Source organism: Vigna unguiculata, unplaced genomic scaffold, assembly GCF_004118075.2.
Source record: "Vigna unguiculata cultivar IT97K-499-35 unplaced genomic scaffold, ASM411807v1 contig_122, whole genome shotgun sequence".
In the NCBI taxonomy this organism is placed as follows: Eukaryota; Viridiplantae; Streptophyta; class Magnoliopsida; order Fabales; family Fabaceae; genus Vigna; species Vigna unguiculata.
The window spans coordinates 1,203,147-1,275,235 of NW_021010828.1; the positions used below are offsets into that span (position 1 = coordinate 1,203,147).

General features: G+C 38.8%; 2 protein-coding genes and 1 long non-coding RNA gene across 6 annotated transcripts; 2 read left to right on the plus strand and 1 right to left on the minus strand.

Annotated features, from left to right (window-relative positions):
- Positions 1-9,134: 9,134 nt before the first annotated feature.
- LOC114171145 lies at positions 9,135-13,348 on the plus strand. Of its 4 annotated transcripts, none has more exons than XR_003601362.1 (9): positions 9,135-9,634; positions 9,735-9,960; positions 10,067-10,150; positions 10,251-10,402; positions 10,697-10,793; positions 10,936-10,961; positions 11,953-11,998; positions 12,120-12,868; positions 13,156-13,348. It is a non-coding gene; the product is annotated as an uncharacterized LOC114171145 (long non-coding RNA). The 4 variants fall into 4 exon arrangements; XR_003601361.1 differs by lacking the exon at positions 10,936-10,961 and having other exon boundaries at positions 9,136-9,354; positions 9,518-9,634; XR_003601360.1 differs by lacking the exon at positions 10,936-10,961 and having other exon boundaries at positions 9,144-9,634; positions 12,120-12,206; positions 12,780-12,868.
- Positions 13,349-27,798: 14,450 nt separating this feature from the next.
- Positions 27,799-32,554, plus strand: LOC114171160. The gene is made up of 5 exons (XM_028056366.1): positions 27,799-27,913; positions 29,207-29,831; positions 29,976-30,069; positions 30,503-30,871; positions 32,126-32,554. The coding sequence occupies exons 1-5, from the start codon at positions 27,799-27,801 to the stop codon at positions 32,552-32,554; spliced, it is 1,632 nt and encodes a 543-aa protein (XP_027912167.1).
- Positions 32,555-32,943: 389 nt separating this feature from the next.
- LOC114171161 (glycine-rich cell wall structural protein 1.0-like) lies at positions 32,944-33,354 on the minus strand. The gene has a single exon (XM_028056368.1). It carries the CDS (start codon positions 33,352-33,354, stop codon positions 32,944-32,946), a length of 411 nt encoding a protein of 136 aa, XP_027912169.1.
- Between the last annotated feature and the right edge of the window lie 38,735 nt (positions 33,355-72,089).

The window sequence follows — 72,089 nt, forward strand, 5'->3', positions numbered from 1 at the left end:
GTGCTGGAGTTGGCACAAGCGGGGTGCCAATGGAGGTAGTGAGGGAGATCCGAGAAGATCCTCCTGAAGAACTGGAGGAAAGTAACTGGCCGGCTAAGGGCGGTTACACATGGGTGGCATCCGATGTTCGTGACCAATCATCGCTGTTTAGGTGGTCTCGTCTGCTGAATTCCTGGCTAAACTGTACGCCCGTCATCTCTAAAGGGGTTAGTGGAGATATTGTCTCATTAGAAAGAGTGAGCGCCATAGACCGAGTATGCCACGGGCAAGAAGGGGCTGCCGAGAAGTTCTTCTATATGTACATGTGCCATTTTTCTCAACTTCATATACGACTACCTTTCGACAACTTTACTATGGGCGTATTACGGGCTCTGAACGTGGCGCCTACTCAGTTACACCCTAATAGTTGGGCATACTTACAGGCTTTCCGCATTTTGTGCGAGTCGTTGTACTTGGAGCCTTCACCCTATGCGTTCCTATATTTTTATGATACCAGACCCCGGAGGCCGACTACCTGGCTATCATTGATCAGCCGTCCTAGCATTAGCAGATTGGATGCATTCTCCCAATCTTTCAAGCACTTCAAGGACGGATACTTCAAGGTTGTAGTGAAGGAGGGAGGCGAGCAGTATTTTTTGAATGCGGATGGGAGTACAAAATTCCCTTTTAGTTGGACCAATAACCCTTTGCGGTACAAGGATATGGGAGTGGAGGAGTTGTCGTCCGGAGACAAGGAGGTGGTTGGGATGTTATTAAGATTTGTGGATAAGTTGCCCACTAAGGGCTTAGTTAGGGTTTATAATTCGGTGCATCCGATTATAGATATTGAAGGTATCTGTTTATTACTTAAGCTGCGTTAATGATGCTAAGTTGTTTTGATCCGAGCTGTGATATATTATTGCAGGGCATATGGCGCAATCTGGCAAGAAGAACTTTGCGCTCTTCCAGGCACTAAGGAAGGAGATGGCCGCCAAGGCCAAAGAGGCTGGGAAAGTTGGTGTTCCCAATCTGCAGGAATCCGTTGTGGAAGTTCATGTACATGGCGGAACTAAAAGGAAAGTTGAATTACCGCCTCGACCGGGGAAGGGTAAGGATGTGAAGAAGGTAAGGGCGGCTATTCTTGGGTCAGGTAGTGGGGCTGGGTCGGCTAGTGGGGAGAAGTTGCCGGAGGCCGGGCTGATTGAGTTGCCCGAGATATCAGTGAGGAAGGACATCGCGATAAACCTCCCGGACACTGTTGTGAATTCTATCGATAACATGGAGGTTGATCACATTGTGAGGACAATGGTTGAATTTGGAAGCAAGGCATTGTCCTGGGTCGCCGGGTGGGGTCCCTTTACCGACGGGAAGTGAAGGAGGTGACGGAGTTACAAGGTAAGCTGGACAAGCTTGCTGAGGAGAAGGCAGCGCTGGAGAAGGAGAAGGAGGGATGGGAAGCTGAGAGGAAAAGGTTGGCGTCGTGGAAGGTGCGTTGCTTAGATTCGGAGGAGAAGCTGAATAAACGCATAGGGGAGCTGGAGGAAGATTATGATGACTTGAAAGACAAATATGACGGGGCTGTCGGTGAGTTGGATGACCTGAAGAACAGTGTTATTCAGGAGCATATAAACGGTTTTGAGAAGGGGTTGCGGCAGGCGGCCTTCTTCTATAAGGATGTGGATGCACTTGATTCAAGGTTTGATGTAGATAAAGATGTGGTTGGTGGAAAGCTGGTAGGGGAGGATGAAGAGGGTGAGGAAGAGGTTAGGAGTGAGGCGCCCGAGGGAGAGAAGGAAGCGGATGTGACCGTGGAGGGGGATGGCAACCAAACAGCTTAGGATGTAGTTTTCATATTGTTTTATTTCGCAATGAATCTTAAGTCTGTAGTAACTCGTACAATATTTTGATTTGTTTTTAATATGATGCATCTTGTGGATATATATATGTTTTGTGGTTGTTGATGATAGCATGTGATAGGAATATGAGATATGTTGTGTTGTATGTGTATTTAACTAGGGGAACATTGTTGGCGTTTGTATGTTAAACACAAGTAGAGGGTGTTCGACCCAGGCCGCTTACTTGTGGTAAGGGTGGGGAACTTAAACGAGTTAAACACAAGTAGATGGTGTTCGACCCAGGCCGCTTACTTGTGGTAAGGGTGGGGAACTTAAACGAGTTAAACACAAGTAGAGGGTGTTCGACCCAGGCCGCTTACTTGTGGTAAGGGTGGGGAACTTAAACGAATTAAACACAAGTAGAGGGTGTTCGACCCAGGCCGCTTACTTGTGGTAAGGGTGGGGAACTTAAACGAGTTAAACACAAGTAGAGGGTGTTCGACCCAGACCACTTACTTGTGGTAAGGGTGGGGAACTTAAATGAGTTAAACACAAGTAGAGTAGTATAGAGTCATAAAGTAGGGAACCACTCATTTTATTTATTCAAATGGGGGTGCCTCGTTAAAACCTCCTTGGCCAAAACCCTCCTTAGGGAAAAAAGACCAAGTGAGGAAAAAGAGTACACCCGTGGTTACAAGTATGGATTCGCTTATGATACATGTTCAACTGAAATAAAACTTGAGGTGGGAGACATTCCATGTGTTGGGAATTTCTTCCCCAGATAGTTGTTCTAGGCGATAAGCCCCACCACCCGTGTCTTCTCGTATGCGGTATGGGCCGTCCTAATTGGCGGAGAACTTGCCATCCTTCTTTCTAGCACTGCTGGCCATTCTCCATACTAAGTCTCCTATGACAAACGAACGCGGGTGCAGGTTTGCGTTATATTTCCTGGCGGCTCGTTGTTTGGCGGCGAGGTTGCGTATTTGGGCTTTTTCTCTGAGTTCGGGAAGGAGGTTGAGATGCAAAGCCATGTTTTGGTGGTTGTGAGCTGGGTCGTATAATTCTCGGCGTAGGGATGGTTCGCCAATTTCTATCGGTATCATGGCGTCTGCGCCGTAGACCAGGCTGAAGGGGGATTCGTTAGTTGACGATTGCGGGGTGCATCTGTAGGCCCATAGTACTTCAATTAACTCTTCTGGCCACCGGCCTTTCACGGTATCCAATCTTTTACGTAGTTCCACGAGGATAACTTTGTTTGCCGCTTCTGCCTGCCCATTGGTTTGTGGGTGTTCTACGGAACTGGTGATATGTTTGATGCCCAAACCGGTGTAGAATTTTGCTAGCTCTTTGTCAATGAATTGTCGGCCGTTATCTGTTATGATGGTATGCGGTATACCATATCTGCATATGATGTCCTTCCACACAAACTGCTGGACTTGCTGGGCCGTGATAGTGGTCAATGGTTTGGCTTCAATCCACTTGGTGAAGTAGTCGACAGCTACGATTAGGAACTTAACCTGTCCTTTGCCGGGTGTGAATGGGCCTAGGATATCCATTCCCCACTTAGCGAATGGCCAGGGGGATAATATGTGATGTAGTTGTTCTTGCTTTTGATGTATAAGGTTGCCATGCTTCTGGCATGGCTTGCACTTTTTGACGTAGTCGTGGCAGTCGGCCTCTATTGTAGGCCAGAAATACCCGGCTCCGAGGATTCTTGTGGCCATGGTGCGCGCGCCTGAATGATATCCGCAAATTCCTTCGTGTAGTTCCTTAATGATGTACTGGGCTTGTTCTGGCGTGACACATTTAAGCAAGGGCTGGCCGTATCCGCGTTTGTAGAGATCGTCGCCTACCATAGTGTACCTGGCGGCTTTGGCCAGCCAAGATTTGTCCGCGTCGGCCGGGGGGTTGCCAGTTTTGAGGTACTGAATGTAGGGGGTGGTCCAGTCTGGGTTTTGGGCAGGGGTGATATTGTCTGATGGGGTGTGAGTTAACGTTTGGCAAGTGTGTGTGACGGAGGGTGCGGATAATGTTTGCTGTAGCAAGGATCGGTTGCGGTTTTTGAGTTTGGTGCTGGCTAATTTGGAAAGGATGTCGGCTCTGACATTGTCGGTTCTGGGTATGTGTTCGACGCGGACTAGTTCGAAGGCGGATTGGATGATTGCGCGGACCAAGTGATAATATTGTTGGAGGACGGGATCTTTGATTTGGAACTCGTCATTCAGATGACCTACTGTGAGTTTGGAGTCGGTTTTACATGTTAGCTTTTTGACGCCTACTTCGCGGGCTAGAGAGAGACCAGCCAGGATAGCTTCGTACTCAGCTTGATTATTCGATGTTTTGAAAGCAAAATAAAGAGATTTTTCAATGAGGATGTCGTTGGGGCCTTCCAGTACAATGCCGGCACCTGCGCCCCTTGGGTTCGAGGAGCCATCTACATGAAGCGTCCATTGGTCCTCGATAGGTGTTTGTTGTAGGTCGTTGACGAAGTCCAAGAGGCATTGGGCTTTGATGGGGCCGTGTGGTTCATAGCGAATGTTAAATTCGGAGAGCTCCACGGCCCATGACGACATGCGCCCGGCTAAGTCTGGTTTTTGCAATATTTTCTGGATTGGATAATCGGTCTTGACGGTTATGGTGTGGTTTTGGAAATATGGACGTAAGCGGCGTGCAGCGTGGACCAAGGACAGGGCTAGTTTCTCTACCATTTGGTATCTGGTTTCAGGGTCTTGGAGTGTCCTGCTTACAAAGTAAACAGGGTGCTGGGTGCCTTCTGTTTCTTGGACAAGGGCAGCGCTGACGGTGTGATTGGTGGCCGTGATGTATACCAGCAGGGGTTGGATGGTGTCAGGTTTGCGAAGGATGGGGGGTGAGGTTAGGGATGCTTTGAGCTTGAGGAAGATTTGTTCACAGTCTTCAGTCCACGTGAACCGGGCGGATTTCTTTAGGAGCTGAATTATGGGTTGAGTTTGTTCTGCTAGTTTAGGTAGGAAGCGAGATATGGCTGTGAGGCGGCCAATTAGTCGCTGTACTTCTTTGATGGTGGTGGGGCTACGCATCTCAATAATGGCCTTGCATTTTTCGGGGTTAACCTCGATGCCGCGCTGTGTCAACATGAAACCGAGGAATTTACCCCGGTCCACGCCGAATACGCACTTTTCTGGGTTCAAGCGGAGGTTGTACTGGCGTAATGCGGAGAAAACTGCCTCTAAATCTATAGCGTGTTGATGATGGCTTGGGGATTTGACGACCATGTCATCGACGTAGACTTCGACACAGTGTCCTGTGAGGTGGCTGAAGACTTTGTCCATTAGACGCTGGTAGGTTGCCCCAGCGTTCTTGAGGCCAAAGGGCATGACTCTATAGAAGTAGTTGGCATCGTCTGTGATGAAGGCGGTTTTGTGCATGTCTGCTATGGCCATGGGTATTTGGTTATATCCTGAGTATGCGTCCAAAAAGCTGAGTACCTTATTTCCTGCCGCGCCGTCTACAAGGCGGTCGATGTTGGGTAGGGGGTAGGCGTCGCGAGGGCATGCCTTGTTTATATCTGTGTAATCGACGCACATCTGCCATTTACCATTGGCTTTCTTCACCAAGACAACGTTAGAAAGCCAGGTGGTGTAATGTGCTTCATCTATGAATCCTGCGCTCAGCAATTTCTCGGCCTCTATTTTGGCTGCTTGTCTGCGTTCTTCGCCGAGTTTGCATTTTTTCTGAGACACGTAGCGGGCTTCTTTGTATACCGAAAGCTTGTGGGATGCGACGTTAGGGTCTACCCCTGGGAGGTCGGCGGCTGACCAAGCGAAGAGATCCGTGTTGTTTGTGAGGATGGGTGTAATTATGGCACGCTCGTCAAGACTTAAACCAGTGCCCAAGTTGATGGAATGGCCGCTGGGGAGTTCCATGGGGGTTGTGTCCTCGACTGGTTCGAGGCGGGCATCTCGGCCTATTCTGGGGTCAAGGTCTTCGCCGGATAAGGCTATGCGGGAATTAGGCGGTCGCGCGATGTGGTTTGTCTGTTGGATTGGGAGTTGGGGTCTTAAGCTCGCCATGTAGCATTCGCGTGCCAAACGTTGGTCACAATGGATGGTTAAGATGTCACCGGATGGTGCTGGGAACTTCATGGCCAAATGGGGGGTGGAGACGACTGCTCCGAGGGTGTTGAGGGAAGGACGACCCAAGAGTATGTTGTAGGATGTGGGTGCGTCGACTATTAGGAAGCGGATTGGGATTGTTTTTGTTTGGGTTCCCTCCCGAAAGACGGTATGGAGGTCTATATAGCCGCGGGTAGATACTTGCTCGCCGGAAAAGCCGTATATGGGCTCGTCATAGGGGATCATAGCGGTGTCAGGGAGTTGTAATTTTTGGTAGGTGGCCCAGTAGAGGATGTCAACAGAGCTGCCTTGATCAACCAGTACCTTTTTAACGACATAGTTTTCGATTTCAACTGTGATGACCATGGGGTCGTCTTGTTGGTGGTCGAGGCCGTGAAAATCATCATCTGTGAATACGATAGGGGGCATACGTCGTCCGTGATGGGATTGGGTGATGTGGTTGATAGATTGTATGTGGCGGAGGTGTCTCTTTCTGGCGGATGAGGTGGAGCCTCCGCCTGCGAAGCCACCAGAGATGGTGTTAATAGTACCTCGCAAGGGGGGGTCGGCAGGGGTGATGTTGGTGTGGGCGGGTTGTGAGTGTTGGTCATTGGGTTGGGCGGGTTGGTTATTGTGGTTGGCGGCGGTTGGTTGTCGTCTGTGGTCGTGGCGTGGGGGGTGGTGGGTTCGGGAGGAGGTGTGGTCATCTCTGCGGATGAAGTCTGTGAACGGGTGGCGGCGTCTGGGTTGGTGGGGGGTGGGAATGTGGGGTGGAGGTGGGTGGTTGATCATGGTAGGGAAGGTGGAGGTGATGTTGTGAGGAGGGATGTGGGTTGTGGGGAGATATGGGGGGTTGTAGGGTGGGACGTATGCGGTGTGGAGAGTAGTGGGTAGGTTGTGGGGAATGTGGGTTGTTGAGGGTGCTGTAAGCCCTGGGTGACCGGGTGGAAAGTGTTGGGGGTGTGTGGTAGTGAGAGGGGTTTGTTGGGTGGAGGTGAAGGTGTGGGGGGTGGGGTTGTATTCACTCTCTTCCTCTGTAGGTTGAAAAGCCGGAGACTTCACGGCTTCAGAGGTCTCTTTGGCTTTTCCCTTCAGGTCGGCATCTGCCTCGATTCTCCTCCTGAGGCGGGAGTTCTCTTGTTTGAGCGCTTCCATCTCTTCAGCGTTGCGCTTCTTCAGGTCTGCGAGTTCGTGTTGCATCTTCATCTGGCCGTCTAGGATGGCGGCCAAGTCAGGGGTGACGCCAGAAGGTCCAAGGGGACCAGCGTCAACTTGCTTGCTAGCTCCAGCTTTGCTGCGGGTAGAAACCATCTTCAGAGAATAACGGATACCAAGGGTGTTCGTCTCGTGCCCCACGGTGGGCGCCAATTGTTCCTGCAGAGGTACAAATAAGATAAGTTAGGCACGAGTGTCACCTTACCATGTAGTCCGCTATCTCTTTAGTTGGCCTCTTCCCATTCGATACATGTCGGCTTGAACCCAGGAGGGGTTACCTGCAGAAGGATCTCCGAAGCTCAAGTAAGTCAAAGTTCTCAAAGAGTCAAATCAGCAATTAATGAATGCGTACCTTTAAATGATGGGGTCCACGTGTATTTATAGACATTAATGACGTTTGACCATTTCATGGGCTGGGCCTTGACTTGGGCTCTAGCTTGGGCCCCAGCTTGGGCCATGAGTGGGCCTGGTCCTAAAACAGGTTCCAGAGGTGTATTGAAGATAGGGTATTGATGTGGGTTAACCTTTTAGGCAAGTAGTCGGTTTTGGCCGGCTACCTGCCTAGATGGCTAGTGCTGGTGGTGTCCGGGTACTAGATGGTATGTGGTTTTGACGTGTGTACTATATACTTGATTGAGTCTGACTAGGTACATTTTTAAAATAAAGTACAATTTGGTAATCTTGTTTTTTTATGATTTAAATATAATTTTTAATCTAGCACATCCATCAAATCACTCACAAACTTCAACAAACTTTACTCTAAATCTTCCCTCTTTAACCTTTATTCCACTTAAAGTGAATAACACAAACTTCACACTCTAATCCACTTGAATTCATCAGCTTCCTCTCCCTCCAATCAACCTTGAAGGGAGAGATATGAGAAAGAAGAGGGAAATTGTTCTATTTTAAAATCATATCTGTTATGCAATGGTTTGAGGGTGACATCAAGATTACAATTATGTCCGCAATTTATTTTTGAACTTAATTATGAAAATGATGTAAAAATATAGCTTTTAAAATTATTTTAACAAAAATAATTGATAACGAAAATTTTAAAATTGTTCTAAAATAGGATTTAAAAAGTAATTATTAATTATAAATTTTTTTATTACATTACTTATTAATTTTTCTTTAATAAAATATGTTATTTTCAATTATACATATTAATATTTTTTCTACAACAAATCAAACTTATATAATGGTAATTTTTAATTCTATTTAAATAAAGGACAATTTGGTAATCTTGTTTATTCTTGATTTAAATATAATTTTTAATATATCACATCCATCAAATCACTTACAAACTTCAACATGTTTGCTCTAAATACCCTCACTTTCACTTTTAATACCCTTAAAGTGAACAAGACAAGCTTCACACTCTAATCCAGAATGTTTCCTCTATTTTTCAATCATCTTTGTTATACAATGATTTGAGGGTGATATCAAGATTACAATTATGTCCGCAATTTATTTTTACACTTAATTATGAAAATGATGTAAAATATGACTTTTGAAATTATTTTTACAAAAATAATTAATAACGAAAATTTGAAAATTGTTCTAAAATAAGGTTTAAAAAGTAATTATTAATTCTAAAATTTTTATTAAATTATTTTATAAATATATTTTTATTAAAATATGTTACTTTCGTTTATACATTTTAATATTTTTTCTACCAAAAATCAAACTTGTATTATAATAATTTTTAATTCTTTTTAAAATAAAGTATTATTTGGTAATCTTGTTTTTCCTTGATTTAAATATAATTTTTAATCTATCACATCCAATAAATCACACTACAAAAAATATTAATTATAGCTGAGGTTTATTATCTGGGGTTATTATAATCTCTTACAAAAATTATACATAATTGAGGATTGTCTTAAACCCCTGGTAAGTGTCCACGGTTTAAAAAACCGCACCGAATTTCAGATTTTGATTTCTCTTTTATTTTTTTACTTTTCCTCTTTTCTCACTTTTCGTCTTACCTCTCTTTTAATTTTGTTGTATACTCTTGATTTTCGTTCCTTCCTTCTTTTTCTCCCTCTTCGTCTTCCCTCTCTTTTATTTGTTTCGTGTACAATTGATTTTCATTTCTGGAATATCCTCTCTCTCTTTAATCTCATCTTCCTATATGAAGAAAAAATTTTAAACTCCATTTTTGTATTCATCTCTCATCATTTGAAAAAAATTCTCCATTTCCTCTCTCTTATGCATCAACTAAACCCTAGGTATCCTCGATCCCTAATACCTTTGTCCTTGGTTTTCCTAATTTCTTTGCCTAACTCTCACTAAGCATTCATGAGGAGGTTCGCAAGCGGTACACTACGCAGTAGAAGCTCTACATCACGACGATGACTTGGTTGTTTGACTTTGATTGATTCCACTGTGTAGGCGCCGTCTGCATTGGAGTGCTTGTTGGCTGCGAGGGAGAATCCGAGCCAGGGGTTGATGTCGGAGGTGTTGATCTTGTACTCATTTGGAATTTGAGACTTCAGGAACTGGAGTTACGTAAGTATTTGCTTGTGAGAATAAACTTGTGGTGATACACACTTGTTTATATAATTTCCTACATTTTCCATGTTTTTATGCCTTTTTTTTTATTACACAGATATGAAACAGGGGACCATGTTGGTGTTTACTGTGAGAATTTGTCTGAAATTGTGGAAGAGGCATTAAGGTTATTAGGTTTGTCACCAGATACCTATTTCTCTATCCATGTTGATGGTGAAGATGGGAAACCACTTAGCGGAAGCTCCTTGCCACCTCCATTCCCACCTTGTACTCTAAGAACTGCAATTGCACGATATGCGGATGTTTTGAGTTCACCCAAAAAGGTGCTTGTTTTGGGTTTGATACACCCTTAATTTCAATCACATCTCTTTATCTTCTCAAGAGATTCACTTTATCTAACAATTAATAATTCTTTGAACATTTTTCCAGTATGTCTTGCTTGCCTTAGCTGCTCATGCATCTGATCCATCTGAAGCTGATCGTCTAAGGCATCTTGCCTCACCTGCCGGAAAGGTTTAATATTTTTTTAATTTTATTTTATACCATGGGGATTTAAAATAACTATTTCTACTTATGTTTCTCATTTGTATGCTAATTTTGTCTACTTTTGTAGGATGAATATTCAGAGTGGGTGACTGCCTTTCAGAGAAGTCTCCTTGAGGTCATGGTTGAATTTCCATCAGCCAAACCTCCACTTGGTGTCTTTTTTGCGGCAGTTGCTCCTCGTCTGCAGCCAAGATTTTATTCAATCTCCTCATCTCCAAGGTTAATTTATTTTCATTGCATTGTATTACTGTCTGTACATGTGTAGGCATGTATGTGTCCCTATGATGTGAGGATGTTTAGCAACCAATTTTTCAATGTCTTGGTGGTGTCTTGATTTCTTAGCCAGCCATTTTAATCCTGAACTTCCCTTAACATTATAAAGTCTGCGCTTGTTTTCATTGGTCTTGAAACTGCCAATGTAGTTTTTTGTTCTCTTTACTTCCTCAGTCAGGATATCATATAAACTTATGTTCTCGTACTTACAGTTTGGTTGTTTGCTGTAATTGTTAGCAGAATGGCGCCAAACTGAATTCATGTTACTTGCGCATTAGTATGCGACAAAATGCCCACCAGAAGGATTCACAAAGGAGTGTGTTCTACGTGGATGAAGGTACTTATATTTGTTTCATAGATTATGGTTAAACTATTTAAGATTGGCAAACATTTTGGTTATCAATGTATTCCGATTAGGCTTTCTTTTTTCCTTTAAATATTTTTATACTTGTTTCATATTTTTATACTTGTTTATGTAGATGATATCATCATCACAGGTAATTTGGTAAGCCATATACATTCCATTACTTCTCTACTTTGAAATCACTTCCCTTTATAAGATCTAGGGCCTTTGCACTATTTTCTTGGTGTTGAAGTGTCTCGGCAGTCTAATGGTATAGTCTACATCTGTCCTAAACCATGATATTCTAAAGCAAATATGTTAAGTTTGAAAGCTCAGCCAACTCCTATGATATCGTCTCTTTGTCTTACTCATGATGGATCGTTTATGGTTGCAAATGCCACTCTTTATCACTCCATTGTAGGTGGTTTATTTAGAGTACTTAACAATCATAAGACCAGAAATATCTTTCTTTGTTAATAAAGTTTGTCAGTTCATGCATTCCCCTCAACAACATCATTTGACTGTTGTCAAGCGTGTCGTGCGATATCTCTTAGGCACAATGCACCATGGTCTGCTCTTACAACCATCCTCTGATCTACCCATCCTCGGTTTCAGCAACACAGGGTCTGCATTTATCTTGGAACTAGGGTCTCATCTCTTTGCATTCCCAAAAGCAAAATGTAGTCTCCCGCAACAGCAGTGAGGCTGAATATAATTGATAAAACAATTATCAGTTATACAAACAGATTACATTATGTTTTGGATTAGTTAAATATTTTGGATTAGTTATTTGTTTAATTTAATTTTGTAAACTCAATGCATCTCTAGAAGGTATCTTAAACCTGCCATTTGATTCACATTCAAATTTGGAAGGTATCTTAAACCTGCTACTTGATTTTGGACCTTTGGACAAAGCTATATGCACTTGATTCATTTTATATGGTGCAACATAATAGGTTTCAGGAATAAGTTCCGAATTATGTTCCCAATCAGGTTTGGGTACTTGTATAATAGCATAATTAGGTGACTAGGCATGATCTTGCTACTAATTATTTCTAATTATAATTAGAGGTGAGAATTTTTTGTCATATTTTTTTCTTATTTTTTGGTATATGATAAAATATGATTGAGCTGAGGATGTTTTTTCTCATAGATGTTGTTGCTGAGGTTTGCAAGGAGTCAAAAGAGTTGCCATCAAGGTATTTTTGTTTGGTGTGAAATAGAGGAAGCAATATAGTTTCTGAATTTTTTAAGTACATGTTACTAGCAGTATTCAGTTTCTATACTAACACAAATATGTTGAATTTTCTTTTTCTACAGGACAAAAAGAATGTCAATAAAAATTGGACCAAGCAACTTTGCTACAAGAAAGAAGAAAAATGAAAACCATTACATTTAGTTTTGTTCGTAAGCCAAATTTATTTTAGAAGAGTTACAAGTTAATTTTTCCCGTGCATGAATCAATCTATGGCCATTCAAATTATGAACAGAGGGTTATGGGTACAATATACATTTACCTAATGATTTTTTTCTTGTTTTGAGAAGTTGCTTTATCAATTATATTTGTATTACAAGTAGCATGAAATTGGATTAAATTGTAAGTCTTTAAATTAAGCATCCAATTGATGCCAAATGTGCTTATAATATTATTTAAGGTCAAAAGCTCTTTGATGATCATGTGTCAATTTATTGTTCACATTGTTATGTCTTCCGTATTATAATAATAATTATTATTATTATAATAATAAAATTATTATTATTATTATTATTATTATTATTATTATTATAATAGTAATAATTAACTATATGTCTTCCACATTGTTCTTGCCTCGTATATGTTTTGAATTTACTCACACACCATGGGTCTATTTCCATTTTGAGAGATATAGAATGCTTACAAGATTCAATCAGATTTTATGCATACTCTATATCTTTATAGTTTAATTCCTACGCCAACATTTGTTTTTTATTACATTGTAGTCCCAGAATTCCAAAATTGTAAGGACCTAAAAGCAGCACACTTAATGGTCGCTAGTCTTTTTGGGAGTTTGGCTCATGTTACTTGCAAGGTAATGCCCTTAAATATGATATTTATTCTGTTGCTTATATTTTAGCTAATTCAGGTAATTTTTTTACTGAAATGTAATATAATTAACTTTAGGTAAATTTCCTTGCAATTGTTGAGGTTGTAGAGGGATACATAACTAGTTTTTATTATATCGGTTTGTATCAAATTTAGTTTGTGAATTGTCGTGCTAATTTTTGAACCTTGCGTTTTGAATGGTATTGGTAGAGCTTGCCATAGTTAGAGACTAATTATAAGATATTCTAAAACATTTTCATTTTCTGCATGTAGATTCATTTTGATACAATGAGCCCTGAGATCTACAGAGACTCGAAAGAGAAAATTGATGCTTTGGTTGTAGGGATAGGAACTAGAGGATCAATAACAAGGGCTGGAAAATTCCTCAAGCAGACTTTCTTTATTGTATCTAATTAGACTTTCATTTTATTTGACTTTATAAAAAAGATATTGTAATATTGCACTAGTTTTAATATTTTACTAGTTTGAACGTTAAAACTTTATTATTTACTTTGAACTTGTTGATTACGTTCTTTGTTTTTTATGAATGTTATATTTAGTTATAAACAAATATCTAAATGTTAGAATTTTTTATTATCATATATTTTATGAATTATATGCATTCAAAAAGTATAATAAACAAAATTAAGGAAATTTAAAAAGTAAAAACATCAATAAATAATGAATTATATTTTTGGGGTAAAAATGGACTTTTAATATTATTATACAGTATAAAGAATTGAAAATTACATACAAGGAATAGGTACGACGGTTACAAAATCGCAATAATTACCAGGGGTTTTTAAATTGTCGGTAATTACAAGGGGTTTTAAACTGTCAGTAATTATCAGGGGTTTTAAAATCGCCAGTAATTATCAGAGGTTTTAAAACTGCCAGTAATTACCAGGGGTTTTAAAACTGTCAGTAATTACCAGGGGTTTGAAACCGCAGGTAAATACCAGGGGTTTCAAAATCGTTGGTAAGTGCTGTTTTACCAGGGATTAATCAAAACCGCTGGTAATCCGTTAACGACGCTGATTTTTCTAGGGGAAAAACAAACCGCCGGAAACTCCTCTTACGAGGGTTAAAACCTCTGGAAATGCCATAAATAACCTCTGGTAAAAATTGTTTTTGTTGTAGTGTAAGGCCTCCAAATTCACAAATATTGGTGCTCTCGGTTGCTCTCTTGGAAGCAACAATTGGAGTGCTTTGGCTGCACATTATTGCATGCAAATTGTTAAAACTTTGTAGTTTATTCTTTGCTTTGTAATTCGGACTACTTACGTGTTGATATCGCTGTCGTTAGGCGATCAAATGTACCACTACTTAACTTTAGCAACTTCAGTATTGCCAAGTTACTAGTGAACAAAATAGTTAGGGTTAAGATAACCCTGAGTCGTCTCACAACGAATACAGAATTGATCTCAAATATTTGATTCTTAAAAACCTTTTAACTCATATGATTAGCATGCATGTAGATTTAAAATCATTATTTTCTATTCGATTAAGAAGAAAAGGACATAGATAAATAAAAACCACAACAATAATCAAAATAACAAACACATAAATTCATCTAACCTCAGAATCCAGTTAAGAAATTACAGTGGAATCAACCCTAAAAGCTTAGCCCTCCATGGCTTTGATGGAATACATGATGATATGAAGGAAAGAAAATAAAAGAAAGAATGAGAGATGTGGTGGAGATGGTATCTGCCAAAACTAGAGAGTTCTAAGTGTCTCTGTTGTCAGTCGTTTCTGTTCCCTTAAGTCTCTTTATATAGGCTTTAACTGGATTTTGGGCTTTATCTGTCAGTTGCTAAAATCTTTTATTTTTATTTAACTAATTAGCAACTTAATTCCTGTCCAATTTCTAACTCTTCCCCTCTTGATTAATCATTTTTACCAAATTGACCAGAATTTGATCAAAGTTTGACCAATTGACCAGAGTTTGACCCGTTGACTGCCTATCAGATGTTGACACGTGGCAGAGTGTTCTCGCTCCAGAATTAGGATTTCACTCTCACACTCTTCTCCCTCCCTTGGATATGCGTGACAGCGCGACTTCTCCGACTTCTTCTCTAGCGATGCTCACAGCATGGTGGTTCACGGTGGCTTTGCTCCAGCAGCGTTTTCCGGCGTGGCCGTGACTGGTTCTGAAGGTTGCAGGAATGGCATGCAGCTGCTGCCATGGTGGTGTTACTGCGCGAGTCTGGTCCGCTGTGTTCGTTGCTAGTGGTGATGGCGCCGCTTCTGGTGCGGTGCTGCTGCGGTGCTACGCAGCGTCATGGTGGCTGCCATGGGACTCGTGCTGGCGTTGCACTCACGTGGAGATAGAGATGGTGTTGCGAACATGTGCAGGGGCGACGAGCACTGGTCTGGTGCGGTGGGTCGCTGCATTTGCGCGATGGTGCAAAAGGTTGAAGATGGTGGAGTTGCGATGTCGGCGAGCGGAATGCAAGTGGTGCGGTGCAGAGATGGAAAATGGTGATGGTGGTGGCCTCGTATTCAGGAACATGGATGCAGGGGCGCGCTGTTGCGGAGCTGCATTGCGGTGGTTGACGGAGGAACTGCGTTGATGTTGTTGTTCGCAGATGCAGAACTGCAATGGAGGTGGTGGAACGTGAATGGTGGCCGGCGGGAAGGAGAGGAATGCGCTGGTCTCAACAATTATTTTCCTTTTGCCATTTTTATAACTTTGTGGGGGAAATACTCACCCCCACACTTTATTCCGCAACCAATCTCAACATAATCCACAAGCTCCTTCTTTCTCCCTAAGGTAAGGAAAAACATGGTTTTTTCTTTTCTTTTTAAGGTTTAGCAATATGCTTAAAACAAGAAAAAGATGTTTAAGCTCAAGGGGTACCAATGGATCAATGTCATGGTTAGCTTATTTGGCCAAGTATCTAAAAACAAGAAATGCCTCAGTCATATCAAATCATGCATGTTCACCTAAGATGCAAAACAACAGAATCAAGCTAAACATTTGAGTATCAACAAGACATGAGCAAGTCACACAAGAAAAATAGGAATGACACATGGTAGTTCATCCTTACAATAAAGCTCAAAACTCACAAGGTCAAAAACTCTTTCACAAAAGATTTATTCCAAAAACTCCCAAATCAACTCAATTAGTAAATCACAGAAACAATCCATTCATAGCACATGACTCTTATTTTCCCAGAATTATGATCGTTCCAATTAGTGAATCAAATCCTAAAATCCAATGTCAACATGTTTTATTGAAAGCAAAAACTTTTTTTTTAATAAAAACAAACAGAAAACAAAATTAGAAAAGGAAAAACAAAACAAATAGAAATCAAAATCAGAAAAGGGGGAAATCTCCTCACACCCTCACACTTTATCCATGCATTGTCCTCAATGTATTCAATATGTATAAAATGCAAAGAAAAAGTATAAAGGGTACTTACCTCCTCAAGGTGGAAGGTTTGAGGGAGAAGTCAAGTTTATCCCATCCATCGTCTTATTCAGCATATCTTGATTTTCATTAAATATCCGAAGACGATGCCCATTAACTTTAAAAGTTCTTGCTGAAGATTCTTCCTTGATCTCCACTGCTCCATAAGGGAAGACTTTTGTAACAATGTATGGTCCTTCCCAAGTAGAGCGCAACTTACCACTCATGTGACCAAGTTTGGATTTGTATAGTAACACCTTCTGGCCTACTTTGAAATCCTTTCTAGCCACAAGCTTTTGGTCATGGAACTTATTGGTTTTCTCTTTGTAGAACTTTGAGTTTTCATAGGCTACAAGCCTAATCTCCTCTAGTTCTTGCAACTGAAGTTTTTGCTTATTTCCTGCTTCTTCCAAATCCAAGTTGCATGCTTTCACGACCCAATTGGCCTGAAGTTCAATCTCCACAGGTAGATGACAAGCCTTTCCAAAAACCACCCTGAAAGGCGACATACCTATAGGTGCTTTGTAGGCTGTCCTGTGTGCCCAAAGTGCATCATCCAATCTTGTGGCCCAATCCTTTCGATTAGTTTTCACTACTTTCTCTAGTATCTTTTTAATCTCTCTGTTAGAGATCTCTACTTGCCCATTAGTTTGGGGGTGATATGGTGTAGCAATGCGATGTGTCACCCCATACTTCTTCAGCATGTTCTCAAGTAGCCTATTACAGAAATGAGTCTCCTGGTCACTGATGATGACTTGTGGTATCCCAAATCTGCAGAAAATGTTAGACTTGACAAAACTCATAACAACTCGAGAATCATTAGTCCTTGTAGCTATGGCTTCCACCCATTTGGAGACATAGTCTACAGCAAGCAAAATATAAGAAAACCCAAAAGAAGGAGGAAAAGGACCCATAAAATCAATACCCCAAATATCAAATACCTCACAATATAACATAGGTTGTTGAGGCATTTCATCCCTTCTTGTAATGGATCTGACTGCGCTTTGGCACTGCCCTCAATTTTCATATACCCTTTGTGCATCTTTACAGATAGTAGGCCAATATAATCCACAATCCAACACCTTCCTACCTGTTCTTTCTGTGCCATAATGTCCACCAAAAGGAGACGAATGACAGAACTCAAGCACATGAGGTATCTCGATATCTGGAACACACCTCCTTATGACTTGGTCACTACCAATGCGCCATAAGATTGGGTCCTCCCAGATATAGTACTTTGCCTCACTTTTTAGCTTGGTTCTTTCATATTTAGAGAAGGAAGGAGGAATAGTAGAAACAACCAAATAATTAACAATGTCAGCAAACCAAGGTTCAGGAAACATACCTTTCACAACAGTCAATGCTAGAAGGACTTCATCAGGAAAGTCATCCTTAATAGGAATGTTATCTTCTCCATTTTCAATCCTGCTAAGATGGTCGACTACTAAGTTATGCACCCCACTTTTGTCTAGAATCTCAATGTCAAACTCTTGGAGCAGTAGCATCCATCTGATCAACCCTGGTTCGAATCTGGTTTCTTCAGAAGGAATTTTAATGCTGCATGATCAGTATAAACAATTACCTTGGAACCAAGTATATACAGTCTGAATTTGTCCAAGGCAAACACAACAACCAATAATTCTTTCTCAGTCGTGGTGTAGTTAGCCTGCGCTGTGTCCAACGTTTTGGAAGCATAATATATCACATGTGATAGCTTCCCATCTTTTTGTGCAAGCACCGCTCATACTGCAAAGTTTGATGCATCACACATCAACTCGAATGGTAATGTCCAATCAGGTGGCTGGATGATAGGAGTGGTGGTGAGCGCCTTTTTCAATGTATCAAACACATCTTTACACCTCTCTCCAAAGTCAAATACTACATCCTTTTGCAACAAGTTGGAGAGAGGGTTGGCTATCTTGCTGAAGTCCTTGATAAACCTACTATAAAATCCTGTATGTCCAAGAAAAGATCGAACCTCTTTCACAAAAGAGGGGTAAGACAATTGTGAAATAATATCAATTTTAGCAGGATCTATAGATATACCATTCTTGGAAACAACGTGACCTAAAACTATACCTTGTTCCACCACAAAATGACATTTTTCAAAATTTAAAACAAGGTTAGTTTCTTCACATCTCTCCAAGACTCTAGCAAGATTAGACAAGCAGTGATCAAAAGATGAACCATATACACTAAAATCATCCATAAAAACCTCAATACAATGCTCCAACAAATCTGTAAAAATACTCATCACACATCGCTGAAATGTTCTAGGAGCATTGCAAAGGCCAAATGGCATTTTCCTATAAGCATATGTATCGAATGGACAAGTAAAGGTAGTCTTATGTTGATCCTCTAGGGCAATACAAATATGAAAATACCCAGAGAATCCATCAAGAAAATAGTAATGAGACTTACTTGCCAATCGGTCTAACATCTGGTCCATGAATGGTAAAGGAAAGTGGTCGTTCCTAGTGGCCTGGTTTAGTCTTCTATAATCAATACAGACCCTCCAGCTATTCTGAATACGAGTAGGAATCAACTCGTTCTTCTCATTCTTGACCATGGTGATCCCAGATTTCTTGGGGACCACATGTACAGGAATCACCCAAGTGCTGTAAAAAATGGGATATATAATACTTGCTTGTAGCATCTTGGTGACTTCCTTCTTCACAACCTCCATCAGTTGAGGATTCAGTCTCCTCTGAGGTTGCCTTACTAGCTTAGCATCCTCCTCCAAGAGTATTCTGTGCACGCAGAAAGAAGGACTAATACCAGGAATATTTGCCAAAGTCCAGCCTATTGCTCGCTTGTGATCTTTGATAACCTGCAATAGCTTTTGTTCCTGCTCGTCAGTAAGCAAGGCATATATAATAACAGGGAGTTTCCCATCCCTCTCAAGATAAACATATTTCAAATGAGATGGTAAAGGTCTCAACTCCAAAGTGGGTGGCTGTTCCACAAATGGCAACATTTTACTACCTAAGGTAATTTCAGCCACCTCAGCATCACACTCGGATGCCACAGAGGTATCAAATAGTGACACCGCGTCCTCAATATCATCTATTTTACAATTTTCTCTTTCGTCTAAAATTGAGCCCGAAATATTCGAAAAAGAAAAATCCAAAGAAGAAGAAAAACCAGATAAAACGTCCAAAAGTCCAAAAGCGTAATTGTTCACTACATTACTCAATAAATCAATACAAAACAAAGAATGGTCTTCAATTGGGTGCTTCATGGCTTCTAGCACATTGAACTGCACCTTCTCATCTCCTATCTCCATAGTTAAGGATCCTGCATGCACGTCTATCTTGGTATGTGCTGTCATCATGAATGGTCTTTCCAAGATAATTGTGGTTGAACTCATTCCTTCATCATCCTTCATGTCCAAGATATAGAAATCTGCAGGAAAAATTAACTTGTCCACACGGACAAGCACATCTTCTAGCACACCTGCAGGGTTAACTGTGCTACGGTTGGCCAATTGAATGACCACACCAGTAGACTTAAGAGGTCCAAGATGAAGTGAAGTAAAAACTGATAAAGGCATTACATTAATGGAAGCTCCTAAATCTAACATAGCATTGTCAAACTTAGTACTTCCTATAATGCAGGAAACAGAAAACATACCTGGATCCTTACACTTTTGCGGCATTCTGACTGCAGACTTCTTAATTAAGCTAGATATGTTTCTTCCCATGTTCACTACCTCTTTGTCCATAATACGCCTTTTATGTGTACATAATTCTTTGAGAAACTTGGCGTATTTAGGAATTTGTCTCACACCATCCAACAAAGGGATGTTTATCTCCACTTTCTTGAAAGTATTCAAGATTTCTTTGTCTAACTCCTCCATCTTTTTAGTTTTTGGTTTCAAACGGTTTGGATAGGGAGGAGGAGGAGAATAAGGAGAAGAATTTTCAGAGGAAGTATTAGGGGATACCAACCTGGAGTTATCACTGGGTGCAGACATCTCAGATGTTGCTTGTGTTGCTTCATCTGATCTTCCACTTTCATTATCAGGTACAACTTCATTGTCCTTATCTTCATCTTCTTGTGCATCCCCAAGGCCTTGTATTTGCTTACCCGATCTTAAAGTAATAGCACTTACATTTCGCGGGTTAATTACAGTTTGTGCAGGCAAATTTCTTGAGCCTTGTTGAGACTTCATCTGATTTAACTCATTTGCCATTTGTCCAATCTGGTTCTGCAAGTTTTGATTGGTTGCTTCCATCGTCTGTTTCAACTCATTGATTTGTCCCTTCATCATGTCAGCCAACATTTTCATCATTGCTTCCATGTTTGAATCACCAGAGGTTGCAGCTGGTTGTGGTTGTTGCCTCTGTTGAGGTGGAACATAGACTTGTTGGTGTTGAGGCTGTTGATTTCCCCATTTCTGGCTGGGATATTCCTTCCAATCTGGGTTGTACTTGTTGGAGGACAAATCATGGTTGCATTGCTGTCGAGGTGGTCTATTATTGCTATAGATGTTTATAGCATATGTCTGAGGTTGTTCATTGTCTAACGTTCCTATCTCTTTTAACATAGAACAAGCCTCTATAGGATGATTAGTAGAAGCACAAATTCCACATAAAGTAGAAGGGATAGGCTTTTTCTGTAAGTCTGTCAAGGTCCTTACCATGGCTTCTAAGTCATCCAACTTCCCTTCTATTTTCTTGTGATCTGCAACATATGACGCTTCTACTCCATGGGTTCCCTTCAATAGAGTTATAGAATTACTCCTGGTGGAAAATTGTTGATGGTTCGACGCCATATTTTCAATCAATTGTGTTGCATTTGTTGGCGTTTTGTCCACCAATGATCCTCCACTTGCAACATCTATCATTTGTCTATCCATGATACTTAATCCCTCATAAAAGTATTGAATGAGGAGATGCTCATTTATTTGGTGATGAGGACAGGAAGCACATAACTTTTTGAATCTTTCCCAATACTCGTGAAGATTTTCTCTTTCTTGTTGCCTTATCCCATAAATATCTTTGCGAATAGCAACAACTCTAGATGCTGGAAAAAAACTTTTCCAGATTTTCAAAGTCTCCCAAGTATTGATGGATCCTGGTGGAAGGCAGTATAACCAATTCTTAGCGGCATCTTGCAATGAGAATGGAAAAGCCTTAAGCTTAATATGTTCCTCTGTCACTGTTGTAGGTCTCATGGATGAACAAACAACATGAAATTCCTTCAAATGATGGTATGGGTCTTCTCCTACTAATCCATGGAATTTGGGTAAAAGATGGATTAACCCAGACTTAAGCTCACATTCTCCATCTGGATATTGGATGCACATGTTTTGTGTAATTGCTGCATCCGGTGAAGCCAACTCTCTTATTGTTCTTTCTTCCATTCTATCTTCTTGAATTTCTGGTTCAGGTGATGGATCAGAAGATATGTTAATCACCGGAGGTGATTCTAGTGGTACACTTTCAGTGGTAGGTTCAGATGATGATGGTGCTCCTTCAGTAGAACACCTGAGTTCAAGTCTCCTACGTGATTTATGCAAGTTCCTTTCAAGTTCTGAATCAAGTTGATAGAATTGACTCGGATTGGCCCAAGTCATGCACTATGCAATCCACCTGAAAGTGTTTCCCTGTGTGTTTTTTTTTCTTCCTATTCTTGTTTTGGAGAAAGATTTCAAGAAAGAAATGAGTTAAGATGTCGTTGGGTCTACTCCCAGGAAAGAGAGGTGCGTCACAGTGGACAACTTAAATACCAAGTCTTTCCTAGACAGCGTTTTCCAAACTAGTCTCAACAAAATTTCTTAAAAGAAATTCTTAATCAAAAAAAAAATAGAACTTTGCTTGGAATATATTAAAAGAAAACTAAAAACTACAAAATAACAAACTCTATTAAACGTATATGCGTAAAATAAATAAATAAATAAAAATAGAATCAAAATAAAAGAAATACTAACCGTATTCCCCAGCAACGACGCCAAATTTGATATCGCTGTCGTTAGGCGATCAAATTTACCACTACTTAACTTTAGCAACTTCAGTATTGCCAAGTTAGTAGTGAACAAAATAGTTAGGGTTAAGATAACCCTGAGTCGTCTCACAACGAATACAGAATTGATCTCAAATATTTGATTCTTAAAAATGCAAAAACTAGCAACCATAAAAATAGGGGGTTTCGATATGCAAAGAAAATGACACGGAAGATTGTAAACACAATAATAGTAAATAGGTCAATTCCACTGCTTTTTCTAAATAAGATTCTTCATTGGTTATCTAGAGATTATTGTTAAATTAATTATTGTTGTTGATTTACAAATCAATCAATGTAAAGACTCAATTCATTTGTTGGCATCCTTACTTTTAATCAAAGTACAGTCTCAATTAAAAGTGAGAATTGTTAGAAAAGTCTTGAATTAATCATGTCTATTCCTTTGTTTCTTCACCAAATATAAAACTTAATTAATCAAAGTAAAGTCTTGAATAATTTTAGTTAAAGTAATTACCTCTAATCAAAGTAAAGTCTAAATTATTGGCAAAAACTTATTTAATCAAATGAAAGTTTCTAAATAAAATCAAAGTAAAGTCTCAATTTAATTTAAAAACCTTTTAACTCATATGATTAGCATGCATGTAGATTTAAAATCATTATTTTCTATTCGATTAAGAAGCAAAGGACATAGATAAATAAAAACCACAACAATAATCAAAATAACAAACACATAAATTCATCTAACCTCAGAATCTAGTTAAGAAATTACAGTGGAATCAACCCTAAAAGCTTAGCCCTCTATGGCTTTGATGGAATACATGATGATATGAAGGAAAGAAAATAAAGGAAAGAATGAGAGATGTGGTGGAGATGGTATCTGCCAAAACCAGAGAGTTCTAAGTGTCTCCGTTGTCAGCCGTTTCTGCTCCCCTAAGTCTCTTTATATAGGCTTCAACTGGATTTTGGGCTTTATCTGTCAGTTGCTAAAATCTTTTATTTTTATTTAATTAATTAACAACTTAATTCTTGTCCAATTTCTAATTATGCCCCTCTTGTTTAATCATTTTTACAAAATTGACCAAAATTTGACCAGAGTTTGACCAGTTGACCAGAGTTTGACCCGTTGACTACCTATCAGATGCTGACACGTGGCAGAGTGTTCTCTCTCCAAAATTAGGGTTTCACTCTCACACCCTTCTCCCTCCCTTGGCTATGCGTGACGGCACGGCTGACGGCACGGCTTCTCCGACTTCTTCTCCCGCGATGCTCACAACATTGTGGTTCACGGTGGCTTTGCTCCAGCAGCATTTTCCGGCGTGGCCGTGACTGGTTCTGAAGGTTGCAGGAATGGTGTGAAGCTACTGCCATGGTGGTGTTACTGCACGAGTCTGGTCTGCTGTGTTCGCTGCTGGTGGTGATGGCGTCGCTTCTGGTGCGGTGTTGCCGCGGTGCTACGCAGCGTCGTGGTGGCTGCCATGGGACTCATGCTGGCGTTGCATTCACGTGGAAATGGAGATGGTGTTGCGAACAGGTGTAGGGGCGACGAGCGCTGGTCTGGTGCAGTGGGTCACTACATTTGCACGATGGTACAGAAGGTTGAAGATGGTGGAGTTGCAGTGCTGGCGAGCGGAATACAGGTGGTGCGGTGCAGAGATGGAAAATGGTGATGGTGGTGGCCTCGTATTCAGGAATGTGGATGCAGGGGCGCGCTGTTGCGGAGCTGCGTTACGGTGGCTGACAGAGGAACTGCGTTGATGTTGCTATTCACAGATGCAGATCTGCAATGGAGGTGCTGGAACGTGAATGGGGGCCGGCGGGAAGGAGAGGAATGCGCTGGTCTCGCTGGAGCACGAACGAAGTGGTGCGGTGGTGTTGATGGTGGTCGGATTTCCGGCGAGTTGCAAGTTCGTGCTGCCATGGACGTGGTGCTGCTCTGATCTGGTGTGGTGGTTCAGTTGCAGTGGCCAGTGTGATTGGCGGCAGCGACTGCCATGGTGATGGAAGGAGAGGAGAAAATTAGGGTTAGGGTTTCATTTTGGGAGATGGTGACGTGGCAAGATTTGATTGGTTAATTTGGTGAGTGGAGGATTATGACACGTGTGAGCTTATGGTTGGCCTGATTTTAAAGGTGGGGATTGCCACATGGCATAATCTGGTTGAGTGGAGTTTAGTGGTAGGAGGGGTGCAACTTAGTAAAACTAGGGGTGCAGAACAAATTTTTGTGGTCCACTTGCAGGAGGAGTGTGCAAATAAAATCTGGGGGTGCATTTAGGTCCTGATTTATTCTTTTCCAGAATTTTTTGATTTTGGACTTATTTTGTAACTTTGAATATTTTAAATCCACACTATTAATGACCAAAAATAAATTCCGGCTGCATTAACAATTGTTAGAATATCCAATAATATTTTATGCAACTAAAATCAATTTTTACGCCACTTTTACTAAACTTACTCAATAAATCCAATAATCACAAATCCTAATTAAATCAATCTTTAAGCACAGAAAATTCAATTAAATCCCCAAATTTAAATATTAAATGAAACCTTTTACAAGTGTATCTTGGCAAAGATTGGCCTTAGTATTTAAGAAGTCTTAAAGACTCACCTCGCCTAACCTAGAGGTCCAATTGTGATTGATTTCTTTTACCACACTTTGTTCAAGTTGCATAAGTTCATTCAATCACCATGAGTACATATTCTACATATAGTCCTAGGTTGCATAAGCATGGTAGTCATGAGTTGCATCATACATTTCATAATGACATTCCATTCTTTGGGGAGGATATAGGACCAAGATCATTTAGAGATTGGATGTGGGATACAGAAAAGTTGGTGCAACCATTGTTTAGTAAATATAGTCAATTTGACATTCTTAGACATGTTACTTCTATGTTTATAGGACATGCATCCGAGTGGTGGCAAGAGAGGCAGTATAGAGTGAAAAAGGGGAGAAAATCATGCATTAATACATTTTATGCATTGAAAGCATGCATGTGGAAACATTTCATTCCACTTCAATTTAGGATAACTAAAGAGCAACAGTCTAGGATAGAAGACTTTATTGACATAGGTGATGCAGTCATCCAAAATCTTGCTAAGTTTTCTAGACTAGAAAAATATTTTAAGAACAATTTGGACTTGCTCTTGAGTGAAAAAGGAGAGAGAGAAAAACAAAAGCGAGCACGAGAGAAGCTTGAAAAGTTTCGAGAGCTTGATATGCAAAGAGTAAACGAAAAGCTTGAGAAGCTTCGTGCTGAGAAAAAGAAAAGAGAGCAAGAGGAATATGAGAAAAATGAGAAGAAGAAAAGAGATGAGGAAGAAAAGGCAAAAGACGAAAGTCTTAGAAAAGCCAAAGAAGAGAATGAGAGAAAAGAATTAGAAGAAAGAGAGAAGATAAGACAAGAGAGTGAGCTTGAAATACAATTACAAGTGGTAGAGTTAAAGAGCATTTCAAAAGCAAAAAGGGAACACATTGTTAGGGATTTGGTGTACCATCCTTCGCCAATTCCTTCCATGATGATCAAATTTCCAAAGGGAGTTCTCCCATCTTTAAACTCTTCTCACTTTGTCATTAAATCTTTTGTTTTGTTTCCCTCTCAAACATTTTGTTCTCCATCTCATTCACTTATTTCATACGCCTCATCATATTGTGCCAAAACACAATTTGATTTTAAAACTCTTTTAAAAAATCATCTAAGTCAAAGTGTAAGACACTCTTTTTGTGAAATGGGCCTATTATCAACCTTTTTCCATTTTATAAGCCCATTTTCACAAATTCCACATTCCTATATGTTGCATGGTCTCCATGATTTTAATGCCATTTTATTTGATGACTATTGCAAATATGTGTTTGATCCTGGTGGAACCTTAAATTTGGTTGTTGTGAGCCTTAAACAACCCTCTTGATCTGAGGACAAATCCTCTTCAAGAGGGAGGGGATGATGTGATCCAAACAAGGCTTATAGCTTGGGCAATGCCTAGGCCCAAATCATGCTCAAGGCCCAATCCATGGCGTACATGCACATCAAGCCCAAGCCCATCAAGAGGCCTAATAACAAGGGGCATGCTCAAAAAGATCCAATTGGGCTTCATCCAACATGGCCCAAACCCACATGGGCTTCTAACACTCTTCACATGGGCCAAAGAAGATGTGAAGATTTGAAGAGGTGTATGGAAAAGAAATAGAATAGCAATAAGTTTGACCCATTGTTGAGGCCTTGTTTTCTAGAATAATAATTCAAACAATGTGTAGTTGAATTGATAAAATTGGGGTTGACTAAGCCCAATAGGAGATTTAGCCATGAGCTATCAAAAGAGCCAAGGTGGACTAAGTGGAAGTCAACACTTCTTCTTACACCTCATGGATCCAAATCATCCAAGGGTTAGGAATGCTTCCTCCTTTTCTAAGGCATCATCCAATGGCCAAGATCAAGCCTTCTTCTCCAAGCTAGCATCAAAGGCCAAGATGCTTTCTCTTTCTCATCCAAGGGTCAAGATTCCTCATGTGTAATGGCTTGAGTATAAAAGCCTTAACTTTTGAGCATTGTACTCACTCTTGAAATTTTTGTGCAATAGACACTTTGAGTTGAGAACACTCCTCACTATTGCCAATTGAGAGTCATCTTTTAGAGCGCTTACTCTCTTTACCTCTAGCCCCCTTCCTAGGCTAGAACCACCTCTAAATCATTCATTCCTTTCACCTATCCATTGCAAGCAAGGGTAGTTGCTTATAAGACCTAAGCAAGGGTAGAGCCTAAAAACTTGCCTTCCACTCTTCCATGCTTCCTCCATCATTTCCGCTGCACTTGGAGCTTCATGTCTCCACCGAGCTCCAACAGTGAGTCTCAGGGTAGGCAACGCTCTTACCGGGTTTTGGTGAGCAGGTAAGGGTGATACTCTTGTTGGGTTTTGATGAGCAGGCAAGAGTTGTTAGTTACGGGTCTTAGTAGAAGCAACACTCTTACTGGGTTTTGGTGAGCAGGTAAGAGTGGTACTCTTGCTGGGTTTTGGTGAGCAGGCAAGGGTAGTTTCTTATAAGACCTAAGAAAAGTAATGTTCTTACTGGGGTTCTTACTGAGGTTAATAAATGAGCATTTAATATTATTATCTTATTTTATTGAGTAAATTCGTAATATCCGGACAGGATGTTATAACGACCACCACAACAACCACAACCATCACGACCACCAATATACCATTGAAACAACCTTAACTACCTCCACCACCTCCACCACCATTACCACCACCACCACCACCATTACCACCACCACCACCATTACCACCACCACCACGGCCTCCACTACCACCACCACAATGGCCACCACCACCACCATCACAGGCACCACCACCAGCACCACCACCGCCACCACCACTCGACCACCAGCACCACCACCAACATCACGACGGCCACCACCAAAACCATTACCACTGCCACTACCACCACCATGGCAACAAGCAACACCACCACAATGGCCACCACCACCACCACAACCACAACCACCACCACCATTACGACCACAACCACCACGACCGCCATGGCCACCACCACCACCATGACTACCACCAATACCACCACCACCACAATGACCACAACCCCTACCATCCCCACCACCACCATAACCACCACCACGGCCACCACCACCAATCAAAGTCCCACGGTCAAAATTGGAATGACCTCAAAGGAGCCCTTAGGAGAAGACATATTCCCTCCTACTATCATAGAAAGCTAATGGATAAGATCCAAAGACTCCATCAAAATAAAATGAAAGTGGAAGAATATAGACAAAAGATGGAGTTAAATATGATAAGGGTTGGGATTAGGGAGTCTGAGGATACCACCATTGCAAGGTTTCTTAGTGGCTTAAGTCTTGAGATAAGAGATAGAGTAGAATTGTTGCCCTACCAAGACTTAAATTACTTGGTTCAACTTTGCATAAAGGTAGAGCAACAAATTCTAAGGAAAATTTTTTGAAATGACTACTCTAAGTTTTATACCAAGAAAGAATTCAAGAGGGAGGGTAAGCAAGTCACAAAGGAACCCTCCAAAAGTTTCAAGGAAAAGGACAAACCAAGGGAAGGCACATCTTCACACACTCACACTAGTGAAATCAAATGTTTCAAGTGTCTTGGTAGAGGTCATGTTGCATCTCAATGCCCCACCAAAAAGACCATGATCTTAAGGGGTGTTGACCACTATAGTAGCCAAGATGAGCAAGAAAGTGAGAGTGAGACTTCTAGTGAGGAGTCTAATGATGAGTGTAAGGAAATTTCCTATCCTTGTGAAGGAGACCTTTTAATGATTAGAAGACTTCTTAGCAACCAACCCATTCCAAAAGAGCCAACACAAAGAGAGAACATCTTTCATACAAGATGTAAAATTTTAGAAAACACTTGTTCTCTCATTGTTGATAGTGGTTCATGTTGCAACTGTTGTAGTACAAGGTTGGTTGATAAGTTGGCTTTGACTATCATTCCCCATCCCAAACCTTACAAACTGCATTGGCTTAATGAAAGTGGGGATTTGATAATCCAACATCAAGTGAAGGTCAAGTTATCCATAGGGAAATATAAAGATAGTGTGCTATGTGATGTAGTACTTATGGAAGCTTGCCATGTTTTATTGGGAAGACCTTGGAAATTTGACAAGAAAACCATGCATAATGGTCTTACCATTGAAATCACCTTCACTCACAAAGATAGAAAATTTGTCTTGCATCCTTTATCACCATCCCAAGTGGTAGAGGATCAAATACAAATGAGAAAGAAGTTGGAAAAGGAGAGAAAAAAGGATAAAAAAAAAGTCCTCCCTCTCTCCCAAAAAAGTAACTAAAGATGAATCTGAGGTGGGAGAGATTGGTGTTCCTTCTCCCAAGGTCATTCAACATGAGAACATTTTGACTATAAAATCTTTGAACCAAGTTCTCAATGATGAACAACTTTCAGGCCTTTTGTTGTGTAAAGGAACACTGACATGCACTGCCACATTTCTTAAACTTAAGAGTCTACCTCCTAAAATTGAAAATCTTTTGAAAGAGTTTGAGGATATATTCCCTAAGGGAGGGCCAATTGGGCTTCCTCCTTTTAGAGGAATTGAGCATCAAATAGATTTAGTGTCTGGGGCAAGTCTTCCAAATAGACTAGCCTATAGGACAAATCCTCAAGAAATAAAGGAGATAGAGTCTCAAGTGCAAGAATTGTTGGAGAAGGGTTGGGTTCAAAAGAGCCTTAGTCCTTGTGTCGTGCCTGTTTTGTTAGTGCCTAAAAAGGATGGAAAGTGGAGAATGTGCTGTGATTGTAGGGCTATAAATAACATCACAATCAAATATAGGCATCTAATCCCTAGGCTTGATGACATGCTTGATGAGTTGCATGGGTCCCTTATGTTTTCTAAAATTGATCTAAATAGTGATTATCACCAAATAAGAATCAAAGAAGGTGATGAGTGGAAAACTGCTTTTAAGACCAAATTTGGACTATATGAGTGGTTGGTGATGCCCTTTGGGCTTACTAATGCACCTAGCACATTCATGAGGTTAATGAATCATGTCCTTATACAGTGCATAGGAAAGTTTGTGGTTGTCTATTTTAATGATATATTGATTTATAGCAAGAGCTTGCATGAGCACATAAACCATCTAGGGTCTGTCCTTACCATCCTTAGGGTAAATAGTTTGTTTGCTAATAAAGAGAAATGTACTTTCTGTGTAGATAGTGTAGTTTTCTTAGGTTTTGTTGTGAACAAAAATGGGGTCCATGTTGACCCTACAAAAATAAAGGCCATACAAGAATGGCCTACTCCTACAAGTGTTGGAGAAGTTAGGAGCTTCCATGGTTTGGCAAGATTTTGTAGAAGATTCGTTCCTAATTTCTCTACTTTGGCTTCACCCCTCAATGAGCTTGTCAAGAAAGATGTGTCTTTTAATTGGGGTGAAAAACAAGAGTCTACTTTTCAGCAACTCAAAGAAAAACTCAATAATGCGCCCATTCTAGCTTTACAAACTTTTCAAAAACTTTTGAACTAGAATGTGATGCATCTGGTGTAGGAATACGTGCTGTGTTGTTACAAGGAGGACACCCCATTGCTTATTTCAGTGAAAAACGTAATGGTGCCTCCCTCAACTATCCCACCTATGACAAGGAATTGTATGCTTAGTTAGGGCCCTTCAAACTTGGGAACACTACCTTGTGTTCAAAGAGTTTGTCATTCATAGTGACCATGAGTCGCTAAAATACTTGAAGGGCCAACACAAGTTGAATAAAAGGCATGCTAAGTGGATGGAATTCTTAGAACAATTTCCTTATGTGATAAAGTACAAGAACGACAAAAGTAATGTGGTGGCTGATGCCTTGTCTGGAAGGCACACCTTGTTTTCAAAATTGGGAGCCCAAATTCTTGGATTTGATCACATTCCAGAAATGTATGTTCAAGATTCTGAGTTTTCCTCTACTTATGTTGAGTGTATAGAACGACCTCAAGGAGGTTTCTATGTGAATGAGGCGTATTTGTTTAAAGAAGGAAAAATTTGTATTCCCCAATGTTCACAAAGAAAACTCCTTGTCCAAGAAACACATGAAGGGGGATTAATGGGTCACTTTGGGGTAGGAAAAACCCTAGGTCTTTTGAAAGAAAAATTCTTTTGGCCCCATATGAGGAAGGATGTCCAAAGGCATTGTAATAGATGTATTTCATGTTTGCAATCCAAGTCTAAGACAATGCCCCATGGATTATACACTTCCTACATCTTTTGATTTTATTCATAAAGAAGGGGTGGCAAAATCTGATTTTGTTAAGAAAATGCATGAAAAGATTAAAACCCAAATCCAACAACAAATAGAGAGGTATGCTAAGTACCACAATAAGGGGAAGAGGGAAATGATTTTTGAAGAAGGGGATTGAGTGTGGCTACACCTTAGAAAATATAGATTTCCTAAGCAATGGAAGTCAAACTTAGTCCTCGATGTGATGGTCCCTTTAAAGTGTTGAAAAGAGTAAATGATAATGTGTATAGGCTAGACTTGCCTGAAGGCTATGATGTGCATGCCACCTTTAATGTTGCTGACTTAATACCTTTTGCAAGTGGTACAGATGATGAGCCAGAGACTACAGATTTGAGGACAAATCCTTCTAGAGAGGGAGGGGATGATGAGATGCCTCGAGCCAAGGGATCTACAACAAGAGCCATGGTTAGGAGAATACAAGAGGAATGGGCCTTAAATGCGCATGCATGGCCCAAGATGAACTTCATATGGGCCAAGGAAGATGTGAAGACCTAGCCTAGAACTCTTTGCTTGTAAACCCTAAACACTAAACCATAACCCTAAACCTTGAACCCTGAACCCACCTGAACCACCATCACCACTCCTACAACACCACGACCATTATCATCACCACTACTAATATACTACTACCATGGCCACCACCACCACCATCATGGTGAGACCACCACCACCATCGCCACCACCACTACCACCACCACCGCCACCGCCCCCGCCACCACCACCACCACCACCACCACCACAATCACTATCACCACGACCACCACAATCACCACCACCACTACCATCAAGGCCACCACCATCCCCACCACCACCACCACCACCACCCGTGATGCTTTGTTAACAAAGGTAAAAATGAAATTATATCAAGCTCAGAACTATATGAAGCTACAGGCAGATAAGAAACGTAGGGATATACATTTGGAGGTGGGTGATTTAGCATTGGTTAAGTGACTACCTTACAAGCAAAGTTTTGTTGCATTGAGGAAAAACCAAAAATTGAGTCTCAGATATTTTGGCCCTTTTGAGGTGTTAGAAAAGATTAGGAAAGTTGCTTATAGATTGTTATTGCCAAAATCTGCAAAGATATATCCAGTATTTCACATCTCCCTATTGAAGAAGTTTCAAAGGGCTATTAATCAACCATACCTCCCCTTGCCACTCATAACAAATGAATGTGGTCTTGTGATGTTGCCATATCGGATTTTGGATAACCGTGTCATTAAACAAAACGACAAAACTAGTTTGGATGTGTTGGTTCAATGGGATTCATTGTGTGATGATGATAACACTTGGGAAGAGATTGTAGAGTTCAAGAAGGCCTATCCTCAGTTCAACCCTGAGGACAAGGTTACTGTCAAAGGGGGGAGTAATGTAACAGTCGCATTAGAAAATTTGAAGGGCAAGGAAAAGTTTGTTGAGCCTATAAACCACGTGTCAGAGGGAGGTGTACATAGGAGCACACGTGCCAGAAAGGAAAATGCTAAATGGCGTGATTTCATAGTGGAAGGTTAATAAATTTGGTATGGAAAATTCTCTCTCCCTGATTATTCACTTTGTAGCCCTCCTACCCTCTTTGTACCTTTCTCAATGCCACCATTAACTTTCCCTCATATCGTTGTTGTCTTGTAATTACAGGAATGGATATTGGAGCAATCTCTATATGCTCAATCCTTGTAATTTGAAAATTGTTATTTCACTTTGAATATTGTTTTCTTTTTCCAAAATGTATTGGAATTGAACTTTTTTCCCAATAAATCAGAGCCATAACAAATTTGTTGATTTTTATCACTATTTTATTGGTGAACTCTGTTTCTGGTTTTCTAGCACTGTTTCACACGGCCACGACCACGACCACGACCACAACCACAACCACCATGGCCACCACCACCACCACCATGGCCTCAACCACCACCACCACCACAACTTCCCCCACAACAGGCACCACTACCACCACCGCCACAACCACCACCACCACCACGGCCACAACCATCACCACTACCATGGCCACCACCACCACCACCACCATCATCACCCCCACCCCCACCATCACCACAGCCACCACCACCACAAGCATGACCACCACCACCACAACAACGACCATCACCACCACATCCCATCACGGTTACCACAACAACCCTCACCACTACCACTACCACCACTACGGCCACCACCACGACTACAAGCACCACCACCATAACAACCACCCCCGCAACGAGCACCACCACCACTAACACAGCAAAAACCACCACCACAACCATCACCACCACCACCGCCACCACAAGCATGAACACCACCACCACCACAATGGCCATCACAACCACACCCCCATCACGGTCACCACTACCACGACCACTCCGTCAACCACCACTACCCTAAACCATAAACTATACACCCTAAACCCTAAATACTAATCCATAAACCCTAAACATTAAACCATAACCATAATCCCTAAACACTAAACCCTAAACCTTGAACCCTGAACCCACCTGAACCACCATCACCACCCTTACAACACCATGACCACTATCATCACCACAACCAATATACCACCACCATTGCCACGACCACCACGACCACCACCACCACCACCACCAATATATCCCTAAAACAACAACCACCAAAACCACCACCACCACCACCACCATGGCAAAACAACCACCACCATCGCTGTCGCCGCCACCACCACCACCACCACAATCACCACCACCACCACCACCATTACGTCCACCACCAACCCCACCACGACCACCACCAATATACCACCACAATAACTACTACCACAACCACTTCCACCATCACCACCACCACCACCACAACAACCACCACAACCGCCATCACCACCACCACCAAAATCACGGCCACCACCACCTGCACCACGATCACCCCCCACTACCACCACGGCTACATCCACCACCACAGCCATGGCAACCATCACAACCACCATAACCACCGCGACGACCACCACCATGGCCTCCTCTACCACCACCACAACTACCACCACCACTACCACGGCCACCACCACCACAACGACCAACACCACCACCACTAATATACCACTCAAACAACCACCACTACACCACCACGGCCACCACTACCACCCCCACCACGCCCCCCAAACACCACCACCTTGGCCACCACCACCACCACCACGACCATCACCACCACAACCACCACCACAACCGCCATCACCACCGCCACCACCATCATGGCCACAACCACCACTACGATGGTGACCACCACCACCACCATCACCACAACTACCACTACCACCACCACGACCACTACCACCATGCCCCCAACGCACCACCACCACGACCACCACCACCACCACCACCACTAGGGCCACCACTACCACCACCACCCCCACCACCACCACGACCATCACCACCACTGCAACCATGGCCACGACGACCACCACCACCACCGCTACCACCACCACCACAACCTGCATCACAATCACCACTACCACCACCACCGCTACCACCACCACCATCACGAACATAGGTGTACAAATATTTTAGGTCTGGAATTAGCATACAAATAATTTACGTTTCAATTAGGTGTCAAATGGGTGTAAAAATATTTTAGGTGTCAAATGGGAGTTAAAAAAAATAGGTGTCAAATGGGTATAAAAAATTTTAGTTTTCAAATGGGTATACAAATATTTTAGGTGTCAAATGGGTGTAAAAATGTTTTAGATGTCGAATGGGAGAAAAACAATCATATGTGTCGAATGGGTGTAAAAATATTTTAGGTGTGAAGTGGGTGTAAAAATATTTTAGGTGTCAAATGAGTGTAATAATAATCTAGGTGTGAAATTAGCATACAAATATTTTACGTCTCAATTAGGTGTAAAAAATTATAGTTGTCAAATTGGTCTAAAATTAATTTAGTTGTCAAATGGCAGTAAAAAAAATTAGGTGTCAAACTGGTGTAAAAATATATTAGGTGTTAAATGGGCGTAAACATTTTTAGGTTTCAAATGGGTGTAAAAATATTTTATGTCTCAAATGGTTGTAAAAAATATTTAGGTGTCAAATAGGTGTAAAAATATTTTAGGTGTCAAATGGGTGTAAAAAATATTTAGGTGTCAAATGGATGAAAAAAAAATTTAGGTGTCAAATGGGTTTAAATATACTATAGGTCTCAAATAGGTAAAAAAAAAATTAGGTTTGAAATGGGATTAAAAATATTTTAGGTGTGAGATGGGTGTAAAAATATTTTTTGTATGAAATGGGTTGAAAAATATTTTAGGTGTCACATGGGTGTACAAATATTTTAGGTGTGAAATTAGCGTAAAAATATTTCACATCTTAATTATGTTTAAAAAAGTTTTAGCTGTCAAAGTGTTGTAAAAATATTTTAGGTGTCTAATGGGAGTAAAAAATAATTAAATGTCAAATAGGTGTTAAAAAATTTTAGGAGTCAAATGAGTGCAAAATATTTTAGGTGTCAAACGAGTGTAAAAATATTTTAGGTGTGAAATGCGAGTAAAAAAATGAATGGTGTCAAATGGGTGTAAACATATTTTAGATGTCAAACTGGTGTCAAAATATTTTAGGTGTCAAACGGGTGTCAAAACATTTTAGGTCTCCAATCGGTGTAAAACAATTTTAGGTTTCAAATGGGTTTAAAAATACTATAGGTCGCAAATGAGTAAAAAAGAATTTAGTTTTCAAATTGGACTAAAAATATTTTAGGTGTGAGATGGGAGTAAAAATATTTTATGTATGAAATGGGTTTAAAAATATTTTAGGTGGAACATGGGTGTAAAAATATTTTAGGTGTGAAATTAGCATACAAATATTTTACGTCTTAATTATGTTTAAAAAAGTTTTAGCTGTCAAATTGTTGAACAAATATTTTAGGAGTCTAATGGTAGTAAAAAATAATTAAATGTCAAATGGGTGTTAAAAAAATTTAGGAGTCGAATGAGTGTAAAATATTTTAGGTGTTAAACGAGTGTAAAAATATTTTAGGTGTGAAATGAAAGTAAAAATATAAATGGTGTTGTTCCTGCAGAACAAATAAGATAAGTTAGGCACAAGCGTCACCTTACCAAGTAGTCCGCTATCTCTTCGGTTGGCCTCTCTCTAGTCGACACATGTCAACTTGAACCCAGGAGGGGTTACTTGCAGAAGAGTCTCCGAAGCTCAAGTAAGTCAAAGCTCTCAGAGAGTCAAATCAGTGATTAATGAATGCGTACCTTTAAATGATGGGGTCCACGTGTATTTATAGAGCATTAATGATGTTTGACCATCGCATGGGCTGGGCCTTGACTTGGGCTCTAGCTAGGACTTGTGAGTGGGCCAGGGCCCTAACCCAGGCCCTTAAGGTTTATTGGACGCGGACGCTTACATTATACTAAGTTCATTAGAGTGGTCGGCCTAGGCTCTAAACTTAGCGGATATGCTGGAGTAGTCGGTCTAGGCCGGCTATTTGTCTTGATGGCTTATGCTGGTGTAGGTTGTCCCTTTAGATGTTTAGTTTAGGTCAAAACTGGTATAAGCTAGGCTAAGTCGACCTAGGCTAGATACTTGGCTGCCTTGATATGCACATTGTTTACATATTTGGTCGAGTTTGGCTAGGTGTGGTACACTAGTCCCCCAGCCTTGTCAGATTTGAGTTGTCGGTCAAGGGTGATATGTGTTAATATGCTAGCGGAACCGGCTAGGTGTGATACAGGTGTCAAATGGGTGTAAACATATTTTAGGTGTCAAACGGGTGTCAAAATATTTTAGGTGTCAAGTGGGTGTAAAAATATTTTAGGTGTCCAATGTGTGTAAAAATATTTTACGTCTAAACTAGGTGTAAAAAAATTTAAGGTTTCAAATTGAAGTAAAAACATTTAGGTGTCAAATGGGTGTAAAAATATTTTAGATGTCGAATGGGTGAAAAATATTATAGGTGTCAAATGGGTGTACATAAATCTTATATGTCAAATGGGTGTAAAAATATTTTAGGTGTCAAATAGGAGGAAAAAAATTTAGGTCTCAAATTGTTGAAAAAATATTTAGGCATGAAATGGGTGTAAAAATATTCTAGGTGTCCAATGGGTGTAAAAATATTTTATGTCTCAAATGGGTGTAAAAAAGTTATTTGTTTCAAATGGGAGGTAAAATCTTTTAGGAGTCAAATGGGTGTAAAAATATTTTAGGTGTAGAATGTGTGTAAAAATATTTTGTGTCAAATGGGTGTAAAAGTATTTTACGTCATATGGGTGTAAAACTACTTTAGGTGTCAGATCGGTGTAAAAATATTTTAGGTGTGCAATTAGTGTAGAAATAATTTATTTATGAATAAGGTGTAAAAAAATTTTTGGTATCAAATAGGTGTACAATGGGTGTAAAAAAATTAGGTGTCAAATGGGTGTAAAAATATTTTAGGTTTCAAATGGGTGTAAAAAGAATTTAGGTCTAAAATGGGTGTAAAAATATTCTTGGTGTGAAATGGGTGTAAAAATATTTTAGGTGCCAAATGGGTGTAAACATATTTTAGGTGTCATCTGGGTGTAAAAGTCTTTTAGCTGTCGAATGGGTGTAAAACCATTTTAGGTGTCCAATGGGTGTAAAAATATTTTAGGTCTCAAATGGGTGTAAAAAAAGTATTTGTTTCAAATGGGAGGTAAAATATTTTAGGAGTCAAATGGGTGTAAAAATATTTTAGGTGTAGATTGGGTGTTGTTCCTGCAGGGAACAAACAAGAAGTCAGACACAAGAGTCACCTTACCATGTAGTCCACTATCTCCTCAGTTGGCCTCTTCCCATTCGATACATGTCGGCTTGAACCCGGGAGGGGTTACCTGCAGAAGAATCTCCGAAGCTCAAGTAAGTCAAAGCTCTCAAAGAGTCAAATCAGCAATTAATGAATGCGTACCTTTAAATGATGGGGTCCACGTGTATTTATAGACATTAATGACGTTTGACCATCTCATGGGCTGGGCCTTGACTTGGGCTCTGGCTTGGGCCCCAGCTTGGGCCATGAGTGGGCCTGGTCCTAAATCAGGTTCCATGGGTGTATTGAAGCGAGTTAGCCTTCTAGGCAAGTAGTCGGTTTTGGCCGGCTACCTGCCTAGATGGCTAGTGCTGGTGGTGTCCGGGTACTAGATGGTATGTGGTTTTGACGTGTGTACTATTCACTTGGTTGAGTTTGGCTAGGTACAGTACACCAGTCCCCCAGCCTTGTCCGATATGGGTTGTCGGTCAAGGATGACATGTGTTGGTGAACTAGCAAAACCGGCTAGGTGTGATACACCAGTCCCCCAGCCTTTAAGTGTGGTAAACAATGTTAAGGCTTGGAAGTGTCAGAAGGTAGGTGAAAGGATGTCAGGTGGTCACATCGTTAGACTTTTGGCGCCGTCGTTTCTTATGCGTCATATATTCCATAATGATGGTGTCGCTTGGTCTGGGGTTTCATTTTGGCGGGAAGAATTTAAGTCGTTTGGGATCGCGGACTATAAATACGGGTTTGAATGCAGCTGATGGTTTACTTGGTTCATTTGCGAGTTTAGAAATCAAAGATCTTGTGCGCATCATCTTGTCCGACTAGTTCCCAAATTCCGCCGACATCTTTCCGTAAAAAATCAAACAGGTATGTCTAGTAGCGATAGCTCATCGTTATCTACATCTAGTAGTAGTCAGAGTACAGAGTCGGATAGGAGTAGAGATGACCGGCTTCATGGAGAGGGTGTGAGTGCTGGAGTTGGCACAAGCGGGGTGCCAAGGGAGGTAGTGAGGGAGATCCGAGAAGATCCTCCTGAAGAACTGGAGGAAAGTAACTGGCCGGCTAAGGGCGGCTACGCATGGGTGGCATCCGATGTTCGGGACCAATCATCCCTGTTCAGGTGGTCTCGTCTGCTGAATTCCTGGCTAAACTGTACTCCCGTCATCTCTAGAGGGGTCAGTGGAGGCATTGTTTCGTTGGAAAGAGTGAGCGCCATAGACCGGGTATGTCATGGGCAAGAAGGGGCTGCCAAGAAGTTCTTCTATATGTACATGTGCCATTTTTCTCAACTTCATATACGACTACCTGTCGACGATTTTACTATGGGTGTGCTACGGGCTCTGAACGTGGCGCCTACTCAGTTACACCCCAATAGTTGGGCTTACCTACAGGCTTTCCGTATTTTGTGCGAGTCGTTGTACTTGGAGCCTTCACCCTATGCGTTCCTATATTTTTATGATACTAGACCCCGGAGGCCGGCTACCTGGCTATCATTGATCAGCCGTCCTAGCATTAGCAGATTGGATGCATTCTCCCAATCTTTCAAGCACTTCAAGGACGGATACTTCAAGGTTGTGGTGCAGGAGGGAGGCGAGGAGTATTTTTTGAATGCGGATGGGAGTACAAAATTCCCTTTTAGTTGGACCAACAACCCTTCGCGGTACAAGGATATGGGGGTAGAGGAGTTGTCGTCCGGGGACAAGGAGGTGGTCGGGATGTTATTAAGATTTGTGGATAAGTTGCCCACTAAGGGCTTAGTTAGGGTTTATAATTCGGTACATCCGATTATAGATATTGAAGGTGTCTGTTTATTACTTAAGCTGCGTTAATGATGCTATGTTGTTTTGATCCGAGCTGCGATATATTATTGCAGGGCATATGGCGCAATCCGGCAAGAAGAACTTGGCGCTCTTCCAGGCACTGAGGAAGGAGATGGCCGCCAAGGCCAAGGAGGCTGGGAAAGTTGATGTTCCTAATTTGCAGGAGTTTGTTGTAGAAGTTCATGTACATGGCGGAACTAAGAGGAAAGCTGAACTGCCGCCTCGTCCGGGGAAGGGTAAGGACGTGAAGAAGGTGAGGGCGGCTATTCTTGGTTCAAGTAGCGGGGTTGGATCGGCCAGTGGGGAGAAGTTGCCGGAAGCCGGGCTGATTGAGTTGCCCGAGATATCAGTGAGGAAGGACATCGCGATAAACCTCCCGGACACTGTTGTGAATTCTATTGATAACATGGAGGTTGATCACATTGTGAGGACAATGGTTGAATTTGGGAGCAAGGCATTAGTCCTGGGTCGCCGGGTGGGGTCCCTTTATCGACGGGAAGTGAAGGAGGTGACGGAGTTACAAGGTAAGGTGGACAAGCTTGCCGAGGAGAAGGCAGCGCTGGAGAAGGAGAAAGAGGGATGGGAAGCTGAGAGGAAAAGGTTGGCGTCGTGGAAGGTGCGTTGCTTAGATTCGGAGGAGAAGTTGAACAAACGCATAGGGGAGCTGGAGGAAGATTATGATGACTTGAAAGATAAATATGACGGGGCTGTGGGTGAGTTGGATGACCTGAAGAACAGTGTTATTCAGGAGCATATAAACGGTTTTGAGAAGGGGTTGCGGCAGGCGGCCTTCTTCTATAAGGATGTGGATGCACTGGATTCAAGGTTTGATATAGATAAAGATGTGGTTGGTGGGAAGCTGGTAGGGGAGGATGAAGAGGGTGAGGAAGGGGTTGGGAGTGAGGCGCCGGAGGGAGAGAAGGAAGCGGATGTGATCGTGGAGGGTGATGGCAACCAAACAGCTTAGGATGTAGTTTTCATATTGTTTATTTCGTAATGAATCCTAAGTCTGTAATAACTCGTACAATATTTCAATTTGTTTTTAATATGATGCATCTTGTGGATATATATATGTTTTGTGGTTGTTGGTAATAGCATGTGATAGGAATATGAAATATGTTATGTTGTATGTGAACTTAAGCGAATTAAACACAAGTAGAGGGTGTTCGACCCAGGCCGCTTACTTGTGGTAAGGGTGGGGAACTTAAGCGAATTAAACACAAGTAGAGGGTGTTCGACCCAGGCCGCTTACTTGTGGTAAGGGTGGGGAACTTAAGCGAATTAAACACAAGTAGAGGGTGTTCGACCCAGGCCGCTTACTTGTGGTAAGGGTGGGGAACTTAAGCGAATTAAACACAAGTAGAGGGTGTTCGACCCAGGCCGCTTACTTGTGGTAAGGGTGGGGAACTTAAGCGAATTAAACATAAGTAGAGGGTGTTCGACCCAGGCCGCTTACTTGTGGTAAGGGTGGGGAACTTAAGCGAATTAAACACAAGTAGAGGGTGTTCGACCCAGGCCGCTTACTTGTGGTAAGGGTGGGGAACTTAAGCGAATTGAACACAAGTAGAGGGTGTTCGACCCAGGCCGCTTACTTGTGGTAAGGGTGGGGAACTTAAGTGAATTAAACACAAGTAGAGGGTGTTCGACCCAGGCCGCTTACTTGTGGTAAGGGTGGGGAACTTAAGCGAATTAAACACAAGTAGAGGGTGTTCGACCCAGGCCGCTTACTTGTGGTAAGGGTGGGGAACTTAAGCGAATTAAACACAAGTAGAGGGTGTTCGACCCAGGCCGCTTACTTGTGGTAAGGGTGGGGAACTTAAGCGAATTGAACACAAGTGAGGCGCCGGAGGGAGAGAAGGAAGCGGATTGGGATTGTTTTTGTTTGGGTTCCCTCCCGAAAGACGGTATGGAGGTCTATGTAGCCACGGGTAGATACCTGCTCGCCGGAGAAGCCGTATATGGGCTCGTCATAGGGGATCATAGCGGTATCAGGTAGTTGTAATTTTTGGTAGGTGGCCCAGTAGAGGATGTCGACGGAGCTGCCTTGATCAACTAATACCTTCTTAACGGCATAGTTTTCTATTTCAACTGTGATGACCATGGGGTCGTCTTGTTGGTGGTCGAGGCCATGAAAATCATCATCAGTGAACACGATAGGGGGCATACGTCGTCTGTGATGGGATTGGGTGATGTGGTTGATAGATTGTATGTGGCGGAGGTGTCTCTTTCTGGCGGATGAGGTGGTGCCGCCGCTTGCGAAGCCACCAGAGATGGTGTTAATAGTACCTCGCAAAGGGGGGTCAGCAGGGGTGATGTTGGTGTGGGCGGGTTGTGAGTGTTGATCACTGGGTTGGGTGGGTTGGTTATTGTAGTTGGCGGTGGTTGGTTGTCGTCTGTGGTCGTGGCGTGGGGGGGTGGTGGGTGCGGGAGGAGGTGTGGTCATCTCTGCGGATGAAGCGGCGAAAGTGGCCGGCGCGTACCAGTTCTTCAATCTTATCCTGTAGCGCTCTGCACTCTTCTGTAGTATGACCGTGATTGCGGTGGTATCGACAATATTTGGTCATATCAGCGTTAGGAGGGGTGGTTGTTTTGCGTGGTGGGGGGAGGAGGTCAGCCTGGAGGGCTTCGTCAAGGATGCGGGAGCGGGCTACTGTGAGTGGGGCGTATCTGGTGAAACGTGGTTGGCGGGGTTCACGTGGACGGGTATCGGGGCGTGGGTGAGGCTGTGGGGTGGGATTGGGTATGGGGTTGGGATTGGGGTTGGAGGTGTTGGCGGCATAATCGTTGCAGAATTTGGTGTGAAGGGTTTGCATTTCTTCCATGCGCACATAGTCAGCGGCAGGCAGCTTGAGTTCGTGCATGGAGGTGGGCGGGTGAAGGTAGACGTTGTTAGCGAAGGGTCCAGGTTGCAGGGTGAGGGTCATGCATTGGAGTATCATTTCCTGGTTAAGGTGTGGTGTGCGGAGGGCTGCTTTACTGAAGTGGTTCGTTGGGCTCTTGTCTGATGCCCAGTAGGGACATGGTGGTGGTTTGGTGAGGGCGGCTGCCGGCGAAATGTGTGGAGAACATGTGGGAAAGGGTGTCGAAGTTATCAATGGAGTAGGGTGGGAGGGTGGTGAACCACTCTAGGGCGGGGCCTTTGAGTGTTGTGGGGAAAGCTTTGCAGAAGACTGCGTCCTGGGACGTGTATAGGGCGACGTGTGTGATGTAAACTTTGAGGTGTTCAACGGGGTCAGTTTCGCCAGTGTAGCGATCGAGGTTGAATGGTTCCCACTGGGTTGGGAGAGGGGTGTTGGAGATAAAGTCTGTGAACGGGTGGCGGCGTCTGGGCTGGTGGGGATGGGGAATGTGGGGTGGGGGTGGGTGGTTGATCATGGTAGGGAAGGTGGAGGTGATGTTATGAGGAGGGATGTGGGTTGTGGGGAGATATGGGGGGTTGTAGGGTGGGACGTATGTGGTGTGGAGAGTGGTGGGTAGGTTGTGGGGAATGTGGGTTGTTGAGGGTGCTGTAAGCCCTGGTTGACCGGGTGGGAGGTGTTGGGGGTGTGTGGTCGTGAGAGGGGTTTGTTGGGTAGAGGTGAAGGTGTGAGGGGTGGGGTTGTATTCACTCTCTTCTTCTGTAGGTTGGAAAGCCGGAGACTTCACGGCTTCAGAGGTCTCTTTGCCTTTTCCCTTCAGGTCGGCATCTGCCTCGATTCTCCTCCTGAGGCGGGAGTTCTCTTGTTTGAGCGCTTCCATCTCTTCAGCGTTGCGCTTCTTCAGGTCTGTGAGTTCCTGTTGCATCTTCATCTGGCCGTCTAGGATGGCGGCCAAGTCAGGGGTGATGCCAGGAGGTCCAGAGGGACCAGCGTCAACTTGCCTGCTAGCTCCAGCTTTGCTGCGGGTAGAAACCATCTTCAGAGAAAAGCGGGTACTAAGGATGTTTGTCTCGTGCCCCACGGTGGGCGCCAATTGTTCCTGCAGGGAACAAACAAGAAGTCAGACACAAGAGTCACCTTACCATGTAGTCCGCTATCTCCTCAGTTGGCCTCTTCCCATTCGATACATGTCGGCTTGAACCCGGGAGGGGTTACCTGCAGAAGAATCTCCGAAGCTCAAGTAAGTCAAAGCTCTCAAAGAGTCAAATCAGCAATTAATGAATGCGTACCTTTAAATGATGGGGTCCACGTGTATTTATAGACATTAATGACGTTTGACCATCTCATGGGCTGGGCCTTGACTTGGGCTCTGGCTTGGGCCCTAGCTTGGGCCATGAGTGGGCCTGGTCCTAAATCAGGTTCCATGGGTGTATTGAAGCGAGTTAGCCTTCTAGGCAAGTAGTCGGTTTTGGCCGACTACCTGCCTAGATGGCTAGTGCTGGTGGTGTCCGGGTACTAGATGGTATGTGGTTTTGACGTGTGTACTATTCACTTGGTTCAGTTTGGCTAGGTACAGTACATGTGTAAAAATATTTTGTGTCAAATAGGTGTAAAAATATTTTACGTCATATGGGTCTAAACTACTTTAGGTGTCAGATCGGTGTAGAAACATTTTAGGAGTCCAATTAGTGTAAAAATAATTTATTTGTCAATGAGGTGTAAAAAAATTTTTGGTATCAAATAGGTGTAAAATGGGTTTAAGAAAATTAGGTGTCACATGGGTGTAAAAATATTTTAGGTTTCAAATGGGTGTAAAAAGAATTTAGGTCTGAAATAGGTGTAAAAATATTTTAGGTGTCAACTGGGTGTAAAAGTATTTTAGCTGTCGAATGGGTGGAAAACTATTTTATGTGTTCAATGGGTGTAAAAATATTTTAGGTCTCAAATGGGTGAATAAAAATTGTAGGTTTCAAATGGGAGTAAATATATTTTAGGTGACAAATTGGTGTAAAAGTATTTTTGGTGTCCAATGGGTGTAAAAATATTTTAAGTCTCAAATGGGTGTAAGAAAATTTTATGTTTCAAATTGGAGTAAAAACATTTTAGGTGTCAAATGGGTGTAAAAATATTTTACGTGTTGAAAGGGTGTAAAATATTTTGGATGTCAAATGGGATAAAAAACATTTAGGTGTCAAATTGTTGGAAAAATATTTTAATGTCAAAAGGGTGTAAAAAAATTCTAGGTGTCCAATGGGTGTAGAAATATTTTAGGTCTCAAATGGGTGTAAATAAGTTATTTGTTTCGAATGGGAGGTAAAATATTTTAGGAGTCAAATGGGTGTAAAAATATTTTACGTCATATGGGTGTAAAACTACTTTAGGTGTCAGATCGGTGTAGAAATATTTTAGGTGTTCAATTAGTGTAGAAATAATTTATTTTTCAATGAGGTTTAAAAAATTTTTGGTATCAGATAGGTGTAAAATGGGTTTAAAAAAATTAGGTGTCAAATGGGTGTAAAAATATTTTAGGTTTCAAATGGGTGTAAAAATATTTTTTGTGTGAAATGGGTGTAAAAATATTTTAGGTGTCAAATGGGTGTAAACATATTTTAGGTGTTAATTGGGTTTAAATGTATTTTAGTTGTCGAATGGGTGTAAAACTATTTTAGGTGTCCATTGGGTGTAAAAATATTTTAGGTCTCAAATGGGGGAAAAATTGTAGGTTTCAAATGCGAGTAAATATATTTTAGGTGTCAAATTGGTGTAAAAGTATTTTACTTCAGAAATAGGTGTAAAATGGGTGTTTGTTCCTAGGGGGAGTAACCATGCATCTAGATTTTGGGATCAAGATTGTTCTTTTGTGATTGATTATACTTTTAGCTAATATGATAAAATTTGTTGTATTTGGTTTGCAATTAAGTCCATGTTGCTCTTTTTCTTGGTACTTGATTTGAGAATGTTGCTTGTACTTTGATATTCCAATTTCTCTTATCTGCTTCTGCTACATTTTACTTTGATACCATATTATATAATGACATGCATTCCATAGTTATGACATTCTATGATTTCATTAGCTTATTCATCATATAGGTGGTTTCATGGTATGGGGAACAAAGGTAGCCCATTGTTTTGAATGCTTTTAGCTATATACTTCATTGAGATTGGCTATTTTCTGCATTGTTTTTTTTCCCTATTTTTGATCATGTCCAAAGGGGGAGGATGGTTTGTTGTTCTATGCAAGTTTGTCCATCATCAAAAAAGGGGGATATTGTTGTTGATTAACTTTATCTGAAATGTTTTTGATAATGTCCATAATAGCATGACAATGGTTAATATGACATAACATGACAATGGTTAACATGACATGTGTGTAAAATCCTGAATTTGTTAATCTACTGCCCCGATAGTCGACTAGCCAACTAATATAGTCGACTATGTGTGTAAAATCCTGAATCTGTTAATCTACTGCCCCGATAGTCGACTAGCCAACTAATATAGTCGACTAGGCTCGTGCTGACAGCAACTGGTTTATAAAAACAGACTCTGCACCTGCTGTTAAAAAGTGTGGTTCAACCCAAAGAAACCAAAAAAGGTGTGAAACACGTTCTTGGAGCAATCTTAAAATTCTTATGATATAGTGAATATATCTAGCTGTGGTTTGCTTGATGAACTGGATGTAGATTCGTAAGAATTGAACCAGTATAAAAATTTTGTGTGCTTTATCTCTTTCTCTCTATATCTTGTCATAGTATAAATGCTCCATACATTAAGCATCAAACCATACTATTTCAATTGATTCAAAAGCAAAGGTTTTTATCAAAACAATTTCAAAAGTGCTAAAACTGGGTAAAATTTGTTAATATCAATTCACCCCCCTATTGGTTGTGAAATATTGGTGCATCAATTCTAACAAGTGGCACCAGAGCTGGTTAGTCGAATACATAGTCGACTAGATCCTGACAGATGGCCAATATTTCACAGACTTTTTCTGAAGGGGCTTCAATAAACAGACCACCCTTATTTTCTGGAGATAACTATCCCTTCTGGAAAATCAGAATGAAGATCTTTTTAGAATCAGTTGATAAAGGTGTATGGGATGCTATTGTTAATGGTCCATTCATACCTACAAAAATTGTGGAAGGAAAAACTATGCCTAAAGATTTCTTATCTTGGACTCTTGATGAAAATAAACTTTCTCATTATAATGTGACAGCCAAGAATATAATCTCATCTGCACTAACATTGGATGAATTCTACAGGGTATCAATTTGTCAATCCGCCAAAGAAATGTGGGATGTGTTAGAGGTAACTCATGAAGGCACGGATGAAGTCAAGAGAGCTAGAAAGAACACATTAATCCAGGAGTATGAAATGTTTAGGATGAAGGCTGAAGAAACAATCTATGATGTGCAAAAAAGGCTCACTCATATTGTGAATCATCTCATAGCATTGGGAAAGGTTTTTGAAAAGGAAGAACTGAATATCAAAATACTTAAAAGTCTTAATAGAGCATGGTAGCCTAAGGTCACTGCAATTTCTGAATCAAGAGATCTCACCACACTGAGTATGGCAACCCTCTTTGGAAAATTAAGAGAACATGAATTGGAACTTGGACGTTTAAAAGAGGAAGAGGAAGGAGAGAAAAGGCAAAGCATTGCATTAAAAGCTGCTGCAAAAACTGAAGGCAGAAGCAAAACCCAACAAGGATAAGGAAACTGCAGAACAAGAGGATGAACCTTCTGATTCTGAGACACTAAATCTGATGGTAAAACGTTTTTCAAAATTTATGAAGTACAAAAATAAATCTAATGCAAAATCTACAGCTGCAGGAAATAGAAGATTCCCTTCCAAGAGGCAAGAGTCATCATCTAACACTCCAACATGTTATGAGTGTGGCAAATCTGGTCATATCAAACCTGAATGTCCAATTCTCAAGATCAAAAAGAAATTGGAGGAAAAGGGTGAGGCTATAAGCAAGTCCAAGAGAGTGAAGAAAGCATATATTGCTTGGGAGGACAATGACTCTAGCACCTCTAGTGATTCAAGTGAAAGCCATGAAGAAGAAACAAATCTGTGTTTGATGGCTGATACAAAATCCTCTGCCAGCAGTGTAAGTGATCTTGAATCTATTGATGAAAGTTATGAAACTAGGTTCTATCAACTACTTGATGTATATAATGAGTTGCATGAAGAGGCTAGAAAGTTGCAATACTCTAATAACAGACATAAATGTGAAAATAGGTGGCTTGAAAATAGATTAAAATAGCTTGAAACAGAAAATGAAGAATTGAAAACTGAGCTTGAAAATATTGAAAAGGATAAAAGTGGTGATTGCAAAAAGAGTGTGCTTAATTGTGAAAATTGTTCCAAACAATTAGAGAGAATCAAATATCTAATGAGTACATTAACTAGATTCACTATAGGAAGAAATTATCTAGATGCTATGCTAGGTTCCCAAAGAAGTGTACTGAATAGAGAAGGCATAGGATATGCAGAACACGAAAATCAACTAGGTAGTCAACTAGAATCAAGGAAATTCATTAACATGAGTAAACCATCTTCTATTGTATGCTTTTACTGTTGCAAATCTGGTCATACATCGAATAAATGTTACTTTAAAAAGCATGGTGTTCCTGAATGTAAATATAAATGGATAGCCAAGAATTCAAATGTTTTGTCTAACATGAAAGGACCCAACTTCAAAGTGGGTACCTATATGTATTTTACTTGTTTTTGCAGGGGTTATGAAAAGCCTAATGATCAATGTGGTACTATTTTTGGGCTGCATAAGTAAAAATAAGTTTGAATCATTCCCTGCTTAATAATGATACGAGTAAAACAATTTTAAACACTTTTTGATGATGTTTCTTAGGACAAAAATTAATCTTTTACTACCAAAAGTGTTTCTACAAATACAAATTGTGTTGTTACATCTATGTTGCTATTCTTCAACATTTTAATGAATTAGGCATACTTGATTTCGCATTTACAACATAAAAATCTGCATTAGATTTTACCATTCTGCATTAAAATAATCGACTTACAAATCAACTATCATCCAAATACTGCACCAGAATTTTCATCATTGCGCCAGCTTTTCTGTTTTTGCATTACGTAGTCAACTTCGTAATTAACTATTGTTTCATATTGCATCAGACTTTGTAATTTCTGCATCAGGTTTTATCTTTTTGCATAAAATAGTCAACCTGCTAGTTAACTAGTCATGCATTTTTCATATTCCCTGTGTTATATTTCGAAGCAAGTCGACTACATTAGTAACCTAGTTAACTACGTCAGGGACAAAAATGGTTTGGTGAAATTTTCTTCTCCTTTAAACTTCTTTCCAATATAAAACCTCCAAACCCCCAAATCTGTTCAGAACCCTAAATCCCCATTCTCTAATTGTTTTCAAAATTCACAATCTCTTTAAAACCTTTGAATTGTGTTGTTGTTATTCATCCTTCTCGCATCCTTCATATGCTTCTGAGGAAGAAGAAGAGAAATTTTCCGCTGCCATTACTGAAGATGAGGAACCATCTCCATAAGCTGAAATGTTCGATTAATGGGTTGTAATCTTGCTATCCTTCTTCTTTTGCTTTCATCTTTAGCTTAATCTGGTTTTAATTTGTACAATGCCCAATCTAATTTGATAGCTGATATAAGGCACATCTTTTGCTTCTCCATTATATGTGTTCTTTTTTTCCACTTCTTTGTCTAATCCACATTTGTGAAAAGGATTAAATGCTCCATACATTAAGCATCAAACCATACTATTTCAATTGATTCAAAAGCAAAGGTTTTTATCAAAACAATTTCAAAAGTGCTAAAACTGGGCAAAATTTGTTAATACCAATTCACCCCCCTCTTGGTTATGAAATATTGGTGCATCAATTCTAACAACTTTAGGTGTAAAATGGGTGTAAGAATATTTTAGGTGTCCAATGGGTGGAAAAATATTTCAGGTGTCCAATAGGTGTAAAAATATATGACGTCTTAATTAGGTGTCAAATGGGTGTAAACATATTTTAGGTGTCCAATGGGTGTAAAAATATTTTAGTGTCCAATGGGTGTAAAAATATATGACGTCTTAATTAGGTGTAAAACATATTAGGTATCAAATAGGTGTAAAATGGGTGTAAAAAAAATTAGGTGTCAAATGGGTGTAAAAATATTTTTCGTGTCAAACGGGTGTAAAAATTTAGTAGGTCTCAAATCGGTGTAAATATATTTTAGGTGTCAGATGGGTGTAAAAATATTTTAGGTGTCAAATGGTTTTAAATATATTTTTGGTGTCAAATGAGTGTAAAAATATTTTAGGTTTCCAATAGGTGTAAAGATATTTTAGGTCTCAAATGGATGTAGAATAATTTTAGGTTTCAGATGGGAGTAAATATATTTTAGGTGTCAAATGGGTGTAAAATATTTTGGTGTCAAATGGGTCTAAAAATATTTTAGCTGTCCAATGTGTGTAAAAATATTTTATGTGTCCAATGGGTGTAAAAATACATGATGTCCTAATTAGGTGCAAAAAATATTAGGTATCAAATAGGTGTAAAATGGGAGTAAAAAATAATAGATTTCAAATGGGTGTAAAAATATTTTAGATGTCAAATGTGTGAAAAATATTTTAGGTGTCAAATAGGTGTAAAAATAGTCTGTCTCAAATGGATGTAAAATAATTTTAGGTTTCAAATGGGAGTAAATATATTTTAGGTGTCAAATGGGTGTAAAATATTTTAGGTGTCAAATAGGTGTAAATATATTGTAGGTGTCCAATATGTGTAAAAATATTTTAGGTGTCCAATAAAATATTTTACGCCTCAAATCGGTGCAAAATAATTTTAGGTTTCAAATTGGAGTAAATATATTTTAGGTGTCAAATGGGTGTAAAATATTTTAGCTGTCAAATCGGTGTAAAAATATTTTAGGTGTCCAATGGGTGTAAAAATATTTTAGGTGTCCAGTAGGTGTAAAAATATATGACGTCTCAATTAGGTGTAAAAAATATTAGGTATCAAATAGGTGTAAAAATATTTTAGGTTTCAAATGGGTGTAAATAGAATATAGGTGTGAATTGGGTGTAAAAATATTTTTCGTGCAAACGGGTGTAAAAATACTTTAGGTGTCAAATGGGTGTAAATATATTGTAGGTTTCGAATGGGAGTAAATATATTTTAGGTGTCAAATGGGTCTAAAACATTTTAGGTTTCTGATGGGTGTAAATATATTTTACGTGTCCAATGGGTGTAAAAAAATTTTAGGTGCCCAATAGCTGTAAATATATTTTAGGTTTCAAATGGTTGTAAAAATATTTCAGGTGTGAAATTAGCGTAGAAATATTTTACGTCTCAATTAGGTGTAAAAACGTTTCGGTATCAACTAGGTGTAAAGTGGGAGAAAAAAAAAATTAGGTGTCAAATAGGTGTAAAAATATTTTTCGTGTCAAATGGGTGAAAAATATTTTAGGTGTCAAATGGTTGTAATTATATTTTAGGTGTCAGATGGGTGTAAAATTATTTTAGATGTCAAATGGGTGTAAATATATTTTAGGTGTCAAATGCGTATAAAAATATTTTAGGTTTCCAGTAGGTGTAAAAATATTTTAGGTCTGAAATGGATGTAAAATAATTTTAGGTTTCAAATGGGAGTAAATATATTTTAGGTGTCAAATGGGCGTAAAAATATTTTAGGTGTCAAATGGGTGTAAAAATATTTTAGGTGTCAAATAGGTGTAAATATATTGTAGGTGTCCAATATGTGTAAAAATATTTTAGGTGTTCAATGGGTGTAAAAATATTTTACGCCTCAAATCGGTGCAAAATAATTTTAGGTTTCAAATTGGAGTAAATATATTTTATGTGTCAAATGGGTGTAAAATATTTTAGCTGTCAAATGGGTGTAAAAATATTTTAGGTGTCCAATGGGTGTAAAAATATTTTAGGTGTCCAATAGGTGTAAAAATATATGACGTCTCAATTCGGTGTAAAAAATATTAGGTATCAAATAGTTGTAAAATGCAAGTAAAAAAGTAGGTGTCAAATGGGTGTAAAAATATTTTAGGTTTCAAATGGGTGTAAATAGAATATAGGTGTGAATTGGGTGTAAAAATATTTTTCGTGCAAACGGGTGTAAAAATACTTTAGGTGTAAAATGAGTGTAAATATATTGTAGGTTTCAAATGGGAGTAAATATATTTTAGGTGTCAAATGGGTCTAAAACATTTTAGGTTTCTGATGGGTGTAAATATATTTTAGGTGTCCAATGGGTGTAAAAATATTTTAGGTGTCCAATAGCTGTAAATATATTTTAGGTTTCAAATGGCTGTAAAATTATTTCAGGTGTGAAATTAGCGTAGAAATATTTTACGTCTCAATTAGGTGTAAAAACGTTTCGGTATCAAATAGGTGTAAAGTGGGAGTAAAAAAAATTAGGTGTCAAGTAAGTGTAAAAATATTTTTCATGTCAAATGGGTGAAAAATATTATAGGTGTCAAATGGGTGTAAATATATTTTAGGTGTCAGATGGCTGTAAAATTATTTTCGATGTCAAATGGGTGTAAATATATTTTAGGTGTCAAATGCGTATAAAAATATTTTAGGTTTCTAGAAGGTGTAAAAATATTTTAGGTCTGAAATGGATGTAAAATAATTTTAGGTTTCAAATGGGAGTAAATATATTTTAGGTTTCAAATTGGAGTAAATATATTTTAGGTGTCAAATGGGTGTAAAATAATTTAGCTGTCAATTGGGTGTAAAAATATTTTAGGTGTCCAATGGGTGTAAAAATATTTTAGGTGTCCAATAGGTGTAAAAATATATGACGTCTCAATTAGGTATCAAATAGGTCTAAAATGAAAGTAAAAAAATTAGGTGTCAAATGGGTGTAAAAATATTTTAGGTTTCAAATGGGTGTAAATAGAATATAGGTGTGAATTGGGTGTAAAAATATTTTTCGTGCAAACGAGAGTAAAAATACTTTAGGTGTCAAATGGGTGTAAATATATTGTAGGTTTCAAATGGGAGTAAATATATTTTAGGTGTCAAATGGGTGTAAAACATTTTAGGTATCAAATGAGTGTAAAGTGGGAGTAAAAAAAAATTAGGTGTCAAGTAGGTGTAAAAATATTTTTCGTGTCAAACGAGTGAAAAATATTTTAGGTGTCAAATGGGTGTAAATATATTTTAGGTGTCAAATGGGTGTAAAAATATTTTAGATGTCAAATGGGTGTAAATATATTTTAGGTGTCAAATGCGTATAAAAATATTTTAGGTTTCCAGTAGGTGTAAAAATATTTTACGTCTGAAATGGATGTAAAATAATTTTATGTTTCAAATAGGAGTAAATATATTTTAGGTGTCAAATCGGTGTAAAATGGAGTAAGAAAAATTTGGTGTCAAATTGGTGTAAAAATATTTTAGGTTTCAAATGGGTGTAAAATGAATTTTGGTGTGAAATGGGTGAAAAAATATTTTTCGCTTCAAACGGGTGTAAAAATAATTTAGGTGTCAAATGGGTGTAAAAATATTTTATGTGTCAAATGGGTGGAAAAAAATCTTATGTGTCAAATGGGTATTAAAATATTTTTGATGTCAAATGTTTATAAAGAAATTTTAGATGACAAATGGGACCAAAAAAATTTTGGTGTCAAATGGGTGTAAAAATATTTGGTGTCAAATGGGTGTAAAAATATTTTAGATGTCAAATGTGTGCAAAAATATTTTAGGTGTCGAATAGGTGTAAAAATAGTTTATGTCTCAAATGGATGTAAAATAATTTTAGGTTTCAAATGGGAGTATGTTAAAAATAGATCTGTCTTATTATCTTTAACCACAAAGGGATCAGAATTGATTAATGAGTTTTTCACTTATTTAAAGTGAATCTTGAAGGAGTCTTTGAGGTTTAAAACTCAATTAATCAATTTCACAGTTCTGGGTTAATGGACTGTTTTAAATCAAACAAGAAAGATTGTGAGAGAAGAGAAAAGAGGAGAACACACAAATTTATACTGGTTCGATTAAAGGTGAATCTACATCCAGTCTTCTCCTAAGTAACACACTTAGGAGGATTCCACTAAACAGATAGGATCCAAGAATTACAAGCACACCTATATAATTCTAAACCTTAAAAACCCAAGAACTTGATTTGCTAATCAAGAACTCCCCCTAGAAGCAATTCATCCACACAATTGCACCTAGGGCTACACTTCAAACACTTAAGCAACTGTAATCAGAAATATAGTAAACAAAATCAAGAAACGAATACACCTATGTTGTGCAGATTTGACAATATGCTCATTGATTCAAGCAAGACCCATCATGGTAGAATCAACTATCAATCTTCTTGGATATGCACTTGAGTGATCTTCCAGGATGTTCAGAAACTCTGTGACTCTCAGAAGGCTCTCTCTCAGATGAAAAAATGCGTGATTTGTCAATTTTCTCCAGACCCAAAACAGATTTTAAAACCAGCTTTTATACAGAGTTTTCAGCTGTCACTAATTGATTAGTAATTTACCTAATCGATTATCGTGAGTATATTTTCACTTCCTTTGTGCCATACTCATAGCTAATCCATTAGTTAAAAAGCTAGCCATGCATGTTTACACCAATAAAAGTGTAATGGTCCAAAGCAGCACAGAACAGGCCTAATGTACATTTGATAAAGAAAAACTATTAGCCTAATGCATAACCTAACTAGACCAAATCTATGTTCTATTCTAAACCAATAGACATCATCAAAACCATTCTTCATTCATAGGTGAAGTAGCTCCCCCTACCAACAATCACCCCCTTTTTGATGATGTCCAAAACATGGACTGTGATAGGCCTGCCTGCAGCACATTAAGCAAACACCAACAGTAGTACGGGCACACAAAGCAGACAACAGCATAGGCATATAACAGATATCATTTTCATTACATACTCCCCTACCAAATCTCCCCCTTTTTGGACATTAGCAAAAAAATAGACAGATTTAGGATGCAATACAGGACAATAAAAAAAAAGTATCTACACAGCTCAGCAATGTAAGAGATGCAATAGGAGATAATGCATAACAACCAGGATAATCAGAGTAAATAACACATTACAGTCCCAACCAAAATAATCCTAGGCTAAGGGAGCTATACTAGGATAACCACAAAAGGAAACACACACACCTCTAGGACTACTTGGGATCCTAAGGTCAAAGGATACACACTGATGATATATAGGGTTGGTAATCAAAAAACGGGTGTGTGTGGGTAGGAGGCTAGGCTATTCTTCGTCAGTGGCATCTTCAAATTCCTCACTCTCACTACCTTCTGCAGTGTCCACAGCGGCTTCAGGAGTAGGAGGGGCACGACCAGTGTTGAGTAGAGCCAGTTGTTCTTGGAAAGATTTGAGTTGGTGTTCAATGGAATCCAGTTTTATTGTCCAGGTTTGATGCTGGTCAAACAGAGCAGTGACCATGCGCAACATTTCCTGAACGTAGTGAGTTCTGGTGGCAGAGGAGGAGGCATCAACAGCATCCACAGGGTCATTATCTGGTTCATCTTTGAAGCACCAGGTGTTGCCCCGAAAGGACATTCCCATGTGGTGAAGGGCATTTGCACCAATCAGGCTTGTGTGATTTGGAGTGTAGGAGGCCTCACCAGAGAAGTCCACTTTGTAGTGCTCAAGGACTTTGCACACGAATACGGCATAAGGGAGAGGATAGTTGGGTAGCTTGATGGCTTTTTGCATTGTATCAGAGACAACTTCAGACCAGTCTAAAAGAACGTTGGATTTGAAGGCATGAATAAGGAAAACATCCTCTGTTGTGAGTTGAGCATGGTTCCCGTTGCGGGGAACCAGAATCCAAGAAGTTAGAAATGCGAGCACCCACTCGTCTTTCTTCTTCCCACTGGCGCGAAAGATATTGTAATCACGTTTGGCTTTGGGATCCCTCAAGCAACCTTGGAAGATGTCCAGGCGATTTGCCCCAGGAAACCCTCGATGGGCCGGAATGCCTACGATGCGGAAGCCAGCAATGGAGGTCCAAACATCTGGGGTGAGGACAATGTTTACCCCTTTGACGCACGAGGTGAGAAGATCCTCTTCACACACGAGATTTGCGTAGAAAACCCTAACCAAATCGGGGTAGATGTCACTTGTGAGTTTGACGAACTTCTCCAAGTGTTGGGAGGAGAGAAGCTCTGGGAAAGCAAAGCTGTGAGTGCAAAAGAAGGGCAGTTCGACGTGCTTGTGGTTGATGATTTTGCGATTGCGAAAGGAGTCATTGAAATTTTCTTGAGCATCGCGATCACTGATCTAGCCATATATATCTGGATCCTGTTGCTTGGTTGCCAAGCGCTTCACACGGTTGCGAGAGGAAGAGGAGGATGCCATGGCGGAGTGGTGTAAGGTGCTGGGTGACGGGCGAAGCAGAGGTGGAAAGGGAAAGGGGAAGCCTAGGGTTTTGAGACAGATTATGATGAAGGATTATCTTGTTCCTTTTTAAGATTATTGAATATGGTGTGAATTGATTAAGAAAGCTAAGTGAAATCCCCACTGGACATTAAGATAGCAAGCTATCTAGATGTGAAGGTTCCTTTCACAAAGCTCAAGAGAAGAAGATGATGGATTGATTCAAAACAAAAAGGAAATGGAAAGCACATAAACCATAGAATATCAAGAACAAATTAAAGGAGGAAGAAAACATAAAATCGAAAGGGAAGGAATGGTAAAAAATGTGAGAAACACGCCACTACAAGGCTAGGCTAGAAGCCATGGCAACCTTGAAGATGAGTGGATGTGTGCCGCCACTTGCTATGCAAGATAAGGCTTAAAAGTATTCACTCCCTAAGGAGGAAACTCTCACAAATGGTTGAGACACAGGAGTGTTTTTACTTCAAAATGTTCAACCCTTTTACATGTCTAGGAGCACCCCTTATATAGAAGAGTTTAGGGGCCTCTAAGCAAATAAAAGATACCTAAGGATGTCTCTACAAAAACCTAATCCTAGCTTCTAGAAACTAGGTCAAATAAGGTTACAAAAAATGAGAGAAAAAATAGCTAACTATGGTGTGTGCAAGGCTAATTTCGTTCTAGCACAAAAGGAGAAAAAGAATGTGTCTCATATGTCTCCAAAAAGTGGCCAAAGTGTGCTAAAAACAAAGGAGACCAAATGTACATAGGTACACTTGCTTCATGCCTTTTACTTTATGCTTTATGCCTTTGCTTTACTCTCTCCTCCACATCATTTATGCTCCCCAATCACCATGCACCACCTAGCATTGCTTTCTTACTCCTAATTAACCTATAAAACAAATAAACATAGACTAACATGTTGGCTTAAGTAAAGTTAACTATAGTCATCAAATCAAACCTAGTCAAAGGTCAACAAGTCAACTAAAGTTGATTCAACTAAGTCAACTTAGGGAATCAAAAATAACAAATACAAATGAAAGGGATGGAGGATTAGTGAACTTCCTTTCTAAACATGCTTAGTCTTCTTAAGCATGTGCCTCCATCCTTGGTTGGGGTCAATCCTTCATCATCATCCCCTCTTAGGAGAGAATTTGACCACAAATTCTTTAAGCCTTTGTAGATTGAGCTTGACTTGATTTAGGGGAGGATTTGCACCTCCCTTTTATGAGCTCTTGTTCCATCCTTTATAAGGGTATTACCCCTAGCTTTGGTTAGGCCATCCCTCTTTTCTACACCACTCTTCTTCTCATGCTTGCGCATTGGGTCTTCCTTTTGAGCCTTGCAAGAGAAGGAAGAATGGTGACGTCCATCTTGCTTTGTAAATCTTTTTTTAGAGGCAAGTAACACTTTGGAGGTAACTTGCTCTTTTTCTTTTTCATCTTTTCTCTTATCTTTCACTTTATTTTGGTCCTCATTTTCTTGATTGGGTGAGAGAGGTAGGAGTGTGAACTTCTTGCCTTGGAATGAGAAAGCATAGGTGTTAGCATCGCCATCATAAAAGACTTTTCTATCAAATTGCCATGCCCTACCTAACAAAATATGAGTTTCTTGCATAGGCACAACATCACATAACACCTCATCTTTAAAATTTCCAATTGAAAAGTTAATGAGGACTTGTTGAGTTACTTTAACGTCTTCTTTCTTAAGCCATGATAGCTTGTAGGGCTTGGCATGAGGGATAGTTTTCAAGCCAAGCTTGTCCACAACCCTTGTGCTAGCCACATTTACACAACTTCCATTATCTATGAGGATGGGACATAGTTTGTCATTGATATGGCACCTGAATGAAAAAGGTTTTGTCTTTGAGAAGGGTCAAGTTCCTTGGAAACTTGTCTTAGTTGGTGCCTTATCATTAACAATCCACCTTCAAGGGGTTTAATCCTTTCACTTGAAGAAGAAGTGTGGGAAGAAGTACTTTAGGGGGAAGGGGGAGAAGAATGTTCACTCTCTACTTCTCTTTTAAGGTTTAAGGCCATGGTTCTTTTGGTGGGACAATTTGAAGCTATGTGCCCATATCCCAAACACTTAAAATATTTTATAGAACTTGTCCTTGTACCTTGAGAAGAATTAGGAGTTTCATTAGAAGGCCTAGACGAATTAGTCCTAGGAGGTGGGTCTTGGGAACTCTTGGGTGCTGATTTATCATGTTTTCTTTCTTTATCTTTCCAAGTACTAGAAAAGTAGTCATTGTATGAACTACTCCTCTTGGCCTCTTTTTTCTTTTGCAATTGAGTTTCAACTTTGATGGCCAAATGTAAAACTTTGTCAAGAGAGGAGCACTCATATTACTCTACTAAATCTTGTATGTCCTTCCTTAACCCACTCACAAATCTAGCTACCTTTCCCTCTTCACTTTCAAATTGGAGTCCTACTTTTAGAAGCATGGACTCCATCAACTTGTAATATTCATCCACACACATGGACCCTTGTTGAAGCCTTTGGAGCTTCAAAAGAGTCTCCCTCCTATAGTAGGAAGGAAAAAATCTAGCGCATCAAATTTTTAAGGTCCCTCCAAGAAGTCGTGAGTGACTCTTGGTTAATATTGTCCATACATAATTGATGCCACCAGGTCATGGCATAATCCTCAAACTCTAAGACTACCAAATCTACTTGCTTTTGATCACTAACTACATGAATGGTAAAAATTTGGTCCACTTTTTGTTCCCACTCAATGTAGATGTTTGGGTCATTTTCTCCTTTGAACTTAGGAATCATTGGAGTTTGCTTCTCTTGTGATGGGTTGCGCCTAGAATGCCCTCTTTTCCTAGCCTCTCTTTCTTGCTCCCTAGTTTCAAGCCTTTGAATGTGCTCTTGGATTCTTAGGTCACTTTGCTCCTTGTCCTTTCTCAATTGTTCAAAGGCCTCCTTCCTAGACAACTCCAAATCCCGAAGCAATCTCATCAATGTATTGTTTTTGTTTGGTGTAGGTGCATTTGATAAACTTGTCATGATTTCTACAACAAAAACACTCAAATCCGAGACAAAATAAATGGATTAGAGGTTAGACAACATGAAAATCGAGACCAAATCCAACCCAAAATGTAACCCAAGTGTTTAGATCACTCTCCCAAAGTAACAAGGCAAGGCTAGCACTCAAAATCCACCAAAGGAGTGAAGAAAACACTTTTAAAAACTTGTGCAAAACCTTTCAAATGCAAGACAAGTGATTCAGCCACAACACCCCAAGAGTTTCAAGAAAAGAAAACTAGTAAGACAAAACAAAGAACACCTAGTGATAAGCAAGAAAAAGCACAAAAACAAGGAAAGATAAACTCTAAAGAAGAAAAGTTTGAGACAACTTTTAACAAGACTAAAACAAGAAAAGCACATTTTAAAGACTCTATGGAAAGTACTTGACAAGCATCTTCAAGTCTTAAATCATGCATACACCAAGAAAGATCATAACCAAGTTAAAGCATGGAACTAATTAGCCAATATCACCCAATTCTCAAGTATGGAAACTAGTAGCATAACACCTAGTGAAAAACGCACTTTTAGTTCACCAAGGAGCAAAATTTTCTTCTTTCACAACTAGTTTCATAAAATGGTGAGAAAGAGTTTTAGGTGGCCTGGACACTTAGCTCCTCCAGTTTTAGGTCAAAATCAATTTCATGGAGCATACATCAAGCAAGACAAAAAGTGAAAGCAAGATTCAAATACTTGGAAAAACAAGAATAAGAAAACTTCAAGTTAACATATGACATATGACTCAAGCAAAAGTTAGGCACATTTAAAGACTCAAACATGTAGCTATCATGCATGTAAAATTTTGGAAATGAAGGTCAATGATTAAGCACACAAAGACATGTTATCCAACAACATTTAGGAGTAAGAAGAGTAACAAAAACAGTAGCCAAAACTGCCCAACATAACCTGAAAAACATTCATTCACGGTGATCTCGACAGCTCTGACCTTTGCTCACTATTTCAATCATAACTCTCTCCACAGAACTCCAAATGCATTGGTTCTTTATTTGTTAAAAACTAGACTAACAGAGCTTTCTTTGGACATCAAGAACGTAATTTTCAGACCACTGAGTAGGTGCAGTTTAATCTTTTAAAATCGTGAACAGTTTCTGCCAGCATTGTTTTTATGTGGACCATTCAAAGATAGCTACACAAGACAAGGTTAGAACATGAAAACACCATATTCAAGGACAACCAAAGCTCTAGATACCAAATGATGAAGGATTATCTTGTTCCTTTTTAAGATTATTGAATATGGTGTGAGTTGATTAAGAAAGCTAAGTGAAATCCCCACTGGACATTAAGATAGCAAGCTATCTAGATGTGAAGGTTCCTTTCACAAAGCTCAAGAGAAGAAGATGATGGATTGATTCAAAACAAAAAGGAAATGGAAAGCACATAAACCATAGAAAACTAAGAACAAATTAAAGGAAGAAGAAAACATAAAAAGGAAAGAAACGAATGGTAAAAATGTGAGAAGCACGCCACTACAAGGCTAGGCTAGAAGCCATGGCAACCTTGAAAATGATTTGCCACTGGCTAGCATGATTTGCCAATTGTTAAAAATAGATCTGTCTAATTATCTTTAACCACAAAGGGATCAGAATTGATTAATGAGTTTTTCACTTATTTAATGTGAATCTTGAAGGAGTCTTTAAGGTTTAAAACTCAATTAATCAATTTCACAGTTCTGGGTTAATGGACTGTTTTAAATCAAACAAGAAAGATTGTGAGAGAAGAGAAAAGAGGAAAACACACAAATTTATACTGGTTCGATTCAAGGTGAATCTACATCCAGTCTTCTCCTAAGTAACACACTTAGGAGGATTCCACTAAACAGATAGGATCCAAGAATTACAAGCACACCTATATAATTCTAGACCTTAAAAACCCAAGAACTTGATTTGCCAATCAAGAACTCCCCCTAGGAGCAATGCATCCACACAATTGCACCTAGGCCTACACTTCAAACAGTGAAGCAACTGTAATCAGAAATACAGTAAACAAAATCAAGAAACAAATACACCTATGTTGTGCAGATTTGACAATATGCTCATTGATTCAAGCAAGAGCCATCATGGTAGAATCAACTATCAATCTTCTTGGATCTGCACTTGACTGATCTTCCAGAATGTTCAGAAACTCTGTGCCTCTCAGATGGAAAAATGCGTGATTTGTCAATTTTCTCCAGACCCAAAACAGATTCTAAAACCAGCTATTATACAGATTTTTCTACTGTCACTAATTGATTAGTAATTTACCTAATCGATTATCGTGAATATATTTTCACTTCCTTTATGCCATACTCACAACTAATCCATTAGTTAAAAAGCTAGCCATGCATGTTTACACCAGCAAAAGTGTAATGGTCCAGTTTACATTTGATAAAGAAAAACTATTAGCCTAATGCATAACCTAACTAGACCAAATCTATGTTCTATTCTAAACCAGTAGACATCATCAAAACCATTCTTCATTCATAGGTGAAGTAGCTCCCCCTACCAACAGAGTAAATATATTTTAGGTGTCAAATGGGAATAAAATATTTTAGGTGTCAAATAGGTGTAAATATATTGTAGGTGTCCAAAATGTGTATAAATATTTTAGCTGTCCAATGGGTGTAAAAATATTTTAAGTCTCAAATCGGTGCAAAAAAAATTTAGGTTTCAAATTGGAGTAAATATATTTTAGGTGTCAAATGTGTGTAAAATATTTTAGGTGTCAAATCAGTGTAAAATGGGAGTAAAAAAAAAGTGGTGTCAAATTGGTGTAAAAATATTTTAGATGTCAAATGTGTGCAAAAATATTTTAGGTGTCGAATAGGTGTAAAAATATTTTAGGTCTGAAATGGATGTAAAATAATTTTAGGTTTCAAGTGGGAGTAAATATATTTTAGGTGTCAAATGGGTGTAAAATATTTTAGGTGTCAAATGGGTGTAAAAATATTTTAGGTGTCCAATGGGTGTAAAAATATTTTATGTGTCCAATGGGTGTAAAAATATATGACGTCTCAATTAGGTGTAAAAAATATTAGGTATCAAATAGGTGTAAAATGCAAGTAAAAAACGTTAGGTGTCAAATGGGCCTAAAAATATTTTAGGTTTCAAATGGGTGTAAAAAGAATTTAGGTATGAATTTGGTGTAAAAATATTTTTGGTGTCAAACGGGTGTACAAATATTTTAGGTGTCAAATGGGTGTAGATATATTTTAGGTGTCAGATGGGTGTAAAAATATTTTATGTGTCAAATGGGTGTAAATATATTTTAGGTGTCAAATCCGTGCAAAAATATTTTTGCTTTCCAATAGGTGTAAAAATATTTTAGGACTAAAATGGATGTAAAATAATTTTAGGTTTCAAATGGGAGTAAATATATTTTAGGTGTCAAATGGGTGTAAAATATTTTAGGTGTCAAATGGGTGTACAAATATTTTAGGTGTCCAATGGGTTTAAAAATACTTTAGGTGTCAAATAGGTGTAAAAATGTATGACCTCTCAATTGGGTGTAAAAAATGTTAGGTATCAAATAGGTTTAAAATGGGTCTAAAAATATTCTAGGTTTCAAATGGGTGTAAAAAGAATTTAGGTGTGCATTGGGTTTAAAAATATTTTTCGTGTCAAATAGGTGTAAAAATATTTTAGGTCTCAAATGCGTGTAAATATATTTTAGGTGTCACATGGTTGTACAAATATTTTAGGTGTTAAATGGGTGTAAATATATTTTACGTGTCAAATGGCGGTACAAATATTTTAGGTTTCCAACAGGTGTCAAAATATTTTATGTCTCAAATGGATGTAAAATAATTTTAGGTTTCAAATGGGAGTAAATATATTTTAGGTGTCAAATGGGTGTAAAAATATTTTAGGTTTCCAATAGGTGTAAACATATTTTATGACTCAAATAGATGTAAAATAATTTTAGGTTTCAAATGGGAGTAAATATATTTTAGGTGTCAAATGGGAGTAAATATATTTTGGATGTCAATTCGGTGTAAAATATTTTAGGTGTCAAATGGGTGTAAATGTATTTTTGGTGTCAAATGGGTGTAAAAATATTTTAGGTGTCAAATGGGTGTAAAATATTATAGGTGTCTAATAAGCTTAAATATATTTTAGCTTTCAAATGGGTGTAAAAATATTTCAGGTGTGAAATGTGCGTAGAAATATTTTACGTCTCAATTAGGTGTAAAAATTTTAGGTATAAAATAGGTGTAACGTGGGGGTAAAAAAAATTAGGTGTCAAATGGGTGTAAAAATATTTCAGTTGTCAAATTCCTATAAAATTATTTTCGGTGTCGAATGAGTGTAAATGTATTTTTGGTGTCAAATGGGTGTAAATATATTTTAGGTGTCAAATGGCTGTAAAAATATTTTAAGTTTCCAATAGGTGTAAACATATTTTAGGGCTCAAATGGATGTAAAATAATTTTAGGTTTCAAATGGGAGTAAATATATTTTAGGTGTCAAATGGGTGTAAAAATGTTTTAGGTGTCAAATGGGTGTAAAAATATTTTAGGTGTCGAATGGGTGTAAAAATATTTTAGGTGTCCAATGGGTGTAAGAATATTTTAGGTGTCCAATGGGTGTAAAAATATTTTAGGTGTCCAATGGGTGTAAAAATATATGACGTCTCAATTAGGTGTAAAAATTATCGGGTATCAAATAGGTGTAAAATGGGAGTAAAAAAAATTTGGTGTCAAATGGGTGTAAAAATATTTTAGGTGTCTAATAAGCTTAAATATATTTTAGCTTTCAAATGGGTGTAAAAATATTTCAGGTGTGAAATGTGCGTAGAAATATTTTACGTCTCAATTAGATGTAAAAAGTTTTAGGTATAAAATGGGTGTAAAGTTGCAGTAAACAAAATTAGGTGTCAAATGGGTGTAAAAATATTTCAGGTGTCAAATGGGTGTAAATATATTTTAGGTGTCAAATCCATGTAAAAATATTTTTGGTTTCCAATAGGTGTAAAAATATTTTAGGACTAAAATGGATGTAAAATAATTTTAGGTTTCAAATGGGAGTAAATATATTTTAGATGTCAAATGGGTGTAAAATATTTTAGGTGTCAAATGGGTGTAGAAATATTTTAGGTGTCCAATGGGTGTAAAAATAATTTAGGTGTTCAATAGGTGTAAAAATGTATGACCTCTCAATTGGGTGTAAAAAATGTTAGGTATCAAATAGGTTTAAAATGGGTCTAAAAATATTCTAGGTTTCAAATGGGTGTAAAAAGAATTTAGGTGTGAATTGGGTTTAAAAATATTTTTCGTGTCAAATAGGTGTAAAAATATTTTAGGTCTCAAATGCGTGTAAATATATTTTAGGTGTCACATGGTTGTACAAATATTTTAGGTGTTAAATGGGTGTAAATATATTTTACGTGTCAAATGGCGGTACAAATATTTTAGGTTTCCAATAGGTGTCAAAATATTTTATGTCTCAAATGGATGTAAAATAATTTTAGGTTTCAAATGGGAGTAAATATATTTTAGGTGTCAAATGGGTGTAAAATATTTTAGGTGTCAAATCGGTGTAAAATGGAGTAAGAAAAATTTGGTGTCAAATTTGTGTAAAAATATTTTAGGTTTCAAGTGGGTGTAAAATGAATTTTGGTCTGAAATGGGTGAAAAAATATTTTTTTCTTTAAACGAGTGTAAAAATATTTTAGGACTAAAATGGATGTAAAATAATTTTAGGTTTCAAATGGGAGTAAATATATTTTAGGTGTCAAATGGGTGTAAAATATTTTAGGTGTCAAATGGGTGTACAAATATTTTAGGTGTCCAATGGGTGTAAAAATACTTTAGGTGTTTAATAGGTGTAAAAATGTATGACCTCTCAATTGGGTGTAAAAAATGTTAGGTATCAAATAGGTTTAAAATGGGTCTAAAAATATTTTAGGTTTCAAATGGGTGTAAAAAGAATTTAGGTGTGAATTGGGTTTAAAAATATTTTTCGTGTCAAATAGGTGTAAAAATATTTTAGGTCTCAAATGCGTGTAAATATATTTTAGGTGTCACATGGTTGTACAAATATTTTAGGTGTTAAATGGGTGTAAATATATTTTACGTGTCAAATGGCGGTACAAATATTTTAGGTTTCCAATAGGTGTCAAAATATTTTATGTCTCAAATGGATGTAAAATAATTTTAGGTTTCAAATGGGAGTAAATATATTTTAGGTGTCAAATGGGTGTAAAATATTTTAGGTGTCAAATCGGTGTAAAATGGAGTAAGAAAAATTTGGTGTCAAATTTGTGTAAAAATATTTTAGGTTTCAAGTGGGTGTAAAATGAATTTTGGTGTGAAATGGGTGAAAAAATATTTTTTTCTTTAAACGGGTATAAAAATATTTTAGGTGTCAAATGGGTGTAAAAATATTTTATATGTCAAATGGGTGTAAAAAAATCTTATGTGTCAAATGGGTATAAAAATATTTTTGGTGTCAAATGTTTATAAAGATATTTTAGGTGTCAAATGGGACCAAAAAAGTTTGGGTGTCAAATGGGTGTAAAAATATTTGGTGTCAAATGAGTGTAAAAATATTTTAGATGTCAAATTTGTGCAAGAATATTTTAGGTGTCAAATAGGTGTAAAAATAGTTTGTCTCAAATGGATGTAAAATAATTTGTGGTTTCAAATGGGAGTAAATATAGTTTAGGTGTCAAATGGGTGTAAAATATTTTAAGTGTCAAATAGGTGTAAATATATTGTAGGTGTCCAATATGTGTAAAAATATTTTAGGTGTCGAAAGGGTGTAAAAATATTTTACGTCTCAAATCGATACAAAAAAATTTTAGGTTTCAAATTGGAGTAAATATATTTTAGGTGTCAAATGCGTGTAAAATATTTTAGGTGTAAAATCGGTGTAAAATGGGAGTAAAAAAAAAGTGGTGTCAAATTGGTGTAAAAATATTTTAGATGTCAAATGTCTGCAAAAATATTTTAGGTGTCCAATAGGTGTAAAAATATTTTAGGTCTGAAATGGATGTAAAATAATTTTAGGTTTCAAATGGGAGTAAATATATTTTAGGTGTCAATAGGGTGTAAAATATTTTAGGTGTCAAATGGGTGTAAAAATATTTAAGGTGTCAAATGGGTGTAAATATATTTAGGTGTCAAATGGGTTTAAAAATATTTTAGGTGTCCAATAGCTGTAAATATATTTTAGGTTTCAAATGGCTGTAAAAATATTTCAGGTGTGAAATTAGCGTAGAAATATTTCCCGTCTAAATTAGGTGCAAAAACTTTTAGGTATCAAATAAGTGTAAAGTGGGAGTAAAAAAAATTAGGTGTCAAATAGGTGTAAAAATATTTTAGATTTCAAATGGGTGTAAAATGAATTAAACTGTGAAATGGGTGTGAAAATATTTTTGATCCGTAATGCATGTAAAAATAAGATTGGTGTCAAATGGGTGTAAATATATTTTAGTCGTCAAATGGGCGTAAAAATATTTTAGGTGTCAAATGGGTGTAAAATATTTTAGGTGTCAAATCGGTGTAAAATGGGAGTAAAAAAAAGTGGTGTCAAATTGGTGTAAAAATATTTTAGATGTCAAATGTGTGCAAAAATATTTTAGGTGTCCAATATGTGTAAAAATATTTTAGGTCTGAAATGGATGTAAAATAATTTTAGGTTTCAAATGGGAGTAAATATATTTTAGGTGTCAAATGGGTGTAAAATATTTTAGGTGTCGAATGGGTGTAAAAATATTGAAGGTGTCAAATGGGCGTAAAAATATTTTAGGTGTCAAATGGGTGTAAATGTGTTTAGGTGTCCAATAGCTGTAAATATATATTAGGTTTCAAATGGCTGTAAAAATATTTTAGGTGTGAAATTAGCGTAGAAATATTTTACGTCCCAATTAGGTGTAAAAACTTTTAGGTATCAAATAGTTGAAAAGTGGGAGTAAAAAAATTAGGTGTCAAATAGGTGTAAAAATATTTTAGATTTCAAATGGGTGTAAAATGAATTAAACTGTGAAATGGGTGTGAAAATATTTTTGATCCCAAATGCATGTAAAAATAAGATTGGTGTCAAATGGGTGTAAATATATTTTAGTCGTCAGATGAGCGTAAAAATATTTTAGGTGTCAAATGGGTGTAATATATTTTAGGTGTGAAATGGGTATAAAAATATGTTAGGTGTCTAATAGGTGTATATGTATTTTAGGTTTCAAATGTGATGAGATGCCTCGAGCCATGGGACCTACAACAAGAGTCAGTGCTAGGAGAATACAAGAGGAATGAGCCTTAAATATGCATGTAAGGCCCAAGATGAACTTCTCATGGGCCAAGGAAGATGTGAAGACCTAGCCTAGGACCCTTTGCTTGTAAATACTAGATTAGGATTTTATTTTGGGCTTTGTATTTTGGGCCCAATAGAATAAGGTTTCTTTGGGCCATGTATTGGGCCTTAGAGGAAATTGGGCTTTAGAAGTAATTTTAGACCAAAAAGGGGAATTGGGCCAAATGGGCCAAGAGTAGTGTGTCTACTCTAGAAAAGCCTAGAAGCTTCTCAAACTTGCTCTCCAAGGATGAGAGTTAGCTTCCCATGGAAGGACAAGTGTGACTTGCTTAGGTGGCAAGTCACACCTCCCACATGCTCCTTTCTGGCTCCAAAATTCAACTTTCTAGACTCCTTTTTCCCTCCACATTTTGGAGACTCCTTGGTCTCATTTTAGCCCATAAATAGTAGGCTTAGGAGATGTATTTTTCAACTTGAAATTGAGTAATGAATTGCTGCCCAAATTTGTGCACAAATCTCTTTTGAGCTCACCTTAGAGTAAACTCTTCTATAGTTTACTCTAGTCTTCTTCCTTAGGAGTTGACCTCACCTCTCTTAAGAATCCTTTCACCAACACCAAACCAAACACCTTAAGTTTCTTTCCTTCATGCTTCCGCATACAACACCATCCATGGAGCCTCCATTCTTCATGCAAGCTTCAATGGAGACAAGAAGAAGCCATCAAAATGGGTGTAAAAATATTTCAGGTGTGAAATTTGCATAGAAATATTTTACGTCTCCATTAGGTGTTAAAACTTTAAGGTATCAAATAGGTGTAAAGTGGGAGTAAAAAAAATTAGGTGTCAAATGGGTGTAAAAATATTTCAGTTGTCAAATGGGTATAAAATTATTTTAGGTGTCGAACTGGTGTAAAAATATTTTTGGTGTCAAATAGGTGTCTAATAAGTGTAAATATATTTTAGGTTTCAAATGGGTGTAAAAATATTTCAGGTGTGAAATGTGCGTAGATATATTTTACATCTCAATTAGGTGTAAAAACTTTTAGGTATAAAATAGGTGTAAAGTGGCGGTAAACAAAATTAGGTCTCAAATGGGTATAAAAATATTTCAGGTGTCAAATGCGTATAAAATTATTTTCGGTGTCGAATGGGTGTAAAAATATTTTTGGTGTCAAATGGGTGTAAATATATATTAGGTGTCAAATGGGTGTAAAAATATTTTAGGTTTCCAATAGGTGTAAACATATTTTATGACTCAAATAGATGTAAAATAATTTTAGGTTTCAAATGGGAGTAAATATATTTTAGGTGTCAAATGGGAGTAAATATATTTTGGATGTCAATTCGGTGTAAAATATTTTAGGTGTCAAATGGGTGTAAAAGTATTTTTGGTGTCAAATGGGTGTAAAAATATTTTAGGTGTCAAATGGGTGTAAAATATTTTAGGTGTCTAATAAGCTTAAATATATTTTAGCTTTCAAATGGGTGTAAAAATATTTCAGGTGTGAAATGTGCGTAGAAATATTTTACGTCTCAATTAGGTGTAAAAACTTTTAGGTATAAAATAGGTGTAACGTGGGGGTAAAAAAAATTAGGTGTCAAATGGGTGTAAAAATATTTCAGTTGTCAAATTCGTACAAAATTATTTTAGGTGTCGAATGAGTGTAAATGTATTTTTGGTGTCAAATGGGTGTAAATATATTTTAGGTGTCAAATGGCTGTAAAAATATTTTAAGTTTCCAATAAGTGTAAACATATTTTAGGGCTCAAATGGATGTAAAATAATTTTAGGTTTCAGATGGGAGTAAATATATTTTAGGTGTCAAATGGGTGTAAAAATGTTTTAGGTGTCAAATGGGTGTAAAATTGTTTTAGGTGTCGAATGGGTGTAAAAATATTTTAGTTTTCTAATGGGTCTAAAAATATATGACGTCTCAATGAGGTGTAAAAATTATTGGGTACCAAGTAGATGTAAAATGGGAGTAAAAAAATTAGGTGTCAAAAGGGTGTAAAAATATTTTAGGTGTCTAATAAGTGTAAATATATTTTAGGTTTCAAATGGGTGTAAAAATCTTTCAGGTGTGAAATGTGCGTAGAAATATTTTACGTCTCAATTAGGTGTAAAAAATTTTAGGTATAAAATAGATGTAAAGTTGCAGTAAACAAAATTAAGTGTCAAATGGGTGTAAAAATATTTCAGGTGTCAAATGCATATAAAATTATTTTAGGTGTCGAATGGGTGTAAAAATATTTTTGGTGTCAAATGGGTGTAAATATACTTTAGGTGTCAAAAGGGTGTAAAAATATTTTAGGTTTCCAATAGGTGTAAACATATTTTATGACTCAAATGGATATAAAATAATTTTAGGTTTCAAATGGGAGTAAATATATTATAGGTGTCAAATGGGTGTAAAATATTTTAGGTGTCAAATGGGTGTAAAATATTTTAGGTGTCAAATGGGTGTAAAAATATTTTAGGTGTCCAATGGGTGTAAAAATATTTTAGGTGTCCAATGGGTGTAAAAATATTTTAGGTGTCCAATGGGTGTAAAAATATTTTAGGTGTCCAATGGGTGTAAAAATATATGATGTCTCAATTAGGTGTAAAAATTATCGGGTATCAAATAGGTGTAAAATGGGAGTAAACTGGGGGTAAAAAAAATTAGGTGTCAAATGGGTGTAAAAATATTTCAGTTGTCAAATGCGTATAAAATTATTTTAGGTGTCGAATGGGTGAAATAATATGTTCGATTTCAAAGGGGTGTGAAAATATTTTTGATCCCAAATGGGTGCAAAAATAAGATAGGTGTCAAATGGGTGTAAATATATTTTAGTCGTCAAATGGGCGTAAAAATGTTTTAGGTGTTAAATGGGTGTAAAGACATTTTAGGTGTTAAATGTGTGTAAAAATATTTTAGGTGTCGAATAGGTGTAACTATATTTTAGGTTACAAACAGGTGTAAAAAATTTCAGGTGTGAAATTTGCGTAGAAATATTTTACGTCTCAATTAGGTGTAAAAACTTTTAGTTATAAAATAGGTGTAAAGTGGCGGTAAACAAAATTAGGTGTCAAATGGGTGTAAAAATATTTTTGGTGTCAAATGTGTATAAAATGATTTTAGGTGTCGAATGGGTGTAAAAATATTTTTGGTGTCAAATGGGTGTAAATATATTTTAGGTGTCAAATGGGTGTAAAAATATTTTAGGTTTCCAATAGGTGTAAACATATTTTAGGACTCAAATGGATGTATAATAATTTTAGGTTTCAAGTGGGAGTAAATATATTTTAGGTGTCAAATGGGTGTAAAATATTTTAGGTGTCAAATGGGTGTAAAAATATTTTAGATTTGAAATGGGTGTGAAAATATTTTTGATCCCAAATAGGTGCAAAAATAAGATAGGTGTCAAATGGGTGTAAATTTATTTTAGTCGTCAAATGTGCGTAAAAATGTTTTGGCTGTTAAATGGGTGTAAATGTGTTTTAGGTGTCAAATTCGTTTTGGTTTGTGGATTCCTTGAGATTGTGTTCTGCTATGGGCGTTTGAACTGTCTGGGAATCTCTGTTGGGTGTGTGTTTGTGTTGTGCAGGTGCGAACAGTGGCGGACACTGATAGTCTCGCCCTGGCGAGCTTGCCTCGCCCAGGCGAGATGTGCAGGGGCTCGCCCAGGGCCAGATCCCGCGTTGTCCCTGTTCCTATTTTGTGCCCTCGCCTAGGCGGAGGGGGAACCCGCCCGAGCGAGACTGTCTCGCCTGAGCGAGACCCCTCAGCCTGAGCGAGGGGTTGGGCGAGACAGGGTGTTGTTTGGACGCTTGTTTACTCTTGGATGATTGATGTTGGTTTGAGTATGAGTGTTATGATGAGAAATATGTATATACTGAAGTATTAAGTAAGTTTGGCATGATTCATGAATTGTAGATGATGGGTATGGTATGAAAGTTGGCATGTGAACTAAGTGAGTTGGTTATTGTTAAAGTGGCATGAAATTGAGATGAGTTGAGATCCTATGAGCATGAATGGTTATGACGAATTGAAATGGGTTGGGCCTGGAACAAGAAAGGCGTTGACTTTAAAGGTTGGCACAATTAACGTATACGTGCATGGCAAGTATTGTCTTGGCTGCGTGATTATGTTTTGTATGTGTCAGTGCATAATTCCTTGGAGGTCTCTAGGTGAGGCTTTCAGGGTCGCGCTTCAGTGGTCGGGACGTAATTCCATGGCCCCTGTTAGTGGGTGTTCATGGTGGTGCCCCATATGTATAACTAGGTAAGGATTCAAGTTAAGGTTATTCAAGTTAAGGTTGCATCCTAATACTCTAAGGAACCAGTTAGTCTCACTTAGAGCGGACTGACTCCTGTGGTGAGAGTAGCAGGAGGCCTGAAATTCATTAAGGGCTAACCTTGTGGTGAGGGAAAAATTGATTCATCGTAACACTTGTAATACATAGCTCAGGATCGAGCAGCTTGGGGGTGAGCAGAGGTATCCACCACAAGTGCAAGCATCTGCTGAATCCGACTAAGTTATAGTATCCGGATGAGTCGAGTCGAGTAGTAGTGTATTGATTAAAAAGTCTTAACATGCTTGGTTGTGGTATGGATATTGAATGGTGAAAGTTTATTTGATTGCATGATGAAATATGGTTGACTCTAGCTTACCCTGTTTGTTATATGATTGTCTTGTATGTGGTTCTTCTATCTTCGCGATGATCATCAATTTTATTGATGGGAGCAAATGGGCGAGGTTCCCACGGTCAACAAGGAAGTGACGACCCCGCTGCTTAGTCTTTTCGACTGGACTTCACGTTTCTTGACTTTGTTAGGGCTAAGGCCCATGTATTGTTTGACTCTTTAATACTCTATTCCTCTTGATAGACTTTTATCTTGTTCCCTTGGCATCGTGGTGTGCCTGGAATGGTAGGGGTTATGTATGAGACCCCAGGACTGCGCATTTGATTTATCCATGTGTGACGTTTCTTTTAATTTTG

What these genes read in the sequence shown, in the direction of transcription:
- LOC114171160 (XM_028056366.1), top strand. Translation starts at nt 27,799, where the DNA reads ATGGCCACCACCACCACCATGACTACCACCAATACCACCACCACCACA. An exon ending in GGCCACCACCACCAATCAAA is followed by an intron (nt 27,914 to 29,206) that starts GTCCCACGGTCA and finishes AACAACTTTCAG; the next exon opens with GCCTTTTGTTGTGTAAAGGA. An exon ending in AATGGCCTACTCCTACAAGT is followed by an intron (nt 30,070 to 30,502) that starts GTTGGAGAAGTT and finishes AAATACTTGAAG; the next exon opens with GGCCAACACAAGTTGAATAA.
- LOC114171161 (XM_028056368.1), bottom strand. Translation starts at nt 33,354, where the DNA reads ATGGCCATTGTGGTGGTGGTGGTGTTCATGCTTGTGGTGGCGGTGGTG.